Raw genomic sequence first — 72089 nt, forward strand, 5'->3', positions numbered from 1 at the left:
TGCGAAGCCACTGACAGGCATAAGACGTCCAACGTACTTGATTATGATTCTTCAATTATACGCCAAATGCGACTAATCAAAGAGCGCCGGGGCAAATTTGTAATGCACCTTGACAAGCACATCGAGTGCTCTCGAAATCCACCATGTCCGAACAGCCGTATACGTACTGGTCGCGGCAACAAAAACTTGAGCAAAACACAAAACATCTGAGAAATTGGCCTCCACAATTAAGCAGCGGTGGGAGGCAAAAAAGAAAATAAAGTGTGTGGGGGAGGGGGGGGGGGGGGGGTGCAGTTCCAAAGATTTCAATTTTGGACTTCCCCATTCTGTTAAACAACTTATTTTGGCAAACAGTAAAATACATAACCCCGAGCTCTCCGTTCTGATTCATAAACGCACAGGCTGCAGTCTCAATTATACGCACACGGTGGAAGAAATTAGTTTCTCACGTTCGAAATCGAAGACCAGGTAAGATAGCACGGCAATGACGTCGGAGCATATACTAACACCAATATAACTAAAGTTGCCGCCAACTCAGCGGCCCAACTTTAATGTACGACCATAAACTTCAGGCGGATTTTTTCCGATTAGACAAGCGCTTTGAGGCGGATTTCAGCACCATTAGACAAGTACTCCATAAGCAAAGTAAGCTTCTAAGTTCTACGCGCCTAACTGCTACAAATCGCATTAAACTACACACGATTATCGAGAACTCTTCCTCTAGCAGCGACCCCCCCCCCCCCCCCCCCCCCTGACCTGATTTAGTCAATAAATTTGTCTCCTCCTCCTCCTCTCGAGACCTCTGTTAATCATTCACGTTCAAATGAATCAAGGTCACTATAAGTTGACAAATAATCGCAATGATATGTTCATTGTACCACTACATCAAAATAATTACCTTCAACAAGACCGTACAATCAACAATCATTAATGAAATGACGCACTCCAGGTAGCCCAGACAGCATGGAAATGAATAGCAACATAAATTTGCAGGAATGTTAGCTTGCTCTCGAGGTATTCGGTGTATATATCTGTAGCATTTTATTTTATTTTCTTTTTAGGAGCCTTTTGTACACTACATACAACCGCCAGTTTGCTCGCACGTACCACACCTCATTGCCTTCAGGGAACTCTGCAATGACTACACTGTCCGGGGTCAGAGCTGATATACACAGGTCGCTGTTATTGACCACTGACCAAAACGCAAGGAAACACGCATCAAGCGTCAAAACAGGCTACGCGAGCGCGAAAGTATAACGGAGACGGACAGACGAATGCAGACACCCACGTCTGGCAGAGCCTCATGCGGAGCAGCCACAAGCAGCAGGGCTGACCAGGAGAAGCATCACGTGATCCTGCCAGAGCTACCAGAGCGGCAGCGCAGAGCGGAGCGAGGCCAGGCCCTCAGCGATCCTCCGACAGGTCGCTGCAAGCGATATCCACGCTTGCACTGCGGAGGTTCGCTTACTCGACATCAAGAATACGCACAACGTACAACTGGCTCAAAAACAACAAGAACCGCGCGGTCATCCGTTCTCCGCTGGAAGTGCCGAAGACTCATGCACTGTTGGCAAAGGCCAACATGGCGCCTCAGGCCTTGTCTGGCCAGCTACAAAGTGACGCCGCCGCTCGCATTGACGCCGGAATCAGGTGAGCGGTGCTTTTTACTATTAACGCACGGTTCAGAACTCAAGTGGGCGCTACGTAGAGCGACCGTCAGTTCGCATTTACGTGTAGCTGTGGTACCCACCAGTGCCGTGTACCAGAGGACGTCTACGTCTGTGCTCGTCCGATCTTTGCGCTGGACGGGGAACCATGTTGGGAGGGCCGGCGAGGGATACCGACATACCATTCGGCCGCGGTCGAAGCACCGTGGCGTGTTGGTGCTTCGTGTATGCCCGTAGTCGAAGCATTGCACAATGTAGTCAGAAGCAAGGAGTTGAGCGGGGACACTTCGAAGCTGCAAATCCGCTTTGGTGCATCGGCGAAAAGAGCTTGATGCTGTAGCAGGCAACACTGAGCGCGGTACTTTGTTTTTCTTTGTTTTTTGTTTCATATTGTCGCTTGCGGCGATGGCGATCCGCCGGGGGTGGTCGGAAGCAGCTCTTAGCGTCGGTCAGCGCTAGTAGACAACGTTGATCTGTGGAAGCATGTTCGGTACACTTAAATAATGTGCTGTCAATGCGGCAGGCATTTGCAAGCGCGTGCTGGAGCACGTTCAGTGACTTTTCTGCATATGGTAACGCGGTACGAAGCGGCTTCAGCGAGTGCATGTTCTGTCCGCGTCCGGATGGTCCAAGCGCGGCTTGCGTCCATGACCACACCGCGGAGACCGGTGAACTGTACCGCTCCCGTGCAAAAAAGTACCGCACGGCCACTGCCCGCTGCACAGCGGTGCTCATGAAGCAGTAGGTTGATTCTCTGATAAGATAACTTTGCGCACCTTGTGACCTGATGTGGAATATTTCGAGCAGTGGACGCCTCCATGCGAAAAAATTAAATTGTGAACTACATGTTCTGATCTTTTTTTCTATTTTCAGCCCAGATTCAAGATTTACTGGATCATGGAGCTCATCTTGAGATAAGTTGTAAGTCTCAGCATTGGAAAAGGTTGACTTGTGCCTGACATGCATGGTGTCCTTACAGCGTTACAGAACTCATCTTGCTGGCTGTTCTATCGTGAAGTGCAAGCCTGGCTGTGCCGGCAGTAAAGTTGACTGCTTTGTCCTATGTTGCTGTGGTTGGAGACAGGACAGCAAGCGACATGAAGCCTGGATTCCTCACTATGCCTAGTTATAGGTGTGAAAGCTGCACATTTGTTGGCAAGAACAGAAAACACCTAGCGAACCATGTAGCCTTAAACCACAGCACCCGTGTGTATAGGTGCAGCCTTTGCGCATTTGTGACTCGCTACCAGGCAAACTTTTACCGGCACAGACGGAGTATCCACAAGCTTAATAGTGCCAATGTATGTGAAATGTGCGGCCAGTTGTGTGACAACCAAGATGAGCTTGTAGCGCATACCTCTAATGAACACCCACAGTTCTTGGATGTTCTTTTGAGAAAGCTGGAAGCCAAGAGAGTGCGCTATGCAAAGTATACTGCAAGAATGAACATGGAAGATGGAGACACTGCCCATGCAGCTGCAGAAAAAGTATTTGCAAAGACCATTGAACCAGAATTGGCCACTGGTGAAATTAGTGACCAGATTCATCTGGAAAATGGTGTTCCTGAAGCGCGGAATGAAGGTGCTGAACAGTCAAAGAAGAGGCCTCGTGAGAGCTCACCACCTGTATCCAACAAAAAAGGACGTACTGGACGGCGCACCTACACCTGTGCTGAATGTGACCTGGTAACCAAATGGCCTCGAGAATTTCTGAGCCATAGGCGAGATGTTCATGGGGATCGCATTAGCATTCATGAATGCCCTTTCTGTGAGTATGCTTCTAAACAGCCACAGAAACTACAGCGGCATTGCAATATTGTCCACAAGGAAGAGATGTATGGTGAAAAGCCGCGGCATTTGGTCAAAACAGCATCATCTGCAGCATCATCAGTCCCTTCTGGTGAAATCAGAGTGCACATTCAAGAGAAGGGGTTCAAGTGCAGTAGCTGTAACTTCCATGCCAAGAGCAAAGTTCATGTGGAAGAACATGAGAAGACTGTGCATCTGAAACGGCGGTTCTATCGTTGCCAGCAGTGTGGCTATGTATGCCATGAAAAAGGTCGTTACACTCGCCATATGCGTTTTCACAGCTTACCGAAAATCAAATGCCAGTTTTGCAATTTCCAGACGTGCTACAAATGGAACATGGATCGCCACCTCAAGTACCACACTTCAGATGGCGAGTTCCGTTGCAACAAGTGCGGTTTCATGACCATGTCTCGCAAGAGCCTCACTGCTCACTGCTTGCACCACCACAATGAGCTTTTGAAGGATGCTACCGATAGTGAAGGAGAAAACACCGAGCGTGAAAATGTGGACGATGATGAAGGCAGACTCATGATTGACGAAGATGTTCCTGAGGACTCTGCTGCACAACCACCGCTGAAAATGACTCTGAAGCGAACTGGAGAAATCGCTGTGGTAGAAAGCAGTGAAGGGGCAATGCGGAAATGTCAGTATTGTCCTCAGCAAGTCTTGTGGCCGTCAGAACTTAAACGACACGAGGCAACTCATTTTAAAATGAACAAGAAGCATGGGTGCCCACTTTGTCACATTCGTTTTGACCAACTTGATCACCTTGAGCAGCATGTAATGCTAGACCACCAAGAAGAGCCGAGTGAAAAGAGCAGTAGTGATACCACAGCTACTGGGACAACAAGTGCACCAATCATCATAGAGCTGGGCAAAACTGATGATTCAGCTTCCCGAGCCAATTATTCTGGCTCTACTCAAGCACTTGACATTTCTATCAAGAGCAAGCAGCCCATGCATGTTTGCCAACAGTGTGGCTATACCACACGATGGATTTCGGAACTGAGGAAGCACGAGTTAATCCATGGAAACTTGAAGCCCTTCAAGTGCACCTACTGTTCCTACACAAGTCGTTGGAAAGGTGACATGACACGCCATGTTTTCCGAATGCACAAGGAGAACACTGGCGCAGTTGACACAGGTCTCAGTGAGGATGCAGAAAATGCAAAGTCCAGCTATGTCCTTCGGTTCTTACTGTCGCAGCCTAAAAATGCTGATCATGATTATGAATCTAAGGCTGCAGAATCATCCCCAACCAAGGATGGTGGGGCATTGACTGGGAAGTTTCTTGGAAAGCCTTCTGAAAGTCAGTGTTCATACCAAGTTCCTGTAGGAGTGCCCAGGATTGTTCAGAAGTACAAGTGTCCACAGTGTTCATTTCTGACCCGTACAGCATCACGGTTTCATGTCCACATGATACAGCACCTAAACAAGCGACCGTTCATGTGCTCAATTTGTAGCTACCGCTCGAATTGGCAGTGGGATGTTAACAAGCACATCAAAAGCAAGTCTGGCAATGATCCAAAACACAAGAAAGCTGAGCTGATAGTCATGGATGAAACTGGCTTCAAGAATTACGCAAAGTACAAGATTCATCTGGTGGATGTAGAGGAATCCTCAAAAGGTGACAAAGTTCTTCAGCCTATGCAGCCTTCCAAGCTGAGTCAAGAAGAGGAAGTGCAACTGATTCGTCCTGATGAGACTGAGAACATAGTGGTGACACCTGATATACTGTATGGAGACCAAGATTACCAGGATGACTTGGGAGCCCCTGTACCCGAAACAAGTGCTAGCCAGCAAGTTCTATATTGTGGCCACTGCAGTTTCAATCATACTGAGCGCAAAGCAGTTCTTTCACATTTGGGCTCGCATGCATCAGTGAAACCTTATCGTTGCCGTCTTTGCAACTTTGTTTCAAAGTGGTACCATATTGTCCTGATGCATGTACGACATCGACATAACACAGGCCCAAAACACATAGAAAGCAATGTATCTTTTGTAGAGCAGGGCAACACATTTCGCTTGAGAGAAGAAGAGGAACCTGCTTTACCTCCTGCACCACAGAATGCAGAGCCAAAGATTTTCAAGTGCAACACGTGTCCATACCGATGCTCAAAGGTGTGCCACATGGAGTTTCACATGAAGCAGCATGTGCCTAAAGAAGGGGCCATTTACAAGTGCAAGTATTGCCCTTACTATGCCAATGTCAAGAAGACTTTGTCCCGTCACATGAAACTGCACAAAGAAGAGCAACAAGCAGCCCTTCCTTGTGTGAAGACAGACATGAAGAAACATGCTTGTGAACATTGTCCATACACCTCCGACAATAAGACGCAGTACCTGTACCACAAGCAGTTCCACCGGCCCAACAAGAATGCTCCTCATAAATGTACCCACTGCAATTATTGGTCTACCCACAGCCACCTGATGGCGCAGCACCAAAAGATACACCGATCTGCAGATGGGAGGCTGCTAGACGGAGGAATGCTATGCGGTGGTGGAATCCAGACGACGACAACTCTGGTCAACGGCACTGCCCACCGCATGTTCAAGTGTCGATTCTGTCCCCTGACCAACAAGCGCAGGGCTAACGTAAAGATTCATGAGCGCATGCACACTGCATCCAGGGGTGCCAAATTCCAGTGTGTTCTTTGCAGCTACCGATGCAACAACACCGGAGTTCTTGCTAGCCACATGAAGCTTCACAAAGCTGATAATCCATCACTGGATTTGCATCGTATGAAGACCTTTTGTGAAAATCTTAATGCACTGCCTCCCAGGCCAGCAGTTGCCAAAAAAAGTGTTCCCGAGTCAGCAGCTGCAGCTGCACAAAGGTCTGAGATCTCGGCATTAAAGGACAAGCTAAAGTCACCTTCACGCAAGAAGATATTCAGCTACTTTTGTGACAAATGCCCAGCTATGTTCAAGAGTCACACTGACTTGGACACGCACAGGACGTACCATAATTCTGCTCACCTCTATCCATGTCACCTGTGTGACTACAGAGCCAGACACAAGCCTCATCTGCACAAGCACCTTCTTGTCCATACACCAGAGTATGCTGAACGGCAGAATGGCTTTACGCTAGCCGAGATTCGCAGCCAAGATCGCAGCCAGCAGCCAGAGGCTGCCACCCCTCCTGCAGCTCCAGCTGCTGCTGATCAGATGCTGCTTCTGGAAAAAGCCGAGACGCGTGCCTTTGTAGATGCTGGCTCTCAGAGCATGGGAGTCCAGTTGCACCGCTGCACTCGCTGCCCTGCAGCTTTCCAGAAGGCAACAACACTGGATTATCACATAAGTCTGCATGGTAGCACGGGCGTCTATGCCTGCCACTTCTGCAACTACGCGGCCAACAGTGCAGCCAATGTGAGCGCGCACACACACCTTCACTACCGAGGTGCACTGAAGCAGAAACAACCTCCCAAGATGTTTCGCTGTGACAAATGCCCTGCATCTTTTTCAAAGTACAATCGCTTTGAGAGCCACCTTACCCTCCATGGACGCAATGAACGATTTCGTTGTTCACACTGTGACTACTCTGTCAAGTTTGCAGCAAATCTTGTTAAGCACCGTAAGCTCCATGAAGTTCTTGTGCCCGAGTCTAAGCAGCCGAAAGCAGAGCCTCCTGCATCATCACTCACGGTTACTAGCACTCCCCAGCAACCTGAAAATGGCACTGAGCCAAGTACTGCTGTGCCTTTTTCAGACAGTGGACCGACGACTGCCACACCAGCTGTTGCTGAAGAAAAGCGTGTATATATCTGCAGCAAATGCCCATACGCATTCCATCGACGCGAGACTGTTGTGAACCATCTTCAGCGCCACAGTACTTCAGAAGGGCTGTGCTGTACTTTTTGCGACTACAGATCAGTACACATGTCAACTTTGCGAGACCATACAAGGTGTCATTTTCAGCCAATGCGTCACTACAAGCCACAGGCATATATGAAATGCGATTCGTTGGAGATTTGGAGTACTGCCAGTGACGGCACCAGGACACTGGTGTTTCGAGATGATGGAGACGAAAAGTATTTCCCAAAACTTGATGACTGTGATGATGCTGGTGAGGATGATGCATTATCGAGCCCCGCTTCCACTCCTGCCTCTTCTGGATCATCAACTTCAGCATCAACGGCGTCCAGCTCTCCTCAGCTACACTTGGACAGTAAAGATCTTGAGCCTGCACTATTGAAGCCTGTAAAGCGCGACACAGATGATGTGGTTTTAGCAAGCAAGGAAACACTTGAGGAATTAGTAAGCAATGTTGTTGTGCTCAACGATGAAAAGGAAGAAATGCCTCCTGGTTGCAAGACGCAGGTGGTCAATATTGTAGTTTTGGATGGAGCCAAGCAATTGAGTGAGGTCGGAGGGGAAGTTGCACAAACAGAACCGAAGTCTGAAAGTGAAACTGACTTTAAGGAAAATGGAGAGAGTGCACAGGACTTGTTCAACCGTATTTGCCATCCTGATGCCATGGAATATGAAGATTTGGAAGACGAAAAAGAGGTGTATTGTGAAACACTCAGTGAAGATCCTGATGTTGCTGATGAGGTTGAATGTGAAACTGTGGAGGAGGATTCTATGGAGTCCGAAGCACTTGTAGCAGGCACTGACCCCTTGTTGAAAGCTCCTAATAAGGGCACTGAATTTTTAGATATCACCGAAACAGCTGATTGTGAAGTGTCTGCAGAGTGCAAGGACATGTTTCTGCACAGTGTGGAGTGTGAAAGTGAGCATATTCCCGACGTTGTCATTGATAAAAGCCTGACGGAAGTAATGGAAACGCACATAGCTTCTGAAAGTGATATTTCTTCTGAGGTAAAGACATTTGAAGAAAGCAAGCCTGCATGCGCAAGGACAGATTCAGAGGATTGTCCTTTGGTAACAACTCCCAATAACAGCTCATGTATTGGTCAAAAAGAAGCAGTCGTGTCAAATTTGGCCAATAATTTTGAGCTCAAGGATAGTGATGTTGAGGTTTCAGGGTACAATTTAGAGCCCGACACATGTAACAGACGCGAAACACAGAATGCAAGTGACAATTTCATTGAACCTAGCACTCTGCAAAGCAGCTCTGGTTGCAATTACGTGCCAGTAAGCGAAGGTGTTATCAGCATAACTGTTTGTAAAAGCAGTGAAGATTCTTCCACAGCTGAAAATGATTGCACTGAGGATGGAGGAGGTACTCAAGTACTGCATAATATGTCATCAAGCCTGGGTATTGGTGCAGATTGTGAAAGAGAAGCAGAAGCAATTGAAGTGGACAAGGCCAGCAAGTGCAGACCAGATCATGACTCTATACCTTGCATTGTGCCAGATGATGTAGTGGAGATTGAAATTGGTTCATCACTGCCCACCTATAAAGTGGACCCTGTTGGTGACACTGTACTTGTACCACAGGAAGTATTTGAAATGCAGTCCCCTACAGGGCTCCAGCGGAGCATACTGGTCCCAGAGCTAGACTAAGGATGAAGAATTATGCATTGATGGCGGAGGCAGTGCATGATGTGTCAGCAAGGGTGCTTCTACATCTGATTTCACAGGCATGCCTGTTGAGGGTGTATATGTAGCCATGAAAGGAGAATTGTGAATATCTAAGGAATTTCTGTTAGTGTGCTAACTACCCTTTGTGTATTGTGGAGATTTATGTATGCTTTGTTACTAACTGTGTCTTTATTATTGGTAGGATTTGTTTTTTTAGCACATGAATATAGTGTGAATGTTTTTTGTGACGTTTTATTGTGGTGCAAACTCTTTGCTGCCTCTTATGCATGAGCACATTAAGTCCGTGTTCAGGAGCATTGTTTGGACATTTTATAGTTATGTTTAGCGGGATCGCATTATGTCGCACAATGTCAATTTGTGACAGTTATATATAGCATATATAGCATTATTTTTGCTTTTTTTTTTAATATGTGAAGAGTGTCTCTTTTGACACATTGAAGAAATGAAGAAAAGAACCTTTTACTGCAGTCTTATTTTAGACTTCTTCTCTGGCTGTACTCTTTATTATATTTATATTTCATTATTTTGCTTTATACACCTATTTTAGTGTTCATTCTTTATACATTTACAACTTTGTTTGTAGCTATTCAATGTGCCACATCTGTTTTAAGCAGATAAAGTCTCTTATTTACTCCAGTTCACTGTTATATTCAAAGTTGAATTGTATAGTCACATCTGTCAAATTTTGAATTGTACAGTAACCACTTCTTGATGCCTGTTAAAAATTTACTTCTGTATTGCTGGTTTGTTCATACTTAAATTGCACATAGTTTCAAGGTCTACTCTGTGTTCTAAATCATTTTGTGTTGAAAAGCTCACCCATGAAGGAAGCAAGCTCAGCCCTGCCAGACTAGTGGGCTGGTGTTGCACTCTGCTTGGTGGGAAAGAACAGAAGGTGCAAAGAGTTGTGCTCATTAAGGTAGCAGTGTTGACACAACTGGCTTGCTCCTCCAATGGCTAGGCTTGCCAACAACAGTGGCCTCCTATTTCTTGCGACATTAAACAATTTTGTACCAATATCAAATGTGTGACTGTCGAGAGCAGACCTCAATATGCAATTTGTGCAACAAGTTTGGGAGCGAACAAACTAGTGATATGGAGAACAGGATTTACAATAGGTGGCAAGATGATTTATCATGTAATACCAATTATCTTATTGTTTGTATATTCAGAGTGCTTCTTCACAGCGTTGTTTCATGCTTATTCATAAATGTGCCGTGTATGTAGAAGCTGAACTTGTTTTCCTATCCAAAACGAGACTTCTTAAAAAGCACAGTGCTGGACCATGGCTCAGCCATAACAAAATTGTCAACAGTGTAAGTGGAGACAGACCTTCAGCCTCTTGAGCTTGCAAGTTTTTTTTCTAGTCAAGTTCATATCTGGCATGTAGCAAGAACAGTGACATGAAACTTGTGGTTGTGGGTTAATGTGTGCACAGTGTTTATGTACCGAAAACATCCCATCTTCTGCCTTCATTCCCTTTTATTTATCGTGGCTATTTTGCCAGACCTGACTGTAATAGCTTCCTGTCTTTGTGTTGGTATCATAGGTTTACTGTCGTGCATGCACTGTGTATAGTTCTGCAGGCCTTGTGTAACAAGAGTGTACATGGGTATATGTGTGAAACAGAATTTCTCGTGGAAAACACATTTGTTTTTGTCAAAAGTTTTACCTCACTTGATTTTTGCTTGCATCTAATATGCGAAAAATGTAAGGAGCCGCATAATTGCTTATGTCACAAGCTCAGGTTGACAAAAATGTTTGTGCTGCAGAGCTTTGATTTGGTGGCAGAAGGGATCTTGCCACTTTCAAGGGCTCAATGTTTAATGGAAGCTGGTTAAACCAAATCTTCTGTGAGACCAAAAACCTTGTAGACAAGAATGTCATGATTGTGTGTTTAACAATTGATAATAAAGGCATCATTTCTTTTTATGCCACTTTGTGCAGAGTTCTGTACCTTGGTACATCGGCAGCTTGTAGAGAGCACATATTGCTGCCATGTCCTTGTGTGCTTGTTCAGAGTATTGCGCTACTGCCAACTCTGCTGCTGTTACTGCTTATTATTATAAATGGTTCGGTTTGGTTTAAGGTGCTTAATGTCCCATAGTGACTGGCTATGAGGGACGCCATAGTGGAGGGCTCTGGACATCAACCACCAAGGATTTCTTTCACAAGCGCCGAAATCTTGCAGTTCACGGGCACCTTGTGTTTTGCCCCATTTGAAATGTGGCTGCTATGGTCAGGATCGAACCCTAGTCTCCTGCTCGGAAGTTTTGGTACGATAACTACTGAGCCATTGTAGCAGGACTGCAGAAAACGGAAATGTAAGCAGTGCTGCATGCTTCCTTAGTAACATCCACATTTAGCTGTGGAAGGCACCGTGCAGTCTTTTTCACCATCAAAGTAACTGTTTCCATATTTCTTTGGCCTGACCGAAGTCATGCAATTGCAACAGTGTGCATTTACGTGCGAGAACAGATGCTGCAGCAATTTTCATGACTTGAATCTGGCAAGGAAGCCGAACTTCCTCGCGGCCGAAATATGCAGCAAGGATGGAACGGTATGTTCTGCATGAGTGAACAGTTTTGAATGCAGCTGTTAGCTATATGATGTGCAACTAGGCTAAGGAAATCCACCTTTATTTGTAGTTTAACCACCGGGGAAGCAATAAGCCATCAAGTGCGAGCTATGTATGTTGAGGTGCTGACTCTGCAAATGTAGCATGCAGCAAAAGTTCATGTTTGTGTATCTGTGCATGCCACCATTACTGGTGCTCTCAAGCAGGAGGCTGTTATTTCATCCGATTCAGAACAGGCATGACTTGGAAATGCAGGGTGTGTTATGCTTACTCAAATCTGCGTGTAATATTAAAAGTGTATAAACAATGCAGAAGCGATAAACTGCAAGAATAGGGAGAGTCACTACTGGGCTTACCTTGCTACCATTTCAGTACTTGCATAAAATCTATTGTCTCACAAATTTTGATGAGTATTTTGTTAAGTGTGTTTTAGGGTGTGCATTATTTCTGCTTAACTCGTTACTCTGGTTTTTTTTGCAGTTGTATACATTGAGAACTCGCAGATTTTTATTTACATGTGCTGCACCCAGTCTTGTGCATACTACAGAAAATAAGTAACCAATTACAATTACGCTGTTTCAAAAGCAGTCAGTTACAGCCCCAGAAAAGTCATAATTACAGGACAGTAATTGATTACCATTGCATCACTTTTCTTAAAACTTTATTGCCATGATGTGAACTCACTCAAACTGCAATTAATAGCGCGGTTTACTTGAATATTTTTTACATACAGTTAATTTTGAACAGGAGTTGATTTTCAAGGTTGTCATCACTGATTTTGTAAAATTTCCCCATGAAGACATCAACCACTGCACTGAACACTCTATATGTAAGCACTAGGGTGGTGCTATACCGTATGAACACCTTGTGCACCCACTCACAGTTACACAATGCTTCAATGCCAGTGTTTATGTCCTCTTATGGTCTGCCGTGGTGGCTCAGTGGTTAGAGTGCTCAACTGCTGAACTCAGTGAAGTGGGATCGAATCGAATCTCTGCTGTGGCGGCCGCTTTCCGATCGAGGCAGACAGCAAGGTGTCCGTGAACTGTGCAATATTATGTGTACAATAAAGAATTTAAGGTGGTCGAAATTTCTGGAACCCTCCACTGCAACATCTCTCATAGTTTGAGTTGCTTCGGGACATTCAACTTTGCAAACTACACCTAACATCCTCTGTTGAAGGGCCCCTGAAATGCTACCTGGCGTAAAATTCTAATGTAAGCAATTCATAGAGGTGGTTTTCGCGAGTATTAGAGTCAGATTTGAAATATTTACTTGGAGCCAATAATTTACAAATAACTTATCAAGTGGTCCTGGTGACGCTCGCAGCTGATTTGGGCGACACATCACCATGTGTGAACCTCCCTACTGATGTCAGAGGCACGCCCACTCATTGAGTGCTCCCAAGTTAGGCGAGTGAGACGGGGCATGGTCGGGTGCCGTCACGACTTTTCTTACTTTTTTTCTTGCGCGCTGGCATGTGTTGAGTTGAGGGCAAGAAGAGGAGTATCATTTCTAATCGTCGATATGTTCGGTGCTGACGAAGCTAGCTTAAAAATTTTTGCGTTGTAGAGAGGATTGATGGGATACCTAGTGCTCGTGCACATTTTATAATTATAATAAATAGCTTTTCATGGGCCCTTTAAGCACCGCTCTTCACTGCGAAAAGGCACTGTATGGTAAGGTAATTAAAAAGCTGAAGAAACTATGTCGGTGTTTTTTTTTTATAATATTAAGGGCAGCTTCTCGTGTGGAAACATATCAAGGTCATTTCAATTCTGCAGCCAAGAGCTGGTGGAGCTCCCAACATTGTCCTTCACTACACACCCATTTGGCCTTAAATTGAGGAATTGCAATTGGTGCCAGCAGAAGCTGCACCAAAAATAAAGGCAGCGGAGAGCGCAACTTGCCAGGCAGCCCTGTGCACCATTGTCAATTGATTACAAAATTATGCGTCTCTCATTGCCCGGAGTTGCATTGGGACGTTAAACCCCATAAACCAACCCAAACAATTACAAAATTACTCAAAAAGTAATTAATTACAATATGTGCAACTCTGGCTCTGCTTAGCACAGGCTTGTTTCATGTGATTAGCATGCTTCATCCAAAAAAAAGGGTGCTTTTTTCTACGCCAACTAGTGAATACAATGCATACTCAAACCTGTACCACTATTTTCTTGCAGACGAACCTTGCCACTAGGACTGATCTCAATTCTCTTAATTTTATACCTTACGGAAAAAGTAATTTCATAAATCCATATTTAAATATGACCGCTCCCAACGATTTTTGCTTTCTTTATAAGAAATTTTATATGTGCCAGTAAATTTTCGTCAACAACAAGCATTAGCTTTGCCTCCGCCGGAGTGATGCAGTGGTTACGGCGCTCGACTACTGTTCCCAAGGGCGCGGGATCGAATCCCGGCCTCGGCGGCCGCTTTTCGGTGGAGGCAAAAAGCAAAGCGCCGATGTGCTGTGCGTTGTCAGTGCACGTTAAAGAACCCCAGGTGGTTTAAATTTCCGGAATTCTCCACTACGACATCTCTCATAGCCCGAGTCGCTTTGGGATGTTAAACCCCACAAACCAAACCAACCAAGCATTAGCTTTGAGGTGAGGTTATACTGTTTATGTAGAAAAAAATGTTGGTTTTGAATCAAAGTGATTAATGGCACCCTAACAAGGTGCTTTTGGATATCGAGGCAAAATGCTAGACAGCTAAAATTAGCACCATAATTCTTTTGTCCTACCGAATCTGTGCACTGGTAGTTTAGCATTACCTCGCACCGTCTTCTTTAAACTTGGTCTTGCTATATCTGTATCATTGGTATATTGTAAGGTTTTAGTAATGGTGCTTCCACCAATCGGATGACTCAAGGTCGGGGAGACGGCAACACTCTCGATAACGATGCAAACTTGGAATACGGACCCTGTGCTCCTCAGTGGTTAGCATGATATCAATGTGACCAGATGTGCTTGAAGTGGAGCACTGTTTAAAAGAAGCCTAATAACTGACATGGCTGCAGCGAAAAGATAAGCCAAATGAATGCGGACGGTTTTGCCAATTTGGTGGAGAGTTTTGACTCGAGCTCCTTGCTTTCCATTGAAACCAATTGGATGAACTTGAATAGGGGTATGTGAACAGTACTTTTCCCAAATCAGATATGAACAGTGTACTTCCGCTACCAAGTCCAATATGAATAATCTAGCAGCTGTACCGAGTCAAGTAAAAACCAAATATTTGTGGTAATGTTTGCTACTTTTGCAAGTAATTGTGCAGAACTAGCAATAGCATGTAACACTGAAGCACCAATGGCAGTGCTGTGGTGTGAACTTGTGGAGTTAAGGCCATAGCTTCTAAAACACCCAACACTAATCTGCTTTAGTGGCTGCAACACAAATTCAATATGTTAATGAACATTGGGTTATATGCATAGAAAAAATACCTTTTCTTGTTGATGACGATAGGGAGTAAACTAGAGCTACACCTTAGGACATGAGATGGGCAGCAGCACGTTGTAACCATGGCCTCCAAGATCGGGCATCAAGGCAAAGTTGCTAAACGTGCTTAAGCTTTAGTGCCATATAAATGTGCGATCATTAGGAAAGCGGCCACGCGAATACTGATCTCTACAAGATGGTATGCAGCCACCAGGTATATGGCAGTGGTATGGGAAATGGTCAAAGTAAAATACTATGGTGGCCCTTATTTTAACTTCCTGCCAATTATTAAATGTTCATAACAGACCCAATTCGATTCAAATAATTTCTGAAACACACTATTTGATTCATTAAAATAATTGTACATATTATGCTGGCCAAAATATTTTTAAAAGATTTAGAGATAAAAATTCATCTAACATTGGCTAGGGCAGCGTAAAACAGACGTGCCTTGTCATTCAAGCTTACATGAATCCTGCCATTGCTCAAGCCTAACAACAGTCTTGATCAGTTGAGAACTGGTTGAGAGTGGCAGCTGTATCGAAATAACTGGTTGCAGTTTTGGTAGCATGCTTCTCAGCATATGTGCACTCTGGAGTCTGCATTATTTTGGCACAGTGGAGGGTGCATGTGACATGGTGGTTAAACTGAAGGGCGAACCCCAGAGTCATTTAGAGATCCGCTTCTCTGATTGCATTATTGAATGTCAAAAGCTTCCTCAATAATGAGAATGTGCATCTACTGCATGAACTAAACAGCAAAAACTGGAAAGACATAACCTTGTACCAAGGATAGTTGCAGCTACTGGATTGCAACTTCTAGGTAAAATAGACATATGAACATCCTGAGAAATATCATAGATGAGTGAAGGATTTTGCTAGAGCAGAAAAATAAATTTTTAGGTGCGATCAATTGAACCGATGCGGTAGAAAGGCAAAAGCATATGCACCTTTCTGACTCTGTTTATGAGCAATGAGGAGCACATTGCAGACAATTACAACTTTCACTTCCCACTGTTGCTGCCCACAACATCCTATACACATAGTGCCATCTGCAGGCTAGTTTTGCTTTAAAACTAGGGGCAAAGCTGTCACAGTGCAGGGGATTTCCCTGTCCACTGTGACTAGTGGCTAGAGGCTTCAGGCACAGACTTTGCCTTTATGGCTACTTTTGCATTAGAAGAAAGCCCAAATCCGCTTACAGTAAATGAAAATGGCCACCCTGCCAGCCCCCCTTCAAAGTTGTGCAACAGTCCTGCAACCTGTCAAGTGGTCCGTTTTTGCACGCTTCTTTTTGATAGCTACAGAATGCTCTGGAGGCCCACTGTTGCATTGTTCAACTGTCCTGGAACATGTGATGATAGTTAACATGTGCAATATGTGTATTGGATATGATTATGAATATTTTGATCAAAAATTACCATTCTGTGCTATGCAGAGATTGTACAAACTGTTTCATAATAATTATAATTCATCATGAGGAAACATAAGTGCAGTAAATGGTCCACTCGTGGTGGCGACCCAAGTTGCACTCTAAGAAAGAGAAAGAGCCACTGTAGCGGAAGGCACTAGATAAATTCATACCCCAGGTTTTTAATGCAGGCTGATATCAAGACTAAAATTGCTTAGGAGGTTGAACATGCACATCATCTCTATCGAAACACTGCCGCCACAGCCTGAAATTATTCTATTTGTACTCTACTGGTAAAAACCCGTTTAAAATTAGGTGGTGTGGGCTGGGAATTATAACTTCTTTTTTTATTTTCTGGTTATTTCAAGCTGTTAACAAACTTGTATTTTAAAAACTACGAGAGATACATTTGTGTGGTCTGCGCATTGGATATTACAGTGAGGCAGAGATTATGAACATGACATCAACTTTTTGGTTTTAAAAAGCAACATGATATTGAGAAAGTGAAGGCCGTCAAAAGAAAAGGTGAGTCTCATTTTAAAATTTTCATCCATCATGTGGTTCGAATCATCGAACATACACATTTTACACCTTGTTGAGTTGGCCTTCTGACCGTTGCACATTCATAAAATAACATCTATTCCATCCTTTGTAGATCAAGTACATCGCCAGTTGAGTGTTTAATATAGAAGAATTTAGCAATGTTTTGGTGACATTACTATATGCATAATGACGTCATTATATAATCATGCAACATGGGAAAGCCAACTCAGTGAGCTTTGAAATATACATGTTTGGCATTCAATATTTCGAGCCACACTGCTGATTAAGAAAATTTAAAAATGAGCATCAACATTAAAAATGAGGCTCATTTTTGATGTTGATGCCTTTCAGATTGGCAATACAATATTGCCCCTTAAAATCATAAATAAAAGAACCAAAATTAATGGGCTAACAATCAAGCTCTATCAGGTAGACAATGTCTATTCTTGAAATAATGTTGTCGCTGTAAAGCCCAGTGCACAGACCACAAAGTAACTACAAGAGGCATGTATACAAGTTTGTAAAAAGATTTTAAAAAATCATCTGGTATTGCCCACTCTGGCTTACAACAATCTAGTGACCAGGCACACGAGTGGCAGCTCCACACACCAACATGCATAACTGCAACTGTTAACAGGATTAGACATTTTGTGATACGTAATAGCTAATTCCGAAAAATGATCAGCTGCCGCTTTAATGCAAAAAAGCAGGTTAGGCCAAACAACATGTAGCAAACACTATTATGCACACTACTGCAATGAATGCATTCCTAGCATGTATGCTATGTATTCCTAGGTGTACAGGTAAGCATATCTACTGCAATTTTTTAGACAGCAACTTATTGATATATTGGACTACTTTGTAATCCATTTCAAGTTTGATACATATATCCGAGCTCGACTGTGCTATATGTTTACCCAAAACCAAAAATTATGTTCGAAGTTTTCCAGCGAAAAGCCGCACATTTTATCTGTAAGAAATGTAGGTGCACAGACTTGCCAATGTAGATGCTCTCAGAGATCAGTCTTCATAGACTAAGCAGTCGTGTGATGCTTCACTGTTTGAAATTCCTGCGTTTCATCCTATATAACAAGCTTAAATTACGACACCTACATTTTCTTTAACGCTTCCAGAAAATGATACCCACTGGTGTTACTCCTTGCCATACTGGCCTTGCTTTGGTGACCAAGTTTAGGCTGTAATTCAGTGCAGTTTTGGAGATAAGCTCTCAATCCTGGCCCCCTTGAAACCTAATAAAGACTCCATCTGCTATGCTACCATTTGCAACTGCTCGAAATGGTGCACAATTGGCAGGGATGAAAAAGAAATAGGTTCGGAGTCTTCGGTGCTTTATGTACTCCAACAATTTAATACAGCAATTTATATTCAATTCAAATATTCCCAGGGCAGTATACGCATGATGTCGGCAGGATTTTGTGATTTTTGTCTTAGTGGAGTAAGGGAAGGGCGCACTCTTTTTTTTTGCCATTGGGATCGAAATAAACATTCCAGGAAGTTTCCTGTCATAGATGTCAATGAGAAAATACAGAACCACGAGTGGAGGAAGCGGCTTCGGAGGAAGAAAAGGGGGGGGGGGGGGGGGGCACGTGTTTTTTTGCACACCCCTGCTGAGTGATGTGATGCACATGAGCGGTTCATACTCTGCGTTCCTTTATTTAGATGGCACCACTAGGTTCACATTTCTTATTGCACATAATTTCACTTTCCGAGAAATTGTTGGCAATTCTGATGGCAGAAATGAGTGTTGCTGTATTTCAATTGGCTCTAAAAGTCTCTCATATATATTATTTTTGCAACTCTGCAGCAATAGCAACCACTGATAAAGAGCCTTTCACCTTCGTGAAAAGTGCACTGCGTTTAATGGTTTCAGGACGCTATATTAAATCTCTATTTGAGGATAAATTACTTGTGGCACACTAAAATAATTTCTCTTATTTCTGCTATCACTCTAATGGTACACTAAATCTCTGTTATGAACATACGTCCAATTTTTTTTACATTTTTGTACATTCATGTGGATGCCCGTATGAAACCAACTCTAAAAATTCCCAAAAAGGATTCACAGTATTACAAAATGAATGGATAAATAAATGAATTAATGAATAAATAAATAATATGAGCAGGTGTCCACAAATGCTGGCTATGATCTTTTGTATCTTAGAAAACAAAGCACCTCATGTCCAGCAGGAAGAAGCGTTTATATAAATAAAACATTTCAAAATAGCAAAGAACTGGCAGACATTTACAAAAATTTAAAACTAATTTAGAACCTGAAAGTCAAGGGTCCAAAATGCTTATCACCAATCTTCGTGGCGTGACATGGTCTATAGGGTCACGAAGAGTCGGACACGACTGAACGGAACGGAACGGAATCTTCGTGGCACAATTAACAGCATTCCATACATGATATTCTCAGTAGAAAAAGGCTGCTACCATGAAAGAAGTGGATGAATTTTTATATTGTAGTGAATTTTGAAAATTGTTTTACAGGTTAACGTGAATTACTTCTACAAATCAAGAGGAAAAAGGATATCGCAACACTGGCAATAACAGCCGACTACAGCTTTATTTCATTTTTTTACAGAAAGGCATTACAGTAAACGCTGTACTTCGTGCATAGCTTCCCATTCATCATCATCATCATCAGCCTGACTATACCCACTGCAGGGTGAACGCCTCTCCCATATTCCTCCAATTAACCCGATCCTGTGCTAGCTGCATCTACTTGACCCCTCCGACCTTCTTAACCTCATCCGCCCACATAACTTTCTGTTGACCCCTGCTACGCTTTCCTTCCCTTGGAATCCAGTTTGTTACCCTAAGCGACCATCGGTTATCCTGTCTTCGCACTACATGTTCTGCCCATGCCCATTTCTTCTCCTCCATTTTCACTAAATTTTCAGTGGCTTGAGTTACTTCTCTGACCCACTCTGCACGTTTCCTATATCTTAATGTTACCCCTACCATTTTTCGCTAAGCTTTCTAATGGTCAAGGAGAAACCTGTGTAACAGACACCGACACACATAACAGTGTTACGATTCCTCTCTCCAGTGTGCCACAACACTAGCTTTTCTCATAAATACTTCTCCTTCCCTAATCTATCAAGGACAAATTTATTCCTCTCTTATGCATGCTGTGGGCAAGATGGTTGCACAAAAATAATAAGGTCTCCCAAGATTCGTATAAAAAATTGCGCTTCAAAATTTCAGGAAATTGGGAAGAAGTTAATGACAATGTAGATGGCATCAAGTTTCTGGCAGCCTTTAAGTACAGTTGTGAATAGAAAAAGAGGTGCTACCAATTGTCTGGCTAAGAACAGTTAGTTCCAATGAGGTTTGCAACAAAAAGAAGGCAATTCTAAAGTGCTTATTCTAAACCTATTCAAAGGCTGCCTTGCAATGGGCAGAAGTGCTGCTGTGTAGGGATTATAAGAATGAGAAGTTTACTAACACAGCCCATCTGTACTTCTGTAAGCCACTTCTATGGTCCTACCATTTTGACAAAGGTGGAGTTACATAAGTGACAGTACTGGAATATTCACAGAAAATAGAGCAAGGACAGTATAAACTAGTTTGTATAGTTCATGGCTTTTCCTGTTGGCAGGTGACATCCATCAGTAGTTGTTATTGGAGACAAGCTGCCTTTTATCCTAGGCACTTTGGCATTGGTAATCCTATCAACAGACTTCTTTGTGCGCACTTTAAGTACAGAGATAATATTTTTATACCTTATTTGATGTCATAATATTGTTTGTGTAAGCACTGATGTTTACTTTACCCATCAATGCCAGAATTTAGGTAGCTGCTTACATCATTACTTTTCTATTGCAATCTTTCTTCGCCAGTCTATATCCAGTGGGTAATTTACATTCTTGCATGCACTGTGCTGCTCTTGATTTGGAATACAGTTAAATCTAGTTACAAGGGACACTTTAAGACACTCGGTTATAAGAAACATTTGAAAATGGTTTGGTTGGTTTTCCTATGTCTGCCATGTTAGCAACATTGCATACAAGAGACACTCGGTTACTAAGCACAACTTTTTCAGATCCTTGGAGTAAATTCTTCACTATTTAGAAGAGACACAACCCAGGTGTGCTCATGCAATGCAGCTGAAGCGTACCAACTCGTACATGATGCACTTCAGATTCCCTCAGCTAAATTCTGTTCCATATAAGTATCCTTTTTGTTGTATATGTCAGGAACCGAGGAGTGCTTCCCCTTGATTGGAAAGTCAAAACGACCTCGCTGTTTCAGCCACTAGAATCGCATTACTGTCACCTAAGGAGCAAATCAAAATACATGAATGACATCCAGCATTTTTAACTAGTCGCTGTTAAAATTTAATTACAAGATGAAAGCTCACAATCCCGATGTCTTTCTCTTTGTGAACGATGCTTCTTGCAGTACCGAAATTCTCATGCTCAAAGCCACCAGTTATTTTTCACTCCAAACCCTACCTTCAACCAACAGACAAAGGTATTAATGCACTCTGTCAAGTTGCTGTACAAAACAAGGTTGGTAGATCGCCTGTTGCTCGACAGGAAGCAAGACTGTACAATAGTAAATGATGCGAAGTTCGCTGTTCAGGCGATTTCAGGTGTCTAGAATGGCCTGAGAAATGAAGAAATGAGAACCGTTTCAGACAAGCAGGCTTTAAATGTGGTGACATGATGTAAGAGGGCCCATATATGGATACTGTGGAAAGCTTCCTTGAAGATGAAGCTTGGGCGAGCATCCAAGAGACTGCTGAGGTACCAGAATCTTTTGAGGAATTCGTATCTGCAGATGTGGATCTTGTGTGCTCCCGAAGAGCTTACAGACTGTGCAATTCTCGCGCAAGTAAATGGCACATGTTCCACAGAGGATGACTATGAGGACATTTCGGAGGAAAAGTATCAGCATCTGAGTGACGAGCATGTAAGAGTGCTTCGAAGGTATTAGAGCAACAGGAAGGCTTGCAAAGTGCTTTACCTCCAGAATTTGGGAAGGAATACACTCTGCAGTCACAAAAATACATACTAGTATGAATAACTTCTTTAAGCTTTCCTGAACAATTTCCTGTTAATGTGCGTGAATGCATTTATATGCCGAGGTGCAGTAAACTGATCAACACAGTGCTTTTAGAATTTTTGGTTACAAGAAACCTTGCTTACAAGAGATCTTTTTCGGGTCCCTTGAGTGTCTCTTGTAACGAGGTTTTACTTATGGAATCCTGCCACTGCTATCGTATTACCATGCATGCCCTTTTTAGTCAGGTTCCTATATGCATGAAACAATGTGCACCATCCTTGTTTGCCGCCATATTGTTGACGAGCACGTGAAGAAAAAACAAAACAAGCACACAACTGAATAAATATGTACATAAATTTAAAAACTGTGGTGTATACGCCCAGAAACATATTGGGCCTGTTTGAAATGCTGATCTATTAACACCAGTTTAATCATAAAATGTGCAGAAAAATGTTTATAAGCCTTACGTTTTTTTCTTTGTTTCCCACACTGCATAGCCTTCATTGCTATGTGGTGTAATCACCGCAATCACTGTAATCACTGCAATGACTCGGTGGTTACGACATTTGGCTGCTGAATCCAAAGACACAGGTTCAATCCTGGGTGCAGCGGTTGCTTTTTGACAGCGGTGGAAAGCAAGGCACCTGTGTACTGCATGTTAAAATTCTGAAGCGCTCCACTCCGGCATTCCTTGTAGCCTGAGTCGATTTAAGATTCTCAATCATATAAATCAAACCAAACCAGCTTTGTCTGGGTTATGGCTGGTTTATGTGGCTTAGCATCCCAAAGAAACTCGGGCTATGAGGGACGTTGCAGTGGAGGGCCCTAGACAATTTCGACCATGTGATGATTTGCAGCGAGAGCTACATTGGCCACAGTCTCGCTTTGTCATGCCTGTCCGGGCCTGCCCGAAGAGCGAAGAAAAAAAAAAGGAAGAAATAGTAGTAGTCGTGGGAGGCATTAGCTGGCAGCTGAAATGGTCGAGCACTAACTGGACATAGGGCTTCCAGGCATTACGTTTGGCAGGAGCTGCCAACTCGAGCCTCTCCTTTCATATGGGAGGGTGATATCAGAATCAGCCTGCCAAGACGCTCGCATTCATGTTCTCTCTAGGCCAGGCAGGCACATTCATACAGCTTGGTTAAAGCGGGGCTTTAAATGTTGGCTGGTAGCTTACGCTATTGAGTCATCGCGAAGGTGGGAGTGAAAAGAGAGAAAGAGGTGCCGTAGTGGAGGGCTTCGGACCACCGCGCAAGAGATGCTTTTGCCTCATCGCACTTCAGTGGTCAAAAGTGCCCCCTATGGCATAAATAAAGCTGAAACCATAGAGTAAACTACTATGAGCAAAAGCCACATTTTTACTTTCAAGCCGAACTTATGTTTAGCCATGCAGATAGCTCTCGCGTAACTCCAGGTTTAACCACAAGCTAAACCAAAGCTAATTTTTTTTTAATGTGCAATGACATCGCACAGAGCATGAGTGTCTTGCATTTTGCATCCATAAAAATGTGGCCTTTGCAGATGGAATCAATTCCAGGTTGCCCAGCTCAACACTTGAGCTGGGCCGCCATGGCAGGATCGGTGGAAAGAAACGGTTCCCCGCCGAGTTGAGCTTTTCTTTCGTAGCAATTCAGTGTATCTCCCATACTGCCCCAAGATAAATCAGGCTGAGCAGTTTTGGATTCTTAGTGCAGGAATGCATTTATATACATCCACATTTACACTTTCCTGAGTCAACATATTATTGTTCATCCGTATATGTGTGAGACCGAGCTCACCCTAACAGGAATAAAGAGCATTCATGTCTCCATAAGTGTATGTGGCATCTATAGAACATACTGCATATATGCAAGAATGTGTGAGAGGATACAGTATCCATGCTTTATTTAGGGGAGATTGAAAGCAGATGTAAAAGAGGAAGAAATAATAAAATTAAATGCAGATGAAGGCCTTGATAGAATGCATTGGCTTCTATGAGAGCTCCCATAGGAAAAAAGCAGAGAAAAGTTTAGTTTTAACGCACAGTGCTTAACGTTCTAAAGCAACGCAGGCTATGAGGACGCAAAAGCAGAGAAAAGGCATAGTAATCAGTCATGTCAGCAGTTTTTCTGAGCACACTGGAAGGCAAAGAAGATAAGCATATATTTTTCAAGTGGGCTTGTAAGAAGACAGAGAAGAAGAAATAACAGACTGAGGAGGAGGAGGAGATTGCTTTGACAGGGGCTTCCTTAGGAGCTCTCATGAGCAGAATGCCGCACTTTGCTGGAGGTGAAATGCAACACATCTGTGCAATGTCGCCACACGTTACAGAACTTCAGGCAGCCGAAATTATTCAAGATCCCCCCACAATGGTGCCACTTCCTCTCCTCCTCCTTTCACTCCCTCCTTCATCGTTTCCCTCATGGCATGGCTAAGGATGCCCATTGAGAAGTGAAACAATTACTTAATCTTTCCTCTCCTCAAAACCCATTTTCTTCATAAAGACTGCAAAATTGTCAACGCATCCATTTTCTCAACACCATTAAATGCATTCCTCAATGAAGGAGCTTATTATGGTACTTTCAGAGATATGACTACTAGTTTCAATGCCCTTAGTGAGAGGCCTGTTCGAGGTGTCCCAGAGTACAATCACATCCAAAAATAGGTCTTTATTTTGTATATTAGCATGTGAACATATAAAATTCAATTGAATAAAATTCACTGTTCTGCTAACCTTAACAGGTAATCAAAATGAGCATTTCATGAAGAATATGTACTATATGTGCTACGCCTAGTTATTTATGTGCAGATTCTTTACATAATACATCACAAATAACACTGTAGAGGAATTCAATAGCTTTTACCTCAGGTAAAGCAGAACTTTTCAACATTTGGATTCATTTCTCAAGTAAACCACCAAGACTTTTGAAAACATGGTTAGAAATTCCTGGCTGCAGTTCTACAGCACTTGCCTTTGTTCGGCTAGTTAAAGCGCACTGACACAGTTCATTTCGGCTGCTGCCGGGAGAAGTGCCAAAGTGGTCTGGCTTCTGCTTGTCATCGGATACAGTCAGTCTGTTATCCCTTGCGACCGTTACTGGCTATTGAGAACTTTGGAGTGCTAAACTTAAAAGGTTCATGCAGCTCGACACAGTCAAATGAGGTCGTTACAAATAATAAGTGATATTTTAGCAACGAAAGGTAGCAAACAAAATACGAGACTGCAGCTGCACACAAATGCTCCCTTGGTCTACCAACATGGCAGGCTCAATCCAAAACAAGAGTAATGCGTTTGATGTGGAAACAATTTTTTATTTGAAAATTTAAAAAATTTGCTGGCGAATTGTGTGCCTCGCTATTCCTGACATAAAACAGAAACAGCTCTCCCGAACAGCATGACAATGTTGGCTACATACCAAAATTGTGAGCATCTAGTATATAAGCATGAAAGCCTGTATTGTCTTATTTTGGCCAACTGTACACGTAGCACACCAGTAGATACATTTAAATTAAAAACAACTGTACAGCATCTGAAAATCATGAATTAAATAGCATTGGCAATTTTTACTGAGAAAAAAAAAAGAATAATGATCTGCCCAACTGTCCTAATTTTCAATGTCAGTATTCCAATACAGGCTCTGGAACAGTGTTCTTAAATTAGTAGCATGTATGGCAGTTGATACATGCAGCAGTCTGTTGCCAGTTGGTATGTACGCACCTGAAAGTATGAGAGAGGTTTAGTCAAATCACCCAAAGGTCAATAACATAAATATCAGCCTTCACCTAACCTGGCCACTGCAGCCACAAATCCAATCCGAGACCAAGATGTTGACACACAGTGTTGTAACAAGTGTAAAAACACGAAAAGCGAGAGACAACTTGATTTTAAGGCACAATGCACATTTTGAGAAACACTACTCACAGATCATATACGCAACTCCAGTTTAACCTTTGCTTCCTTTCACTCAAGCCAAAAAAAAAAATTTGAAATCATGATGGTTCCTCATGACATAATGAATCTTTTTGGGCACAGATGTTTTTCCCACCTGCCAGAGCTTCGTCCGACATAAAAAATGAACTCCAACTTTTAAGATGAAAGCCTTTAATGGCTCATACTCGTGGCCCTGGAAGTGTTACACTTCTTTGAGAGATCCCGTGGGATACCGTGAGATTGTGACGTCATTGGCCAATCTATCATGAGGAAGATAGTTAAAAATAAATAAATAAACCCTGCCTTCACCGGGAATCGAACCTCCATCCCTTGGATCACTAGCAGAGCACTTCAACCAAGTGTGCCATGCACAGGATCGTGAAATGCGCATCATAATTTTCCTTGTCTACCGTGAGAATGATAGCAGCGGGATTCCGCAAGCCTTTCCTTTCCTGTAAACCAATTATAGAACGCCGGTGAACTTTGACGCGGTCAACGAAATGCTGGTTGTGTTCGACAAGGGGCGTGCGATGAACCGTGTGCACCAGCAACGCTCAGGCTTTCGCATTTTTGCAGTGTAGATTCCACAGTGCTCTTGGATTTTTTTCATGAGATTATGCACATCACTGCTAGTTGCACACATTAGATTGTTTATGTTAACATGATTTCTATTAAAGCTTGGTGTATATTATACGCCATCTTAATACTTCGTAAAAAACCAACTTTGTCTACAGTGAATCTGCAGTCCAATTCAGAAAAAGGATATTTCCAAGGAATAATGCCATTGAGCCTTTACAATTTGCACTGAACTCGCAAGGCATTCATTTCACCAAAAAGAAGTGTCATAAGCAACAGCTGTGCTATGAAAGCAGGAGCAGTACTATTTCCTTTTATACAAACATGTACAACTGGCCCAAAAAGAGCCTAGATAGGAGTTCTGTCATACAAATAAGGGTTCGATTTCGGGCTTTGTGTTTTCATTTTTTGAGAGCTCAGTGAACTTTTCTGTTGTCTACTTCAAGAACTAATTTTCATTTCTTTTTCCCGGCGAATATTTTTACCTGGGAAAAAGCCCCCGTGATGGCTCTGATAAGGTGATGACAGCCTATGAGCAGAAGACGATAATTTATCAGACAAACCTTCACAACGTAATGGGGCATCTCAGTCTGCACCTGGAATTTATTTCAAGTAACAGAGCAATGCCTCAAAATGCACACATGCATACTTAATTCAATGACCAGAGGTCAATTTACAGGGACAGCATAATCAGATGCCCTCCCAACTGGCAAGAAACTATATATATATAAAAGAACTGGCACAAAACCATTTTTTTTTTTAATGAAAAAAGATAAAGTTCCTAGACTTTGGAGTTCTTTAATGTATAACTGTAGCATTACAGTGGAATCTTGTTGATATGATTCTCACGAGCGCTGAAAATTAAAACGTATTATCCGAAAATTGCATCATCCAAAGCAGGCCCCAAAAGGTCATGAATGAAACATACTTGGCACAGAACTTCCTTTAACTACTGCGCTTTGAATAATCTGTCAGTTTGCTCTGGACTTTTTTTTCTCAATGTCCAGAAGCAAGCTTTTTTGAGTCTTAGTTTCAACCTTAAGAGAACTTGCGGTTGAGCTAGTTGGTTATAGTGCATTCTTAAATATTTAAAGGTGCAAAAACACCGGCTGAATAGAGAGAAGACGAAGAGCTTCATTTCATCGTCTTCCCTGTGTTCATTCTGTGTTTTTGCACCTTTAAATACTTAAAAACGCAGTTTCGTAACGTTTCAGAGCCACTAAGAGCGTCTAAAACTTGGCGCTCTGCCAACTTCACTGAGAGCATCACCCCTGCAGAATGCAAAATCTAGTCAAAAGATAAACACCGGTGATACTATCAGCTGGCATGCTGCCAAGGGCTGTGCTGTGCAGACCTCAACAATGATGGCATGAAATTGAGAAATGTGCTGTGAAAAGCTATAAATGTTATAAAAAATAAAAAATAAGAGTAAATTTTCAAATGATTATTAGTATCATGCCAATGATGCTTCTGTTATAGATCACATGGAAGACTGTCTTGCTTATTTCAACGCAATGATGCCTGTTCCCTCTGGAATATGTTCAAAATTTTGTGCCACTGCTGCATAAACAAATTCGTACCTAGTAAGTAAAATAATGTTCACAAGCATACACCACAGACGACATACAATGAATGCAAGGTCAAAAGGTTAAAGAGAACGCATGCTGAATATAATAATATAAGAAATACAGAATATTCTCAAAAAGAAGCTGTATGCAGCAGAAGATTATTATTATAATACTTTGCTGCTTAACTTTATCAAAAGGGACCCTGGCAAACTCCGGAAGCACATGAAAGGAAAGAGAAACTGGTGTCGCAAATAATCACTGATGGCATGCTGATAAATAATGCAGGGGTGGGATGGCCAAAACAGGTTTCGAAGCAGCTCTTGGAGCAGGAAAATATGAGCTTGGGAGCAGCTATGGAGCAGAGATGTAATAATTTTGTAGAAGGAATATCAGCATTTTGGAGCAACTTGAGAGCATGCGGTCAAGTCTAAGAATTGTAGAGGCCTTTACTACCTTCTTCGCAATGCAATGCAACAGAAGGGGTACTTAATTACAAATGGTGCTGTTGTGTTTTCTGGATATTCCACTGCATGAACAGTGGACAGCACGTGACCAGTGCACAATTTCAGTGTACTGGAAGAAGTATAGACCCACATAGATACAAGCGAGGAGAACATGCACAGATGTTAGAACGCGTGACGCCATTCCTAAATAAAAATAAAAAACCAGCGATGCGCAAAGCATCGTTTGAAACAGCACGACTGACTGAAGCTGCTGATTGCAGCTTCAGTCAGTCGAAACTATGCCACTGAGCTGTACTTCAGATGTGGGGGCCTATGTAGTGCCCCTCGCGCCGCGCTCTTATCGCAAACTGCGGCACACCGCTGGACAAAGAAGAAGAGGTTGGCACTAGGCGCCTCAGCGTGAGCAGTGCAATAGAAAAAAAAAAACAGTTCGAACCCGAACGCTGTTGGAGCTGGTTATTCCTGGCCTTAGTTCTGACATATTTGGTGACTTGGCACAAATCACGCAACTCCGCCCACCTACATGATTCCGCTGCTTCTTCCGCCATTCCTACAGCTGGCGACCTGCCCCAGGACGCTCGGTATAATGGCGCTTCGTTGGCCGCATTTCAACCAGTCAATCTGCCACCATTTTGGCCCAACAGCCCTCGTGCCTGGCTACACCAGGTTGAGGTGCATTTCCACTTGCGGCATATTATCAGCCAGGTGACCAAGTTCCTCCATCTCGTGTCCTCCGTACCTCCTGAAGTCGCCAAGGAATTAGCGGACGTTATCGCCTCGCCGGACGCGGCCCAACCTTTTGACACGCTGAAAGCGGCTCTCGTTGACCGCAAATCAGCGTCCGAGCGTAGCTGACTCCAGCAGCTTCTCACTGCTACAGAACTCGGTGATAGCCATCCTTTGCAGCTCCTTTGTCGCATGCGACAGCTGCTTTTGGAGACTCCCCCTCAGGGCCGGAGAGTTTACTGCGTGAGTTGTTTCTCCAGCGGCTTCCCCCAGAACATGGTCTTTGTCCTCGTGGCTGCGGGTGAAGTCACTCTGGACAAGCTCGCCGAACTCACGGACTGTGTTGCGGAGTACTCAAGGCACACCAGCGTCAGCGTTGTGACCGCTCCGCCTTCCACTACTACCTCTTGTGAGCATAAAAGAGCGACTGAATGGTTTAGCCAGGCGGCTTGATGACCTCGTGCCCCTGCCACCATCTCTGCCGAGGTTCCAGTCCCGCTGCCCCTCCCAGGCACCGTCGCCCTCGTCGGAACTCAAACCGTCCGAAGCGTGGCAAGACTCCTCTTCCTCCTCGGCTGTGTGCTGGTACTAGCGTATTTTCGGCAGCTCTGCCCGCAAGTGCACCCACCTGTGCTCCTGGTCGGGAAATGCTGTGACCGGCCAGTGACGGCAGCAAGTGGCACTGGTGGACGGACATGCCGCCTATTTTATGTTTCGGACAAAATCATTGGTACTCGCTTCCTCACTTACACGGAAGCACAGGTCAGTGTAATACAAGCAGCTTGGGCAGATCGCTGTCACAACGAACTGACCTCCTCGCTCCAAGCAATAAACAACTCCCCAATCCGCACATATGGCCAACGGTCTCTAACAAATAACCTCGGATTGTGACGGACGTTCCGCTGAATTTTCATCATTGCCGATGTCTCGCAAGCTGTTCTAAGTGCCGATTTCCTCAGTTTCTTCAAACTCACTGTTGATATGCAGGCCCATCACCTCATCGATCTCAGCATGAAACTCTCCATCAATGGCAAACTCTCCACCTTTTCGGCGACAAGTCTTGGAACTCACATCCCTGCTTCGCCGTACAAAAAAAATCTTTGCAGATTTTCCCAACATCACGAAGCCGCACACCAGAGAGTCACCGGTGAAGCACTCTATCACCCACCACATCGTGACCTCTGGACCACCTGTGTTTGCTCGCCCTCGCCGCCTGTCTGGAGAACACCTTGCTGTCGCTTGCCATGAGTTTCAACACATCCTTGAACTCGGCATTGTGTGCAGAGTTCAAGGATGTGCTCAAGGATGAGTTCAAGGAGCAACTGGACATCGCCACTCCATATGATGCCAAAGAAAGATCCGTTTGACTGGAGGCCATGTGGAGATTACTGTGCCCTCAATGCTCACACTTTACCATACCCTTTACCATACCGCTATCTACTTCCTCACATATAGGACTTCTTATCAAATTTGGGTGGTTGCACGATTTTCTCTAAGATTGACTTAGTGAAGGCTTACCATCAAATTCCGGTGAAGCCCGCTGATATTCTGAAGATGGCCATTACTACACCATTTGGCTGCTTTGAGTATGTGAGGATGCCTTTTGGCTTGCGCAACTCTGCACAGACTTTTCAGCTAACTATAAATGAGGTTACTCAAGAGCTCGACTTCGTTTTCGCTTACATTGATGATATCCTCGTTGCAAACTTCTCCGAGGATGAGCATGCAGCTCACCTGCGCGCCCTTTTCCAACGCCTTAATGAATACAGCCTCGCTATTAATCTGGACAAGTGCCTTTTCAGCATCGCTACAATTGAGTTTCTAGGCCATCTTGTCACTCCACAAGGTATCCGGCCTCTCGATAGCAAAGTGAAGGACGTTCAAGATTTTCCACACCCTACATCACTTAAGAAGCTCAAAAAATTCTTGGGCCTTCTGAACTTTCACCGCTGCTTTCTCCCCAAGTGTGCCAATTTCCTCAAGCCTCTAACCGACCTTTTGGCTACCAAAAAAGATTCAGCTGCGCCACTTGAGTGGACTGACGACACTGCAGCTGCATTCGCTACTGTGAAGAAGGCGCTCGCAGATGCCACTTTGCTAATACAGCCCGTTCCTGATGCTCCCCTGCGTCTTGACACTGATACATTTAGCATTGCAGTCGGCACAGTACTTGAGCAGCACATCTCTAGCTGGCAGCCTCTCGGTTTTTTTTTCTCACAAAAGCTAAAGCCACCAGAGGCTAAATACAGCACCTTCGGTCGAGAACTGCTTGCAGTGTACCTCACCATCAAGCCTTTCCGCCACTTCCTGGAGGGTCGGGACTTTCACGTTGTCACAGACCATAAGCCCTTGACGTTTTCCTTCCAACGGAATCACAGCACCTACACTGAATCCAAGATCTGCCAACTGTCCTTTATCTCAGATTTTACAGTGGATCTCCATCACGTTCATGGACCAGAAAACGCTGCTGCTGATGCACTTTCCCGTGCCGGTACCATGACGTCCGACTCATCAGTGGGCATGGAGGAGTTAACAGCCGCACAGTGCAATGACCCACAGCTGCATTGCCTTTGTTCCTCGTCCACGTCCCTGTCCTTCGCAGAATGTCTGCTGCCGTTTTCCTCCACGTTGATTACGTGTGAGACATCCACTGGTGTTTCGCGCCCCTACATTTATTTGGCTTTCCGTCGTGCCATATTTGACAAATTGCACCAAATGAGCCACCCTGCTATTTATGCCACACAGAAGCTAGTTACATCGTGCTTCCTTTGGCTGAGCATGAACGCCGATGTCCGTTGCTGGGCACGAACCTGCCTTCAATGTCAGCGCATGAAAGTTACATACCGTCACGCCTGCCTCCCCTTTTCGGTCTCTCGATGCGAAGTTCTCCCACATCCACATAGACATTGCTGGACCTCTTCAGTCATCATGTGGGGCCTCGTACCTGCTCACATGTGTGAATCGTTTCACCCACTGGCCCGAGGTTATATCCATTTCTGACACTACGGCAGAGACAGCTGCTGCGGCCTTCATGGCCGGCTGGGTGTCTCGTTTCGGCTGCCCGTCTGTCGTCACCACAGACCGCGGCCGGCAGTTTCAGTCGGCCCTGTTTGCTGCCTTTGCCAACATCCTGGGCGTTTACCACATTAATACGAGTGCCTACCATCCTTCGACAAATGGCATGGTCATACCTCGATGCAACTCCCCTGCAAGCAGTCCAAATGAACCTCTATGAGCTCGCCTATAAGTGGAACAACAAACGTCCGACGCCTGAGTTACATGGGGCTGGACCACATTCCTAGTCCAAAATAATGAGGGTCGAATTGATGAACTAACAAGAGTTTATAAATCTTGTGTGATGCAGTCGCAGTGAAGCAGCCACAGGGGTGCATACGAGTATGAGCTTTATCCATTCCGCAATGTCCCCAGATGTGTTCCACAGATGCCGCATCTCTCGTGGTACAGAGATAAAAAATGATTGCGGCACTGGTACCTGTTTGCCTTATTCCCCATTCATCGCCACTCGTTGATTATGGCCCGACATTATGACGTACCGTGCTGCACCACTTCTTATCAGCTGGTGCCATCACGCAAGCTCTTGATGCTGCCAAAGCATCATTCTCTTGCCTAACTAGCATTACTGCACATGCCAATTCCATGAAAGGTGAGCCAATTAAATGTTGTGACAGCTGTGAATTGCTGCAGCCAGTAAATGCCATTTGAAATCTGCGATGGCTGGCCATGAGTTCAGACATACAAGAAGCCCCATAAATTTTAACTATTCACATTGATCGAATGTATACAATAAGTGGGATGCGAATGAAATAGAAATCACTGCCGCAAAAGATTTGGAATGTTTGAACACCCTGAAAATTTCAACAAACAATTGTTCCACGTTTGCCTGTCCTTTCTGGCACAAGCTGGCACAATTTCGGTTAATTTATTGCTTTTGGCACAGCACAGCCGAGGAAACCGTATTTGTATTAAAATGGTGCAATTGGCACAGCTGTCCCACCTATGCTAATGAGAAACATAGCATAACACTTTAATGAATACTTTCAAAATTTATTTTCAGTGTCAAATGTTTGCATTACTAGGTTTCCAGAGAAGTGGGTATTTGATGGTGGCTTTATTTTTCATAGTGGCATTGTGAACATGCTCGTAAATCAGTGAAAACCAAAACTTCTTATTAGCCCTGACGAAATCCCATAACAATCCTACCGACTCTTTGAGCACATTGTGGCAACCTGCATCAAAGAATCCTTGGCAGAAAACAATGTGCTCACAGGGTTTCAGCATGACTTCAAGAAGGGTTATTCAACATAACATAGCTGATATCAGTGATTCATGCTTTATCATTATTCCTTAATCATTTTGGCCAAATGGATGCAATATTTTTAAATTTCATTAAAGCATCTGACAAGGCTCCACATGAAAATTTAATACTCAACAAACTGACTGGCGTGCCTGACATTTTTGCAAACTGGGCCATTGCTTGCCTGCATATGTAGTATGAGATCCCCACAATAAGACAAATATCAAGTGCCTTAAAAAAGCACTACAAAGAAAAGCAGTTAGGTTTACATTTATTAACTTCTCAAGGCTGGATTCCTATGCTAGAAAATTCCATGCCTACTCTTAAATCACACTGGAAACAGCAGAGGCTTGAATTCCTTTCTCCTCTGTTTAACAAGCTCACAATAAACCAGTCACCTTATAGTACAATGCCTGCAATAGCACGACACACAAAACTTCATCACCTCAACTCATTGTTGCCGCTATACTCAAACTGACATGTTTAAATGTTTCTTTTTTCCACGGTCAAAATAATACTAGAACGATGGTTTGCAGACAGCTACACAGTGTGACTAAGAATTCTATAGCTATGTATTGCTTGTCCCTGATTTGTTGGTCACTGTTTCTATGCATTCTATTATTCCACTGCTTGGACTCGCGTGCCTGCAAAGTGTAATGAATAAATAAAAATTACGAGGGACACTTAAGCTCTCCCGTTATGAGTACTAACATAATACTGTTAATGGCTACCATCTGCAGCTCCACTTGCAGTTCCTCGTTAATGTACATGTAGTTTCCGCTGGCTTAATTACCAATCCCTTAACTTGTGCCTCTAATATCTCACACATCCTTATTAGCATACAGTCCTAAACTACCACATTATCCAGCTAGCTGTCGTAAGCAACCACCCAACACAGATACAAAGCTCCACTTTAACCAAGCCATATAAACGTGCCTGCATGGCCTAGGAATGGTGTGTTTGACTCAGATCCCAAGAGCACTGGAAGGTGTATCCCTTACCAACCCTCCCATCCTAAATGAACAACCAAAACTGGTAGCTCCTCGCAGCTTTGTGAGAGTATGCCTTGCTGGCTGCCAACTATCACCTGCCAGAACCATGCCTCTGATTTTTAGCTTACAACGCTGATGCTGGATTTTATGCAGAACAGGGCCCTTAATGCTGTCATATTAAAATATATTACTGCTTACAAAACTTTGGTTATTTATTATCTTTTAAAAGAGATATAAACTTGCAAGCATTTCTTCGGGGGTCCTTGTTTAGATGACGAGACATAATATGTTTGGCAGCATTCAGCCTTTTTTCAATACTTAAAGAAGAGAGGTGGTCATTAAATAAAAGATTACAAAGATTTATGCCAGTTCTGGCAGCTAGTGGCAAGTATTGGACATTAGCATTCAACTTGTGGAGCAAGAATTCTCCCCTGCCCTCAATACATCGACACAAGACACAAAGAGAATTAACTTACCAATGGTGCAATATGAAAAATGCAGTGTGATCTATTTATAAGAGGGTAGTTGGATGCCTGTGCCAAGATGCAGCGCAGCCTCCTTCCAAAGCTGAGCCAGAATTTCTGCATTAATAAGATATGAACATATGCATAAACAAATTAGTAAATATGAATAACTAGCATGCACCCTTCAGAAGGCAGCAATTCTAATTGGATTAGGCTTGTTGAGCGTCAAATGAGTAAAAAAAAAAAAGTATGGGAGGAAGTATCTGGTAGTGGTTTGCAAGGCTTAATGACCTGAAGCCGATACATAGGTAAGGGTGTGCGAATATTTGAAATTTCAATATGAATTGAATATGTTTGTTATTCGATACATATTCGAAACAACTAATGTACGGTAATTTCCAAATATTAAAAAATTACTGAATACATTCATAAATTTAGAATTCATGGCAGTTTCACCCTACTGCGTACTTCCCCAGAATGCTTGACCGTGTGGATTGTGCAGTGAAGCATCCTCAAAACGCTTCGGAGCCGTTTTGTGATGTGGGACCACTGCTACTGCATCGCACTACGGAATGAGTAGTATAGGCTTTCGACCGTGGACGCAAAGCGAAAACCTCGATGAAACCAGAAAAAGTATTGTTCTTGCTTGAATATCATTTCAAATGCAGACAACCATTATGCAGGTTTTAATTACATCAAATTACTTTGATGCAAACGGTTATCGGCAAGTTTTTTTCAGGGCCATTTGACAATTTGAGTCTTAGGTTAATTCGAACATTTTTTCTGATCCCTCGAAGGCCTAATTAACTAGAGTTTAATGTATACAGCAGTGATATGGCAGCTTCACTCGGTTTAATATGCAGATCCATCCTTGTACAATAAACTGGTATACGGTATCCTATTTAGGATTTCAGTTGGGTAAACACTTTTGTGCAATTAATTTGTTTTGTTTGCGAATACCATAAGCATTATAAAGTAAACAAGACTAACAATGTTTGCTACTTTTTTAATTTTCTATTTTTTTTTTTTTCACTGAACAGATATTTGAAAGAATTTTTTCCCTCACATTCAAGTCCGAAAACTTTAATATTTGCACAGCCAAAGGTAGATGCCATAATGAATTAATTCCGACTAACTGAGGCTCTTTATTTAGAGTGCACTTTTTACAATTCAATCGTCTCCATCTAAATGTAGCTGCCATGACTAAAATCTTGCAGCCTTAGGATCCTCAGACAAAAACAAAGCCACTGAGCCATTGTAGTGGGTCAGATGGAGAATATACCTTGTTTACATTTGTAAAACTGTGGATTTCATGCAACTTTTGAGCACATCCACACAGTAGGCACATGCTTACATGCATGCAAAAAGTTGGCAGCGACTTAGCTCGGTTATGCCAGGATATACGTAGTGTTAGCTAAGGTTCAGCTCGTCATTGTTAGCTTTCCCAGCACATTTAGCCTTCTTATGTTCATTCTTTGTATGCTCAACCACAAATTGCTAGGCAACTGCTTCAGGATCCTATGAGTTAAGTTTCTCCACTCTTCTGCGCCGCTGAGCAGCAATTTCGCTCTCCTTCTCCATGGCTATACCACACTGGCAAACGCCCCGCTATATATATGCCCCCACTGATACCTCTGCGCATGCGGAGCGCTCTCAAGTGGCTCCAGCGCAGCATCAGATTTGGCTACTACGGAACGGAGGCGCACAGCTGGGCACGCGCCGGTGCCAATGTGTCTGCCGTGGCTAAGACGTCACTCCTCTGAAATGCGCAGACCGGCGAGGTGCGCGTGCGGCGGCTGCGTGCCGTGTGACGTCACTACTACTCGCGCGAGTGCAGTACAGCTCTCCAGGAGCCACGCAAAACTGCTCAACCTCAGGCAGTGCAGCTAACGCTACAAAAAGTTAGTATGGAGTTGTATGATGCATAAGCAACTATGGCTACCATGTGCCAAACACAAGGTTAAATGGTATGTTATGTTAAATGCCTAGATGTTATGACAATTATATTTCACTGAAAACATTGACTTTCTTCAGAAACGTAAAGACACGAGAAAAATCGACGCTTGTTCACCTAAAAGCAATGCTGGATGAAATGGGATGGGTTCATTGTAAAGTTTAGCAAAATATTTTTTCCTAATTCTTCGAGCTGTGAGCAAGAGACCAAAATGTGATTAACTGTGAGTTCATCACCACATATTTCACACACAGGTTTGTCTTTTTTTGTTACCAAGAAACTGAGCGATGTCTGTGTGTGTGTGTGTCTTTATAAACAAGAGACTTAAAATACTTCGCTAAAACGTTCCTGATCATAGCACAATTTCCATTCTTTTAAAATGGGCTTTACAGAATGCAGCTTGCTGTATGCCTCAATTTCCCAAGCAGCCTGCCACCTAGCTCTTAGTTTGCTGCGTACCACCTTTATGCAATTCCTGTGTGGTATGTTCACATTTTATTTCAGTGGATCTGACTGGTGCAGTGCATGTGTCTGCTCTTTCGTTATTCCCAATCGTAACTTGATTAGGGAATTTCATATGCAGAATGTTTTCATGTCGTGACCGTTACTATGCTGTGTATTATGTTCTCTATCAGAGGTTCAACAGCATTTCAACAGTTTAATGCAGTGAGGATGCAGAATCTGTGTAGATGATGCTATTTTTGATTCCTTAATTTTTTCGCAGCTGCAGCACAGACAGCATAATACAACTCAATAAATACAGACAGCAATAAAAGCTAAGGAACACTGAGGCAGTTGTACTGCTTCCTCTGTTTCGAATTGTACCATTGCACTGTCAACATCGTCGTTACTTTTTGAACCACCTGTATAAAATGCATTGTAATTCTCACATTTTTCTTTCAGTGCCAGGTATTCTTGTAGTATAATATGTGCTCACGTGGCTTGTGCATTTTTTGAAATTGTGTTAGTGTGAGGTCGAAAACTGAGGGAAGAGAGTACTAGGGAAGAAGTAATTCATGCCTCGTGGCAATACTAGGCATTTCACTTATTATATACAGGTCCTGGCATTGTTCTTTGAAATGCAAGATCAGTGGCTTATCGCCCGGAGATTGAAGATTGTTCTGGATGTGCATTTTGTGACTATAGAATAACAGAGATGCTTTGGCTATGAATGGATCTTAAAAATGTATGCATATATTTGTGCGGTTCTACAATCTTCTAACGGTGGCTCATTTGTTTCCACAAAAAACTTTTCTATTGGGGATGTCGTGTAGGCACTGGATGACAACCGCAGACCAAGATTATGGAATGAATCTAATCGTTTCAAGTAGGATGGTTTTGCTGAGCCGTATACAGTCAAACCCGGATATATCGAATTTTGGTTATATTGAACTCACGGAATATCCCCTTGAAAATCCCATGTAAAAGTATAGGAAAGCCGCGTCACATATCGAACTCAATTTCACCGGTCGTTCAATATATTGAACTCTGCAACACGCACTGGAAAGTGTGCCTTCCCAAAAGACGATCACCTTTGGCTGTTTGCCGCGTAACGTTTTCAAGCCACGCGCGAAAGGAATGAGAGGGGACAGTAGCCACGAGCGGAAGGAATGAGAGGGCACAGTTCGGCGACGGCTGGTCTGGGCAGCACCGCGCCCATTCCCCACAGGCGTGTGCATCTGCAGTTATCGTTTCCCGCGCGCCAGCAAGACGTTTGCAAGCCATGTGCGTGGGTGTGCCCATTCTTTTGCTGAGCTATCTCTCTCAGCACGCGCTACGCATGCACCAAGCCAGCTCAGCCCGTTTTCAGACAGAGGTCGGACGCTTTCTCCAGGATGTGTTGCGAACCCTCTGCGCGCGGCGGCTGACGTGGCTATGGCGCCTGCGGACGTTGAGAAGCAGCAGATCTCTCTCTCTCTCTCTCCGTTTTTTTTTTTTTTTTGCGAGTCATCCATTTTTATTGTTGTGCTGTATGCGCAGCGTAGCGTAAGATAGGGCGGCTGCGGACGTTAAGAAGTGGCAGGTTGTTGTTTTCTTTTTTTTTTGGCGGGAGTCGTTTATCCATGCATGTATGAATCAATGAAAGCATGCAGTCAGCTGCTGCGATCATGACGCCCGCCCCAAGCGTGGCATGATAAATCGAACCAGGCTTGTGCAATCAAGCCATCACGGACACTCTGCCAAGTTCGCTCCCTGCCACCGCAGGAGCTATCAAAAGATAAACGCGCCCTGACATTAACACTGCGCAGCATCTTGGCACGCTGCCAAGAGATTAGCTGTGGATGAGACGACCAAACGGAGTGATGCGCGCCATCAACATGCAAGCGAAAACGCTCGCAATTTCTGCTGCCGCGACACAGAAACCTTGTTTTGAGCTGCCGCGGCGGCTCGAGCAGGGAGAGGGACGCAGTTTCAACAAGTTTGAAATTTTTCATTCTGTCGCTGCCGCTTGTCGCTAAAAGGCTGAATCGCATGCACGCGAAAACTCACGCGAACGCGAACGCGACGGCGGCACGCGTCGCGCGAAGCCTTCGCGCGAACAGAAATGCATGTGTCGCTTGGCTCGTCGCTCGGATCTGCCAAAATAGAAAATTTCGCTCGTTCGCCCGGAAGTAACCGTACGTCACTGCCGCTCATTTCGCATGCTTTCTTTGTTTTGTCGTGTTGCATTGTGATTGTGCATTACCGCGTAAACATTTCGCTTTGTACGAACAATGGTGGATAGCCAAGGATTCAAAGAACGTCTAATCGCAACCGAAACAGTAGAAACAAGGGGTCACGTGACTATTCGTGCCGATTACAGTGCAAGTTCACACACATTCGATACGGTTTGCTGTAAATACATTTTACTTTGCCATGTTGTCGCAAAATAACGTCAATTCTTGCAATCGTTATGACTCTTGTTAGATTTGGCAATAGTTTTGCGGTGTACTAAGCCACTAAGCCAGCCAAATGCCAGCGTTGTCGTCGTTTCGCTCGGTTCGCGCTGTCGCGTGCATGCGTCTTCCCCAGTAGGCGACGAAGCGAACCATGATCGCTTACGCCGCGCCGCCTTGTCGCTTCGCTCACTTTTTCGCTCACATGCGTTTCCCGCTAAAATCGCTCAATCGCTTGCACGTGAGCAAGCTGGCCTTAATGCTTTTTTTTTTTTTTTCCAAATTCTGGGGTGCAAAAATGGAGGGTGCGTTCATTATGAGAATGGGTTGATTACGCGAAAAATACGGTATCGTTTTTTCGCATCTTAAGTTCCGTCACAAGCCGATTTCTGTATATCGAATTTTCGATATATTGAACTATTTCGCGATCCCCTTCGAGTTCGATATATCCAGGTTCGACTGTACTATGCACCCATAGTCTAGCCTAAACCTAGACAGCGAATAACAGATATGTAGCAGGCATGCCCTATTAGACCCCCGGCATTTTGTGAGTTTCAGTACACTGAGGGCGTGGGAAGCATTTTTCTTTACATTGTTTATACGTGGCAACAAGTGAGTTTTTTAAATCAAAAGTGACGCCTAAAATTTGTGTTCTTGATTAACTGGCAGTGAGATTTGGTTAAGATATAGTGTGGGATCGACCTGTAAGCCTTGTCTCAAAGAGAACATAACCACAACTATTTCCTGAGGAGAAAACCTAAATCCATTTTTATATGCCCAAGTAGCCAGTTTTGTTATTATCATTTGTATCCGTCGTTCACAAGTAGACCCTGGAAGAAGTGCGTGCCATTGCAGGTCATCTACATAAACTGAGTACATAATAGATTTTGGGGTGACTTTTGCTATAGAATTCATTTGCACTGAGAAGAGAGTCGTGCTGAGGATGCATGTATTGATGAATGTTGTGCCCAGGCGAACTCTGATTGTGCAGTTATCCAGAAAGTCACTCAAACAGCTCAGCATCCTGCCACAGATACCTAGTTCTGCTAGGTCATGGAGGGTACTGAACCTCCATTTGGTATCGTAAGCCCTCTCCAAGTCGAAAAAGACTCCGATACAGCGTTGGTTGTGGATGAACGCTTTCCACACAGTATTCTCCCAAGGTGGACAAGGTGATTGATAGTTGAACAAGCTTTTTTATATCCGCAGTGTATATTTAAAAGTTGCCGGGATTAAAGTATGATTTTTCATGGTTATAACACTTTCAAATGATCTTGCTATACAACTATCAGTAAGTGTTGCTGCTATAACTAATGGGACTAGTTGATGGTTTGCCAGGTTTACGCTTTTCTGCCCGGGCCTATTCCCTTTGATAGCCCATTTTCAATGGTTTCAAGATCCCAATTTTCCGGCTTTCGAAGCGCTCCTCGACAAGTGACGAGTGGGAAATAGAGGAGCCCTTCTTTCAGTTTTATTTTTTCCGCCGTGCTGCGCCCGTCCGGATGGTCTCCGGAGTCGGGTGATGAGTGCTCCTTGTTTATATCATAGCGTCGATGTCGTCCACTGCTGCTGATGCTGCTGTGCGGAAATGGCTTGTTTCTACGGCAGTTGACACATCTGAGAGCTCATTTTCGGATGCGAACAGCAGCAGTGATAAGACGAATTCAGCTCTTCAGACTTAAGCACCGACAGTGAAACTGTGTCAAATCAACCCGGAATGTCAACAGCCATGCCCCGGAGTTTCACTTTGGCTCCCGAAAAGTTCCGCCTTTGCTGCGGCGCACTGATCGGAAGAGATCACTGTTCTGAAGGTCACAACTATTATTTGCAGGGTGTCAATGTCTTTCGGGCGGGATTACTTGCCACTTACAGTGCAGAGGGTCGCGTTTTCCACTAGAAGACAGCCAGGGGTCGACCTCGACGTAGTCGACCACAACTACTGATTTCTTTCCTAGCTCAGCAAATACTGCACACAGAAAGCTACAATTTGCTGCATTGTTGCATTGATCCCTGTTATAAAAAAACATATATTTCGAAAAAAATTTTGTTGTATTTGTGCCAAGAAACTTCGATGCTTTTGTGCGTTTTTTTTTCAACTACAATTTTTTTCTGGTAGTTTATTTTTCATCATTTGCTCAATAAATATGTTGATGTTGATTGTCACTAATACCATTGTGAAGCAGAATTCTTCCTCCACAATTTGATACTAAACACTCCGGTAGCAATTAAGTTTTGTTAAAGAAAAAAAAAAAAAAAACATTAATGACACTACCCAAAAACCACCACTTTTTTTACGGGCAGGAAAGTGTTAAGGAAGGGTACTACAACTGCTTTTTTTCCATGCCTCAGGTATCTTTCCGCTTATCCATATTTTACTTAAAAACTTCTACACTGCTTCAACAGCAGCTTCAGAAAGGTGGGCAAGCATAGCGTACCGTACATTGTCTGTGTCTGTTGCTGCCTTTTTACAAGAAGATAACACTCCATTTAGTTCCTGTAACATAATAAGCTGATTGCAATCTTCATGCACGCCTGTTCTGAAAGGAAGTTTGTTTTTCTGCTGTAGCTTTGTACTCTATGAATGCATACTTGACAATTTGTAAAAATGCTCTCCCAAAATATTGGCCTGCTCTTCTAATGCAGTTTGTGGACCAGATGTTGTCAGCATTGGAAATGTGAATGGAGAATGGTTGCCAGTGAATTTAAGAACTTGTTTCCACAATTTGATGTTACTAAACTGTTTATAGAGGATAAATATTTCTGTCAGGCAGTTTTCTCTACATGTCGCCCAACGTACCAAGCTCTGGCTCTAGCCATATTAAAGATAAGTAGGTTCTCAGCAATGAGGTACCTGCGGAAGCTTTGTTTTGCTGTTTTTTGGCTAATTCACATTCTTTTGTCGACCATATACTATGTTTTTTGCACGAGTGTTCTGATGTTTGCGGGATGGCTGTTACTGATGCTGATATTATACTTGTTGTGAACTTTTCATTTAATTCTTCTATGGTGAGGTCTCCTTTAAAGTGGAATTCGCACTAAAATCTGCCCAATCTGTGAGGCAGGCTTTTCAGCATTGTGGCCTCATACGGATGATGGGTGCAGAGGATGACGTTAAAACTGCAGGTCAGTGATTACTCCACTTTGGGTCATCTAAAATATCCTAATTAAAATCATGAAAAGGAGATGGTGATGTAAAAGATAAGTCAATGCAACTCAATTTTCCTGCCCCGCCAGGGTGGCACAATGGTTACGGCGCTTGACTACTGTTCCTGAAAACGCAGGATCGAATCCTGGCCTCAGCAGCCACTTTTTGATGGAGGCGAAAAGCGAGGCATCTGTGTGCTGTGCGATGTCAGTGAATGTTAAAGAGCCCCAGGTGGTCGACATTCCCGGAGCCCTCCACTACGGCGTTTTTCACAGCCTGAGTCGCTTTGAAACGTTAAACCCCACAAACCAAACCAAAACCAACTAAATTTTCCCGAGCTAGGACAGCAGTATGTAGCCGTTCTCATGTTCATTATTCATATGTCAGTTGAGAGCATAGTCTTCTATAATCTGACCTCTTGAGTCTGTACGTTCACTTCTCCAAAAACAAGAGTGAGCATTAAGATACCCAAATATCACATAAGGCTAGGAGTGTTGGGAGGCTGGTCGGCTGCCGGCGACATGGAAGGCCGCAAACCTTGTATTCCTCCCGAAGCCGGGGAAGCGGCCGGGTTTCGAACACTTGCGTCCGATCTCGCTCACGTCATGCGTGGGGAAACTAATGGAGCATGTTGTTCAGGCCCGGCTGAACCGGTTTTTGGAGGACAACGATATCTATCCGAACACCATGATAGGATTTAGACCGCATTTGGCCGCATGCGATGTCATGCTGCAGCTAAAAGAACAGATCATACACAATTCAACAGTAGACACCAGGGTGATCGTTGGTCTAGACGTGTCAAAAGCTTTTGACAACGTGAAGCACTCGGCTATTCTGCAGAATCTCAGTGCATTAGATGTTGGAGTTCGCACGTACAACTGCATACGCGACTTCCTCAGCGATAGAACGGCAACTATCAGTATGGGGGGACATACAGTAGAAGGTATTCGACTGGGAAACAAAGCCACACCACAGGGATCGGTGTTGTCCCCGACGCTGTTTAATATCGCCATGATTGGTCTCCCCCCAAAACTAGACGAAATCCAAGGGCTACACCATACATTATATGCAGATGACCTGACTCTGTGGATGTGCAGGGGCAGTGACGGTGAAATTGAACAGACACTCCAGCGGGCAATCGAAGTTATAGAAAGATACTTAGAACCGATCGGGCTCAGATGTTCGGCTGAGAAATCGGAAGCGCTCGTTCTCACGTCACGCTCGTTCTCACGTCGGCTTATAAAGCAGGATAACCCGAAAATAACACTCAGGGTCAACGGTAACGTTATACCAACGGTGGCAACCATTAAAGTTCTGGGATTACAAATTCAGGCCAACGGCAGGAACTCGGAAACGATACAGAGGCTAGACGCTAGCACCAGTCAAACCTGTAGACTCCTGAAGTGGATCGCAAACAAACATGCGGGAATGAAAGAAGCTAACCTCCAGGCTAGTCCAGTCTTTTATAATCAGTAGGATAGTCTACGTGGCGCCGTATTTACGGCTTCACAAGGCAGAAAAGGAGAAACGATGTTCTCATTCGTAAAGGGATAAAAACGGCACTAGGTTTACCACCCAATACATCGACAAACAAGATTATGAGACTAGGGGTCTCCAATACCCTCGAAGAGCTCATTGAAGCTGCAAGGACTTCACAATACCAGAGACTGCTGCGCAGTCGTACTGGTCGGAGCATCTTGGAAAAACTGGGGTATGAGCCGCAAGCATGCTCCAGACGTACAGAAAAAGTACCTAGACAGGTTAGAGACAAATTAAAAATACCTCCGCTCCCTAAAAATATGCACCCCGTTTACCATGAGAGCCAGAGGAGTGATAGAGCAACAGCGCTGCAAGCCCGTTTTGAGGGAAGACAGGACGTCTTATATACAGATGCCGCACAATGCGCGAACGGTAGGGGACGTGTTTCAGTAGCAACTAGAGAAGACGGGGGCTCGGTAGTATGCTGCAGCACCAGAAATTCGACCACAACGGAGGCGGAAGAGGTGGCCATCGCGCTAGCTCTAACGCAACAACAGGTCAAAATTATAGTTACAGACTCGAAATCAGTGATTAGAAACTTTGACGCGGGCCGCATTTCGGCCATGGCAGCAAGAGTGTTGGCCAGTGGTTCACCACCGGCAGAGCAGGTCGCGCTCATTTGGACACTGGCGCACCAGGGGTTGAGGGGGAACGAGAAAGCGCACGTACTGGCCCGAGGATTAGCTACATTCCGGGATCCCAGTGACGACTTATGCGCAACCCCGTACCCCTTGTGCGATGAGGAGCCCCTGCAGTTCGACGATGACCTTAACACCTACCAAGATATCCTAAATCATTACAAATTAGGCAGATCAGTACTACCAAAAGCGTGTAAGCAACTCACCAAAAGCGAGGAGGTTATGTGGCGTAAGCTACAGACTGGAGTATTCCCGAACCCCCACCTGACCGAACAGATGAGTCCTGGGAGGCACTACTTCTCAAGCAGGACGAAAAAGGGCAACGAGAAGTCATCCGTCTTGCCCTGGCCGCTGCTAAGATCCAAGGGATCCAGGTCCACGGCTGAGGGGGAGGACATGGTTGGGACAGAGCTTCGCCTCGGATCCTCACCAACCTTTTGACGGGTGCAATAAATGTTATTTCTCTCTCTCTGGCAATTGTTCAATAAGGTCTTCTAAATCATGGATGGTAAATGTGAGGTGTGGTGGCATGTACACAGAGCATAGTGTTATTGTTTGATGGCTAATGATGTTTACAGCTACTGTCATTATTGCGATGCCTCCTGACAGTCTGCTAGCCTGCACTCTATCTTTTTGGAAAGTGTTATACTTTTCAAGATATTTGTACGTTGTGGCTCTAGGATCGTTTCTTGTAGGCACAGAGCTGTGGGTGCCACTGTTTTGAATTTATATGTAATGTCTGTGCAATTTCTTAGTAATCCTATACAATTCCGCTACATTAAACAAGCTACTGTGATAACCTGGCATTCAGGATAAGTTATTTATTCTCAGAAGGGAGTTATTCCTGACTTCCGTCTTCTTTCTAGTGAATTCTGCTGCCACTGCAGTGGCAGAGAGCTGAGAGCTGAATCCATCGCCACTCTAATGGCGCTGAACGTCTGTGGAGATGCTGCAGGTGTGTAGGCTTTGGATGCCAGCAGGCTTTCGCTGACATCGATGTCCTCCACGGTGGACGAGGATTATTCTCGGTCACGATGGGCCATTGCCTTCACATGCACTTTTGTCGGTAGTACTACTGTACCAGGCTCTGCTTCAGCAACAGAGTCTGTTGGAACAGTAGTTGCCTTTCTAGTGGGGTGGGGGGTCAGGCCCAGTTCAGCAGCACTGTCCTGAGTGCCTGTTGCCGAGAAGGCCGGTACCGAAGGAGGCGACCGAGAGCCTCCGATGCTGACTGCGTGATCCAAAATTATCAAACCTGTAGGCTGTGCCACAAGCTTTTGCCAACAGGATGGGGACAAGGATGTTGATACCAGGTCCAGCATCTCGACCTATGTGCCGACTGAAATTGAACGCAGTTGCTTTACCCACGTTTCTTCAGAATATGTGCCCTTATGTAGGAAGGTGAGTTGTTTTCTTGCCTCAAGGTATGTTAGGCTTTCTGCTGTATTCAAAACGATAATTTCTCTGTATTCCAGATTGAGCATGACCTGAAGTACACGCCATGTGCCGCTGCAGCTGACACAATTCGGTGTGCTCTCACATCTCTCTTCACCATCCATGATTTAGAAGGCCTTATTGAACAATTGCTAGAGCCTTGTGTGACATTGGGGATCTTGATGCTCCCTCTTCTTTTTGGAGAAGTGAACCTACAGACTCAAGAGGTCAAATTATAGAAGACTTTGTGCTTTCAACTGACGTATGATTAATGAACATGAGAAAGGCTATGTATTGCTGTCCTAAATCAGAAAAATTGAGTTGCACCGACTTACTTTTACGTCACCATTTCTTTTTCGTGATTTTAATTGGAATGTTTTAGATGACACCGCTTTGGATTTGATACAGGGGTGGACTTTGCATGTAGGTATGTTGCTTGGATGGAATCCCATAGAGTTGTGCTGTTGAAAGTTAGGACAATGTGTTTGGCTTGATCTCTGTACTGTTTGTTTAATGGTGATTCGGCAGGCTACAAATGCTGCTTGCTCAGCAAGTTTTTCGATTTCTCCATGAGTACGTTGTAGTAGCTCTTGCTTAGAAATGACAGCCTATGTGTAGTTGAGAGCACGGTGAGGAGTCACATGTAAACTCAACTTGCTAAGATTTTGCAGACAGCTGTTTGTTACTTTGATCTTTGGTGTTTATTTTGACAAGAAGGTCTTTGGTTCTCGGTTTTTAGTTTTGTAGTTCTTGACAATGAAGTTCTTTATTGTTTTTGCGAAGACAAAAGCAGACAGGTTGGCTACTGGTTCATCAGTCATGGAGTGGGCAATAACAATAAAGAATGTAATAAATGCTTCTGTTTTATGTGGAATCAGTTTTTTTATATTGGTGCGACCCCTTTTCAAGGTCTGATCATGTTTATTTGCAGACATTTCCATACAGCACATATAAAATAAGTGCGCCTAAAATTTTGTAGTGTCTGATTCACTCTCATATAGAGAAGGTACTGGAGCCCCTCACCTGATAGACAAAGCGCCCATCGGCTGAGGCTTGACCACGGCCTCGACCACCACCGTTCATGGTTTCTACCATTCACCTCACAGCCTTTCGCTGTGGTATGGATGACAGTTTCAGTATGGGGGCTAAGGGTCCGTGGTAGCTCCAAGCACCAACACCTCATCACACAAGGTGCCCCTGCGGAGATGTGCATGCAAAACTGTTACAACTGGTCTATCTTACAACTCATAATGTTCACCACTGCATTCATCACGTCTTTCTAAAAGTTGCGTAGATACATTTAACTTGCTAATCCACTGAATTAGCATTGTTTTGCATGCATAAGTGTGTACCAATCTCCAATGACTTTAAAACTTTCCACGCTTATATACACACCCATGTTTCATGCGATCTCATAAAATTTACACAAAGGAAGCTAGTGCCCAATGGGGGGTGAGTGAGAGGGTGTGCGTCTACATTTCAATGCAGCGTTGGGCAACTAAGCCTAACCAAGTTTAGTTAATAGTAATTGTTTGCTTCTTGAACTCTACTGCAATGTCTTTGTGCTGTACCTGCTGTGAAGCTCTAATATGGCGAGATAATTTCTTGGGTCAATGCCTGTCCATTACCTAAACCAGCAGCCATGCATCCCTGGATGGAATGCTGTTCATGTGCATGAAGCGTGTTGCCCTTAAATTGCCCCATCAGTGTAGCAACTACACTTTTGGATACGCCTGGCCCTCAAAAGTGCTAGGAGAACAGCTATTTCCTAGAATGATATTCTGTGGGAGCACCTTTCCTTGATGATGACTGGCAAATAAGTAATGAAACCATGGTGGCCAAGTCCAAGTGGCTGGCCTGTCACGATTTCATTTAAGACAAAAGCTTTCCTCAAGGTAAATGTTGATAAAGAAATCAGTTTAGCTCACACTGTCGTTTAGAATAGATTCTTGTCACTTCAGCAAAGGTTAACTGGGAAAATGCATGATCAACACTAATGAAACAGTGTACGTGATCTTGCAGCTGTTAAACTTGAGTGGGGTGCAGATGGCAGAAATAAAATGCCACTGAGTGGCAACTATGGCACTTTGCAACTATGGAGATGCTCTTTAGAGCACTGAGTTAATATTTGCACTATCTGCAGACCTGACCTGCATACGGCGCCAAAAGTGGCACTCGTTTACCAGTGAAGTATGCACACTGAGGCAACCTACAATCAAGGCACATGTGGCGCCACCACGCCAGCCTACCCTTTTTACTGCATCCGCAGTGTCAAGCCAGCAGCGTCAGTAAGCAATACTACCCTGTATTTCTAGTTCTTGTTAGCTGCGCACAGCAATCTGTCCTTCTGTCATATGACCATCTTTGCAAAAGTCCGATATCAATGGCCCTTAATTTGCTCAAGATTGTAGCTTGACCATCTAGTAAGCTTGCAAACAATTCTAGCTCCCTGGTATCGAGTAAACTGGCGCTTAACTCAACAACAGTGCAAGGTATGACACTCAGTGCATGAAAAATTTAAAACATTTCCTACGAAGCCTCATCGATATTCATTTTCAGCAAACAGGCACAGCACTTCTGAAATGTGGAGCTAGCATGGCACACATGAATCTTCAAACCAAAATTGGATAATTACGGTTGAACCCGGATATATCGAACTTGAAGTCCCGGGATCGCGAAATAGTTCAATATATCGTTAATTTGATATACAGAAATCAGCTTGCGATCGTGATAAATGATATCGTATTTGTCGCAGATGAACCCACCCTCTGTATTTGCAGCCGAGAATTTGAAAAAAATAAAATAAAACGTTAGTCGGTGGCATGTCCCTCCATTTTGGCCGTCGCATCCGCAGCTCATTTATTGGCAGCGCGCCAAAATGTTGCGCAGCGATAACGTCACGACATGTTTATCTTTTGACTACACTTTTGATGTTAGCTCCTGCGGTGGTGGGGAGCGAACTTGGCAGGGTGCCCGTAATATCTTGATTGCACAAGCTTCGTTCGATTCATCACGCTGTGTTTGAGGAGGGTGGAGTCCACTGTCACAAAATCATTGGAAAGCGCATTAACTGCAAATGCTGTTTGAAGCGAGCAATGCTAAAAGCCGGTGTCATGATAGCAGCTGACCGCATGTTTTCGTTGATTCATAGATGCAAGAATAGACGACTCACAAAAAAAGAAAAAAATCTGCCGCTTCTTAACGTTTGCAGCCGCCATAGCTTACGCTACGCCACACGTTCAGTACAATGACAAAGATGGACAACTCTCGCAAAAAAAAAAAAAAAAAAAAAAAAAGCAATTTGCAGCTTAAGTCCGCAGCCGTCATAGCTTACGCTGCGCCGCATGTTAAGTACAACGACAAACATGGACAACTCTCGCAAAAAAAGAAAAAAAAAAAGAAAAATCTGCCGCTTTTTAACGTCTGTAGCTGCCACGCTACTTCGCATGTTCAGTACAACGGCGTAAGATGCGCATCGCCTATCACCTGCCGCGCACAGAGGGTTCACAACACACACTGGAGAAAGCGTCCGACGTTCTGTCTGCCACAGGCCGAGCTGGCTTGTCAGTACATGCGCAGTGCGTGCTGCTACGAATGAAAACCGGGAAAGAGAGAGAGGAGAGAGAGAGAAAGAATGGGCACACGCTTGTGTTTCGCTCTATTGTGTTGTTCCCCTCTCTCGAACACCACAGCTACATTGGCTGCGTCAGCTACGTAGCGGCCATTGCCACACTGGTTCCCTCTTGTTCCTTCACGCATATGGCTTGCAAATGTCACGTGCTGGCCCGCGGCAAACGATAACTGCAGATGCGCACGCCTTTGGGGAAAAGATGCAGCGCCGAACTGTTATCTCATTCCTTCCGCGCGTGGCTTAAAAAGGTCACGCGGCAAATAGCGAGCGTGATGTGATCATCTTTGGGGAAGGCTCAAACGATCGATGAAATTGGAGTTCGACATACGACACAGCCTTCCTACACTTTTACATGGCATTTTCAAGGGGATTTCTGTGAGTTCAATATCACCAAAATTCGAATTATCCGGGTCTGACTGTAATTGTACCTGCAGTAACAGAAGAGGCACAAGCTGCACGGTGGCAAGGCTGTTGGCTCCGAATCCCATGCAGTCAATGTCTAGCTCAAATCAAATAAGGTTGATCAGTGTCACGTGGTTTTCATTGGCAGATGCTGATTTGATGATAGACCTCGAAGACAATCTCGCTCCGTAATGTCATGATGCTGACAGTGGCCGAAGGCACCGACATTTTTCAGGCTGATGGCGCCATCCACAACTGTGTTGTCAATGAAGGCAGATCGGAAGCCCCATGAGACTGCTTGTCTTCCTTGGTCGACATCACTGCAAGGGTGCCAGCAACCTGCAGCAACAGAAGAGGCACAAGATGCATGTCGGAAAGTGTGATGGCTCTAATTCCATGCCAGTATTAGGATAAGAGTATCACAGGAGCCAACTTTGTGCACGGGAAATTCCACATGGTTGTGATTTAGTATAAACTCAAGGACATTAAAAGGAGTGCCACAACCAGAAGGAAGCGGGCCCTGTTCCCCTCTCAGGCTGCATAAGTGCATAAGTTTGTCACAAAGGTGCTTAGCATTTATTAACGCGAGAGCCCTACTTAACTTATGAGTGGCATGAGCAAGGAGCGCGCACCAAAAATATAACAATTTCATATCAAAAGTGCAAGGCACCTATTCTTAGTGTAATATTCAGGGTGACGTCACACCTTTTCACTTCCCATTAGCAGCCATGTGCTAATGAAATGGGAGACCAATTTGCAATAAGGATTTGAATAGACGACATATGTACCTCTGATCATATGCGGTTAATTGTAAAGGTAGTAGGTATCAACAGAGAAGTGAGACAGAGAATGTGGCTTTCCTTACTCCACAAACCAAACCAATTGAAGATACTTTGCCAATCTCTGTGCCAGTTTCTCAATAATAAACTGCCACGCAAAGCCATGCCAAATTAAGCTGAGTTAAACCCAGACTGATTTTTCTGTTCTTGAGAGCATGATAGAAGCTGCGCAGCAGTTCAGCATGCACAATTTTTCTTACAACATTTGTGAAGTCACAAAGGAAGGCTTATAGATTCATATGCTACTTTATTTATGTGAAACATAGATGGTAAAATCATTACTTAAAAGTAATTCAATTACATTGCTAATTATGCCCCTAAAAACTGCATGCATCTAATTAATTTACACTGCCAATTACTCTTCACAAAAAGTAAATATGACTTCCAGAAAGTAACCCAATTGCTCTCACGTTACTTTTTTTAGCTTTCATGCACACATAAAACCCCGAATAGAGTAAAAGAAACATGACCATGTCCATAGACATCACGTATGCATTCTTTAGTGTTCGCACTAAATTCCGTTCTGGCACTCTATTCCTCCCTTATCCCTTTCTTTCATAGCACATGGGTCCTTGTTTTTTTTTGCCTCTTCACGTTAGTGCTGCTGTTGTTTCCTTGGGTACAACAAGCTTCAATTTTGATACTTAGCTCTTGAAGAACTGATAAAATGCTCTCGGTAAGGCCCGCTCCAGTGGCCTCATTGACAGGTTTGAACCTGTTGGCATTCTTGGATATGGATCTTGCCATCCAAGAAGCAAACTGTAAAGCTGTAAAGAAGTTAACTCCATGTGGCTGATACCAGTCATGCGGTCAAATACAACAGAACAATAATTTGCAGCTTTCAGCCTTCCTGTGATATGCTTACCTATATCCTGCGCCATCATGTCATTTCATTCTGATTGGTTTTCCCACAACATCGATCTGCCCCATCTCGGCACAGCCCACACCTCAAGTGTTCTTTCATGACCTCACTATATACATCAAGAAGATTGACTAATCTCATAACGTTTACATGAAAATATAGTGTGAAGAGCCATGAACTGCTATGCAGTGCTTCGAGAGAAAAGTGCTACCCTAATCAGGTGCTCTACGTAGCTCTTCCAGCATACCTATCCTTGCTTCATGATGAGTTGCAAGTGCAGTCACCATAATTTTAAGATATGCCTCTGCCCAAATTTGGTGGAACCTAATATGATTTGTCAACGTTTCAAAGCCTGTAGCCCCCAGATTTAGTGGATGTCAATAACTTGGAATCTCCATCACGAAGCTTGGAATAGAAACAGAATACTCTGTCTGCAGATGTAGACTATTATCTAGCTCATGCAGCCCATGTTTTAGTTTTCTGTATAAGGCAGCACGTTTCCTAAAATGCTGATGTAAGGGTGAAGTTGAAGTGTTCAATTAGGTGCCAGCAGAGTTTACTTCCAGCCAGTAGTGCAAGAACTGTAGCAAGCACTATATTCACCATTAAAAATTCCTTCAGTGCCGGCTAATACTGCAATGTCTGTGAACTGGTGTGAAAAACGTTTGGTGTGCTATTTTTTTTTTTTTTTCATACATATGGGCAAAGGTATATGAGCTGAACCTGTTCAAGTTAAGCTGTGGGTCATGTAATGTTATCCGGGCTAAATCAGGGCCTGTATTCCAAGTTTGAGTTGTTTTCATAGTTTTTTTGCCCTCACCTGAAAACACCAAAACCAGAAGTGGCACTGTGCATTCACTTTCTGTCATCGCTCGCAGTGGCAAATGAACTGACATCGATCCAGTTCCAGTTTTTCCACCAACCAGGTGACTTGTGTAGAGGACGAAAACAACACTTCTGGAAACAATGCAAACTTCGAATATGGACCCAGGTTTGTTTAGCCTTACCACAAAAAGTAGGTATTTTCTAGTTCTCTAAAAAAGGCTTTTCTTGTATTTTGTTTTTTCTCTTTGAAAATTGTGACCATACGCCTGTAATGTTGGGATTTCTGCCATCTATTTCTTTCCCAACTTGCTTAGAGTGTGTCTAAGACAAGACAGGAATTGTTGGGAGAGTTGGTTTGCAAACTTGATGTCTACAATGCAACAACACAGGACACGAGTCAGTACTGTGCCTTGTCAGCATTTTGTTGTTGTGTGTTGTGTTTTATGGCGCATAAGCTGTGTCTGGTCTGTAGCACTCTAGCCACGGGTGTTAAGAAGTGCTAGTTTTTTTTCGGTCTGTTTAGTACTAAGGAAAGGGTGTGGAATCTCAATATAAAAACAAACCATGCTTTCAAGTAAAGTCCAACCTTTCTTTTCAAAGTAGTCAGACCATTGCCTAAACCTTGTCTATATCCATGCATACAGTAACAATAAAAAAAAAAACTTCTGTACACAAAAATAAAATCAATCCAATTTTGTGTGCCAATTTTTTCCCCCCTATCATTTCTTCTAATTACACAATTTCAGCACATGCATTCATGAAAACAGAAAATGGCATATCTGTGCCAAAGTCTAAATGTGATGCTCATATCTGCTTGAGCGTTAGTGCCCGTCGCTCTAGGACAGTACTGTGTTGTCCCCACAATAGAGCATATAATTCTCTGTGCTGTCCATTGCATCTAAAGTGCTGCATTTGTCAAAAATTCTCTGACTCATGAGAGATGGGATAATGCCCCACCCCCCAACTGACCATGCTGTCACTCCATCCTTCAAACCATACTTGGTGTTGTTCCTTAGCATAAATGTGCATGAGCCAAGAACTTGTCACTCACTTTACAGTTGCTGAATGCCATTTTTCACAGGCTTATTTAGGCCAGTGGTTGCAGTATAGATGTCTTGAGACGGGATAACATAACCAGTTAATACTTTGTACACTAAGCTCATCTTAGATGCGCTGATCAAAATGACACTTGAGTGCACAGGGCCTGTTGTTAGCACAACTTTTTTTTGTAATGCAAGGCTCAATTTTCATTAATGAAGATAGGTGTTTTAATCAGGTAAGTACAGTGTGTTTTGCATTACTGTTTACCCCCGGTATATATAGCAATTAATTTCTATGTGTAAGAGGTTCATGAACAACACCGCAGATATAAGGGTGATAATGAATCCTGAAACTTGAACAATGTGAAAATCTGTGGTTCTGAATGGCAAGTTGCATACAGCATTACTCGACTTAATGTTCTCTTTATGCGATGCCAGTGAGTCGCTGTTTTAATGGAAGGTTACGAGGGCACCAGAACGTCTAACACATCACTGCCTCACGAACACTAACAGCCCACTGCAAGAAAGGCAACTGGACACTGCTGCGTGAGAAGACAATAGCCCTTTCTTGTGGAGAAAAAAGAAGATGAGAAATATGGCAGAAATATATTACTGCTAACAACCAAGAATGATGAATTCGCATCTAACCACTTGATCTATCCCAGAGATGACTAGATCCATAAAATACTCAATGTAGGTATGCCGACTAGCAAAAGCATGGCACTCCTCCAATTTTCTACCTAACTGCTGATGTTTGGAAATAAATTTACTATTCACAAGTATGCTAAGTGTCTTTCTTTCTTTGCCTCCTGCATTTATCCTTGCTTATTGTTCCCCCTAAATAGCTTCAAGTTACCAAGAATTAACGGTACCAAGAAGCAGCATGTGTAGCCCACATTAGCTAGTATTTACCAAAACATCAACAACATCGCACCACAGAACAAACGCCTGTTTCTGAAAATACCCCAAGGAAGTACACACCTAATGTGAATGGCCCCACCGAGGTGGCAAAGTGGTTAGGGCGTTCGACTACTGTGCCGCTTTTCGGTGGAGGCAAAAAGCCAGGCACCCGTGTGCTGTGCAATATTAGTGCATGTGATGGATGGATAAAACTTTATTTAAGCAAAGGAGTTTGGGACTCGCAGATCCCTGGGCCCCCGCACGGCCCCACTGCACTCAAGCGTTCATGCCCCGAAGGTCCATTATGCTGGTAGCCTGGCTTGTGACAGTTTCCTGGTCAGCCAGGTCCGTAGAGCGCAGCAGGGCCTCCCAGTCCTCCCAGGTGATAAGGTGCTCCAGGCCCCGCGGGGGAGGGTCCGCCGGGCAGAGTGTTAAGATGTGAAGGGCGTTAGCGTGTGATTCGGGACAGAGGGTGCATGCGGGTGTAGGATAGAGGGGATGATAGTAAGAAAGAGATTGAGGGGATGGGAAGGTGTGCGTTTGGAGACGTCTCCAAAGAGTGGCACGTCTATTGTCTAGGGATGAGTGAGGCGAAGAGTATAGCTGCCGAGTAGCTCTGTAGGCCTCGGTCAGCTCGCTGAAAGTGTGCATGCGCTCCCTCGTGAATCCCAGGTCGGAGGCTTCCTGTGCCCGGTGTATGGTACCTCGAGCTAAAAAGTTGGCAGCCTCGTTGCCGGGGTTCCTGAAGTGCGCCGGCACCCAAATCAGCTCCACTTGGCGTGACGGGTTTTGCGCAGCAGACATGCTTAGAATGTCAAAGGCTGGACTATGGACTCTGCCTTGCGCAAAATTTTGAATGGCAGTTTTGGAGTCGCTGAGAATGTAATTTGCTTTCGTATACGTTATGGCGGCAGCTATTGCAGCTTCCTCGGCTTCTTCGGAGGTGATGTTTGGTAGGGCAGCTCAAAAAGTGAGGAGAAAGAGGAGTTTACTGCGGCAGCAGCGGCGCTTACGCCTGTGCATGCTGCATCCACCCATGCGGCTTCAGAGTCGAAGACATACTGTCGGTGGAGTGCCTTAGCATGGGCTATACGGCGCTGTTCGTGGAGATGGGGATGCATATTTCGAGGAAGGGGCTTAATAATAAGCTCCTTGCGGATATGCTTGGGGATAGGGAAGAGGTCTGGGTCGTTGGCGGGTATTCTGACTCCGAGATGAGAGAGTATGTGGCACACCCGTTGATGTGCGTGTGAGTCGTATGTATTGGGCATGTTTGTGGGCACGTGAAAGAACCCCAGGTGGTCGAAATTTCCAGAGTCCTCCATTGTGACATCTTTCATAGCCTGAATCCCTTTGGGACGTTAAATTTACCCCATAAATCAAACAACTTAACGAATATGCTGTCAGAAATTTGAACATCAGGAAGGATATATAAACTGCTGTTAACCAACCATTAACGAGAAGAAAACTGAAAAAAGTGGAGGCAGTATCCATGGTTTACTGGGGATGATGCAGTGGGCTCTGGAATCTGGCTTCTTTAAAGTCCATTGACATCACACAGCACACGAGTATCTTTTAATTTTGCTTCTAATAAAATGTAGCCACCACACTGCGTCCTTGGGCTCAGCAGTCAAAAAGCCCAGCCACCAGGCATCGTGGCAGGTGAAAACTAAAATCTAAGGCAATGACTACAATTGAATAGTACAGAAAGTGCTACTAATATAAAAATAAAAATTGAAAGGTAAGCAATCAAGTAAAAACTAGCAAATCTGAATGATAACATATTACCTTGAGCTAAGAAATGTTGCCAGGAACATTGGTAGCACACGACTACAAAAGAAAGCAAAAGCTACTTAACTGGCATAAGAGAGGTCAAGTCCAGTCACATTCAAATAGCACAAAAAGAAAATACAACTTTGAGGCCTCTTCCAACAGTATAGATGGACAGCAAGCACACTAGGTATATAGCATCACCTTCATGAGGATTATTACAAATACAAGCTGCCAAAGACATGGCTCTTGTATCATGAAGGAATATCATGACTTGTACATGAAGAAATACAGTTAAATTGTGGTAACTGTTGGTGAGAGTTGGTTTCAATTAGAAACAAGGAAGAAGCAACCATGTTGCACGTTCCACATGCCTCATGCAACCTCAAGTCAGCTGTTGTATCACAACTTATTGTATGGCTGTTGAAACTGAAACCCAGACAAAATGAGAAAAAGAAAAATTCAATTATTAAATATTTACCATTGATTGCCACAATCCATGCAACTCTCCATGTTTTTTAACGCATTGCACATCATTCCCAGAAATCACTTTTTTCACTGGCAGCAGCAACGCTTCTAGAACACTTTCATACCTACGAGACATAACGAAGTCCCTGGTGCTTCTTGTAAGTGGTCTCCTAAAACGGGTGAGCACAATTAAAAAAATTATTACAAGACTTGCTTTTTCATACTCATTTTCGCTCTTAGTACTGAATAACTAAGCCAGGCAAAAAAATAAGATGCCTTCTGACCCATCATTAACGGGAAGCTGAAGAAGCTTCTTTGATATTTGGACGAAATTCAAAAATGAAAATGCAGGAGGCTTGTAGGGAAAGCATGCAAAGTAGTACTAGCATTTAAAATGGTGACATAATCACAGATTAATATCTTAGGCTTCTCCTTGAAGTGTCAGAGGAGTGCAGAGAAACTCATGATGATGCCATGTTGCCAAATTCCTATATTTCCGCTGGCTTCGCCCACATGCCAGGGCTAAGAAAACAGAAAAAACACCGAAGAGTATTCTTGTGTTATGCTGTCGCAAATTTTCACCCATCCATTCAGTCTTCCATACTACCTATTTGACCAAACTCATCCACCCTAAAAACAAACTGTAAGAGGATACTACAGGCTCAGTGAATTGCTAGTGGTCTTATGAACCTAATGGAGAGCACTGTGTACTGCACCAGTAAACTCTGGTTACGAAAACACCTCGGCACTATTGTCAGTCTGATGAAAAAAACTGCAAGTGAGATTTCTGGACTACTCAGTTTGCAGTTCAAACATCAGCTGGTTTGAACCTGGCCCTCTTTCAATTATGGGTAGCTCTGACGTGTGCCACATATCCTTATGCCATTAGACCTTAGTGAAAGTTTCCTTTTGGTAGGCATTGGTCCTAATATTTATTTGATGCCTAGGTGTTCCTTCTAATGGGCATAAGAAATGTTCTAGGCATAGGGCTAAAAGTTCTCTCCATGCCCTAGCCACATGTTTCTAAGTATTCAGAAACCTACATCGCTAAGGGCACATACTTAGTTAAATACATACTTGTCGATACATTCAAATCACAATGACAAGTCTCATTACGAAGCATGAGAACCTTAAAAGATTCATGGGGCTTAGAGCAAGAAGCCAACTCTGAACAAAGCAGCCTACTTGGAAGGCTGCTCAGAGCAGCCCTACTAACACTGCAGATTCCTGTAAAGGCAAACGTGTGCGAAAACTGCAAGCACACTCCAATTCCATTTACACTTCAGCCATAGAATTGATGTAGCTGTTAAAATAAAAGTGCTATAAAAGACATCTTCATTATGTGTATGCTGGGTCTGAGGAGGATATGTTGAAACTATGGGGTGTACAGTGCCCTGCAGTGCAGGAGATAAGGCATGATGTACTGCAATTCCTTGAATTCATTTCAACAGATGGAAGTTTCTGCACTTAGTCTGTGAAAAATTTATTTCTTCAGACCATCACTTCAAGATGATCTAACTGCATTCAGGAATGATGCAACAATTAACCTTCGTGGAAGTTAACCTTCATAAATGTAAAGAATTGCCTTTCCACTGCTGCCATAACCAGTTTAATCTCTCCTAGAGATTAGGTAATGCCCCTGTGCAGTTTGTGCTATCATATGAATGCTTAGGTAAATGTCGTAGCGATTTGAACTAGGCTCCTTACATTAGTAATGTTTCTTCTGCTGATAAAACTCATCGTCCATTTAAAGTTGCCTGACCAAAAGTCTGCACCGTCCCTTTAGACACTTTTTTTTCCTGTGCTGCAGCTACAGACTGGAAAGATGATATTGCTGCTAACATATGCTCATATATTTTTGCTGAAAACGTAGCAGACCTTATCTTATGTTTGTACATCTTTGGTTGCCATAATGTGTGTTCTCACTCTTCATGTAACACCCCTCACTAGGTTTTTACCGTAATAAAGTGAAGTGGAACGAATCAAACCAGCAACTTGGTTTGTGCAGCATAATGGCTTTACCGCTGCGTCATCACAGAAACTTCCGGAAGGTTACCCTCGGTGACATCAATTAAGCATGCATGGCAAAGGAATATACTGCAGTGAAAACAAGCACAGAGGAGAAAAGGTAGTAAGGGAGCCACTGCACTTGATATTTCAAGGACTATGCGCACCACCGCAAGGCAATGTGTTACTTCTCACTAATGCTCGTCACAGTCTCGACACCTTTCCTTAGATAGATGGCTGTTGCATGTGCAAGAATGAAACAGAGCACAGACAATAGAAGTTCTCGCTGCAAAAAAATGTGGGGAGCAGCACTATCTTTTCCATGTCATCTGCAAGCATAATTTGTTAATCAGTCTTCAATTGAAAACAACCTGTTTCGCACATTAACTACAATAATTCAGTTTCAAAAGCAACAGCCAATGTAGCATATTAATAAAAGCAACAATTTATTGCAGCACATCAATAATGCATCAATTTATTGAGTCATCCAAAGTGCATCATTTTGACTAGGTGTACCTGGCGAACAGTACAAATGGTGTAATACAGATCAGTCGCAATAATAAAAATGCATAAATCATACCACCGACAGAGATTTTCATATTGACAAATGTTCAATAAAATTTTTCAACATGTAGTGAAAACTCCTATTGGGGTGCCACGTTCACATTTATGGCCGCAACTGTCATATTCTCGTATAATGAATCTGGACTTTGAAAAGTCGTCGGAATTTTTCTGGGCAGGTATGTATAATCAAGCAGATAATCACTTTTAAATTTGGCACCTGTCCTGGTATGGCTTCTGTAAGTGTGTCTTGGTTTGCTTATTTTACAACAATGAGCACTCTAAAGTGACTAAAATGTGTCAGTTTGGTTGTATAGAGACTATACATGAAAGGTAAAAAAAAAAAGTGCAACTGAGACCTTGAGAGCAGTGCTGACTTATGAGGATAAGACAGATTGCATAAATGATGCACTCTATCAGAGACGGAGAAGTTTTACTGGCGCGGCGTCCAGCAACACAGCGGCCCTGAGACATGGCGCTGCAATTTCGTTAGCCGGCGCAGAGCCGTCCCTTCAGTCTAGCCAATGTGCCGGTGCCTCGAAAAGTTCCACTAAAAAAACAAAAGTTCGGTGAAATGCTTACTTTGGGATCGGCGGTGAACAAGGTGTGCCAGCCGTACCAAGCCACTACGAAAAAAATGATACCGGCGCATTATGTAACTGCGCAGAAAATGCAGAACGCAGAAGCCTTATGAAGTTATTAGGGTCCCTACTAGGGTCCCTAGAAATATTGCTAGTCTCTCGTCCGCCGGCCGCGACGGAGGCGGCCGCTGAATGATCGCTGCGGTGGCGCTGCGGTGAAACGGAGTGCCACTGCCGACGGAGCAGACGACGCGTGCGCCCGTGCGCTTCGATATGCATGCGCTGCATGCTCATTGTCAGGTACCTTGTACATGCGATGCCGCTCTTAAGTCTTTGATTTCAGTTTAGTCGTAATATTGAATTCGCAGCCGAGTTGTTGGCATAACCACAGATACGATTTTTTTTTTTTTTTCGTGGGCGAAGTTTTGCGCGCATGCCCCTGAGCCGATGTAGAAACGAAGCTGCTTTTTATACCCCATTATCCTGCTGAAGCTACCGCCGTGCCGTATTGTAATGAAGACTTCTGAGGATTTTGTGCAAACAATTGCGCTTGCATGGAGGACTATACTAGACGCACATTCTAGGCTCCAAGGACCATGTGTGCGAACACGCTGTCGCCGGCGTTTTCATTCACGCTATAGTTTCATCTTAACTTCTTCGGACGTTCAGCTAAGTTATAACACTTATATAGAACTAGAAACTTTCGGATGCATGCACAATTAAAGCACGCAAGATGGGAACCCGAGCCCTTCAAATCGCACCGCGCTTCAGGCAAACTGCTGATAGGCATTCTTTGGTGCTTAGGAAGCCACTCATCAGAGTATGCCATCACTTTTGTTGAATTGCGTTTTGCAACCTCTAAAACATATTTTAACAGCCAGCTGTTGAGAGGAAGGGCACTAACACTTCTTTCAAACTCCGTCCTTGTTCATTTTTATTTCACCTAGAGCTTTTACCAGCTTTGCCACCTAATTGTCCTTCGTGTACGACAAACTGCTCGAGACTTAAAAGTCTGTTTCTTAATTTTTTCATCTTCTTGACAGGGTGTTCTGAGTTAATTTTCGCAAGTATTTGCAGGCTATATGCATGCTGCATCAGAAATAATGGTACAGTTCGTCGCAAATTAAGTAACGCCCATTGTAGGAGGGAAAGGTCTTGGTAATAGGCTTCAATCCGCTGCCAGGACACAAGCTGAGTTTTGCAATGTCCTGAAGAAGATTAATTACCTCTTCTGTCGACTTTACAGCTATCTCCTTGACTTTGTTTCCTCGAATGCACACAGCAGCATTCATGGCAGCTTCACCTGTATCACTGCGATGGAACAGAACTCGCCGATTTGCGTAGATTGCCTCCGGAGATTCGTCCTCGCTTGAGTGGCACTATGCGAATGTTAATTGTTCAACATCAGAAAGACCGACATTTGTTCACAGTGGCATGCAGCTTTCTGCATTCCTGGAGCAGGCTCGCGTCACACGGTCCACCACCGCTGTATTCTTCAACTGGCTCCACTGATGCTTCAGGATCAGTGCGATTTTTTTTTCTCTGCAGGTCTTCCTACTGACTGTTTTTGCTCGCACAAGTTGCGCTCCTTTCTCTTGAGAGGCAGGGGTTTCGACAAGTATTTTGGAGTGTCAGGAAACAGCGTTGAGATGGTATCCTTCGTGAGTTGCGTAACATCCCGGGGAATCTCAATTACCTTTACCTGTCTTAAAACAATAAAGCAGGGTTCGAAGTGTCGCTCACAAGCGTCGAATTGTTCGTGTTACAGTAATTTGAGGGCAACCCTGATCCGGATCCTCCGATATTTATATATACCGATATTTATATCAGCGTCCAGGATTTCCTGTCTGCAACTCACAAAATAATGAGGAAGATATTCGCCACTTGTGGGTTTGCCCGCCACTGAAGCCGACAATATCGGCACCTGACGGCAGTGGTCCTTTCGCCGAGCAACCCTTCTTCGTACATTGCTTGCACGCAAGGGCCTTATCACCGTTCTCTCTTGAACTTTATAAGAACACAGCCAACCTATTTTCTTTCATTTATTACGCCTTTTAATTTTCGTTTTACATATTCATTTATGCCCTAGCTGGGGCAATAAACAATTTGTTATTGCCTTTGCCGCAGCGCTTGATGTTGCGCTCCCACTCTTGCCTCTTCCTGCGTCTTTCGGTGTCCTGGAGAGAGAGCATTTCACCTTGCACGAGCGATCTCGCACCCGGGCAAGAAACACGTGCTATCACGCTTACCCCGTTTTCTGAACATGACGCGATCATATATCTATAAAAAAGGCACACTTGCACACATGCTAGCTAATATGCGCGCATTCCGACTCGCGAGCGAAAAGAAGTGCACGTGGTGCACGAGCCTTGCCACGGCACCAACGGATCAGCGCGGCGCAGACTCGCAGTACGGCACAACCGCCACAGCACCTCCATGGCGATCACGCTCCGATAGTGAACACAACACTACGGACGCTCCGAATGCGTGCAGCGCCCCCCTGCGCTTTCATCCGGGAAGCGGCCAATCGGTTCCGTAGGGAACCCCGCTCGGACGGCAGACTAGCAAATACTTCTAGGGACTCTAATAATACTTCTAGTATAGTGCCTAGAATATACATACAGAAGTATAGTGCCCAAATGGTGTAGTGGGCTCACTGACGCCGCCTATGTCAGCAGATTCTAGTTCTGCGCGCTTCCGCAGGGAGCCGCCACCGCCGCCTTCAATGTAACAGCCATGGTAGCAGCGCGCGGCACCGCGCGCCGTTTGCCTTTGCCTGCCTTCCCCTTCGCTGCTGTATTCTCGCCATTGCGGAGGTTTTGTTTTGCAGTGGGCAATGTTATTCTAGCCACTGTAGCAATGTGACCCAACGAATTGTGACTTCTGATACGAAGATGCCACCCTGATGACAAAACCATTGTGCTAGGCTACCGGACACGCTTACGGGAAAGGCGCCACGCACGAATCGAAAGATATGTGGCTCTTGAAAAATAATGGGAGCAAATATAAATCCTCCCTAATGGATATAAATACACGATGACCTGATCACATCAATTACACGTATACCAGCCTAGTTTTTCAGTTGTATTTTGTTCTATGGCCTTGTGTAAACAATAAGCCAGGGGAATTCGTGCAAGCATGGGCCAGATAGCCGGATATCGACATGCTGCATCAAGGAAGCACAGAGCCAAATACGAATGCGAACAAAAAAGAATACCAGAAATAACTTTATTCAACGCATTACTAAGCGTCAAGAATGCGCTGGTATATCTGTTGACCACAGCCAGCATATATTATAGCTGAAGTGATTACAGGCTAATATTTCACAGTACTATGTTGCTAAATAGAGTCTAATGAAATTGAATTGCGAAGCTTGTACAAGCCTGCTAACGCGGCGTCGCCGGGAGCAAACAGCTTACTCGGCACAAACTTCCGCGACAATGGGGACTCAGCTATTGTCAGTACTGCTTCTTGAGCAAGCTCGCGAAAATATGACGGCCTGTAGGGGCGATCATATCATGACTTGAAAACCACTGTACACGGCGCAAAGATGACAACACAAGAAAACAAAAAAAACGGACACGACACATGTTATGTCCTTTTCTTTTTTTGTGTGTGTTCGTAATGCAGTTCATGGCACGAAAGAAAAACACTCCGTGAACATATTTTCGAGAAACACTGTATACGGCGCAAAGAAGACAACACAAGAAATAAAAGAATACCATGTGAGCATATGCTGTCCTTCTCTTTTTTTTTTTTTTTGTGTCGTTTTAAATTTGCGCCGTATACAGTGGTTTGCATGTTCACTGAGGTTCTATTTTTTATTTTTTTTCGTGCCATGAACTGTATTCGGGCAGCAAATAATTAAACTGATGCACTCGGAGTAGTAAAAGACACATTCTCTCAGAGATTAACACGGGTGTACTTTTTGTCAAGGAAGCAGTGGATCCGCCGTTCATCAACCCGAAATGCTTACTAAATGCTTGTTTTCACACTCCTAGAGCTGTCTGGTCCTTCTCTATCGATCAGAACACTGCACTAATACAGCTAATTCGCAGTTCTGCAAAATTTTCAGATATTAAACTGCTGATAATGGACGGAGGATGCGCAGCTGCAAGCTTTTAAGATGTGTTTAATAATGACGTGGCAATTTTTATGCACCTTTCTTCCATAAACAGCGTCGACAGTAAATTCACGATCCAGAATTGGCAGGCACGACAAAAAGATGCTGACAGCTTGTGTAGTCAATAATTTCACAAAACAACTCATTGTTGATGGCTTTTGTCCCATGCACTCAAATAAAATAAATTAGCAGTGGAGAAGCCTTGTGAAGTACCTAAACAAAATTGCTCTGCCCTCCTCATGTATGTATTTTTGGCATATATGTTATGCATATGAGATGATGAAAGGATTTTAATTAGCACCTGGCTTACAGCGATGATTTATAACAGATATTGTTGCTGTGAACAGAGAATAATGGTGACGCCACAGAATATCGCTGGATGATTCGTTTCAAAGCGTAGGATTTCTTTTCTTTTTTTTTTTTCATGACCACTTTGTCAAAAAAAAAAAAAATGTAACAGCCTGAAGCTGCTCCTCACTTTACCATTTGGCACATTTCTTAACGCTAAGCAGATATCACGCTAAAATGAGCATTCCTGGTTACCAGTGGATACCGAATAGCGCAGTGTAATATAATCATTATTATTGGCGTGGTTGGAGAGATGCGAGAACCCGTACGTGCGCACGATGCCTGGCCACTCTGCTACCAGTCTGCTGCTGACAGTTGAGTTGACTCTGTAATAAAACGGGTTCTGCAGGGTTCAGAAAAATACCCGTCCCATACAAATAAATGTGCCGTAACGATTTACAGTGCGCGATAACTCGTCCCGCATGAGCTGTAGCAGACGCCAGCGAAATAAGAGTGCTTTCACCCTAGTGCAACGGCGAATACCCGAATAATGTCGAATGAAACGCCTTCTATCATGGGTGGAGGTCCACATACGTCGGCATAGGGAAAAATTCGCTACTTTTACTTAATAGGCGCACAAAAGCATCGGTGCTATGTCGCACTATTTCAAAAAAGCATTAAAAAGTCGACTAGAAGATGTTGCAGTGGCGCCATCTGGCGGCGTCAATAAAAATCGGCGTGCGCGAGCGTCACCGTTCGCGCCACTAGAAAGTATTCTAGTTCACTATTGGATTGGATTGGCTCCTGCTCATTTCAGATTTTTTTTTTTTTTTTATGGTAGTATGGTCAGAACACTATATGGTGGCTAACGGTAGGTTCTCGCTGGGGTGATGCTACATTCACGAATTCACATTCACAATCACACCAAATCAGTCTAGGGGCGGGGCCTCCGCTCTTCACGTGACCATTGACGTCATGGCGTCGGCAAAAAATGATATAATAAAAAAAGTGTGCTCCGCGGGGTTTTTTCGGCCGTCGATTCGCGCGCGCGCTTCTCGATCTTTATCCGTTCCACTGTTTCCTCGCGAACACGAATGACGCTCCTGAGCGTGCTCCTGAGCGTCAGGAGCTCATTTTGCGGCGCTACCTTAGCGACATACATGAGGAAGGAGGCTACCGACATTGATACATGAAATGCGAAGAAGATTTTAAAAAAAGTTGGAGAGATCTCTAGCGGCTGACAACGGACTTCACGAGAGTTTGACGCGTCACCCAAAGGTAAGTTCCTTTCACAGTGACGGCGCTTCTAGCCAGTAATATATGTATGTGTATACGCATGCAACACCATTTTTCTTGTGCCATTTAGCTGCAGCACGACAGCAGAACGCTAGAATTAAGGCGAGCTGTGTAATGCTGTAATGTGAACTTTATACAGTACATAAGAGCAACAATTTCGCTTTTCGTTTGTAGCAAGGATTGCGTAAAATTTATTTGCGTGCGCGCGCGCGAAAGAGAGAGAGAGAGTGTGTGCATGGGTGTGTATGTGTGTGTGTGTGTGTGTGTGTGTGCGTGTGTGTGTGTGTGTGTGTGTGTGTGTGTGTGTGTGTGTGTGTGTGTGTGTGTGTGTGTGTGTGTGTGTGTGTGTGTGTGTGTGTGTGTGTGTGTGTGTGCGTGCGTGCGTGCGTGCGTGCACGCGCGCGCGCGCGCGTCGAGTCATTTATACGAACCTGATGAATGCGTGCCTCTTAATTTTTCAGCACGATACATGTTCTCCACGATTCATCATATGACCGAAAAAGTCTTATGGACGTGCCTCTCCGGGTAGAGAAAGTAGTTCTAAAAGTCTGCATCCTCGCCGAAGAATAATTGAAGAGTGACAGCGCGGTATGTGCAAGATTTTGAAGTTGGTGATGGTTATATCTAGCTGATTTTCTTTTTTTTTTTTATTCAACTAGTATTAAGAATTTAGCCTTTCACCTGTTTGCCTGTAACTGCCTGTAAATATACAAATCTGCATGCACATGCATATAAATTCAAGGCTTATATCAGGTGCCCTATATATATATATATATATATATATATATATATATATATATATATATATATATATATATATATATATATATATATTCATCTTGATGGCCATGAAGTACTCGGTATTTCTTTGTTGAAGCGCGTGGGGAGAAAAGGTTAAAAATTGTTGACGGCAGCTTAATAATGTTAAGTGAATTTATTATTACAATATATAGGTAGTAAAGGCGGTATTATGTATATAATCATCGGCGGCAAAAATTTGCAGGAAACGAGAAAATAATATTTTCTGTAAAGTGCCGCATATGTGTCACAGCATATATGCGGGTCCAACTTTTATCTCTTTGATACCAGTTACATACATTGGTCTTCGATTCCATGACGCGTCCTGAAAAGTTTCGTCCCCGATAGTACAACGAACAGAGCTTGATGCGAGAGCATCGACCGCGTCAGCATTCCATGACCATAAACAGTTAAAAATTAGACTCAACAGAAACCTCTTGGGCTGTAGTGTCTGAGCCAGCAGTTCCTACAAGGTCTTCGGAAATGCATAGAAAAATTGTGAAAGTTTGGGAAAAGTGCCGTTCAATTCTCTATCATTGTCATGACGAGGAAGTTCTCTTTGAAATGAATGATTTTTTTTTTTTTTACTATGCTTTCAGAAGGCTATCAGTTCTGTGCCAGAGAGTTCTGGCTTGTATGTGTGAAGTTCATCAGTAAAGGGATGTTCATCTCTGAAGCCTCTCCCTAAACGAAGGCACTTGCACGACAAATGACACCATTACAATCATGGGCTTAGAAAGGCACAGTTGTGCCCTATCTCTCATTTCACCAAATAATTCAGCAGTTTTTTTTTACTGAAGGATATGGGACAGTGTCTCAGTAACCTGTGATTTATTGATAATGACGCCTTGCAAAGTAACTCAGAGGATGAATTTAGACATGCAAGGTATAACAATAGGACTAAAATTTTATATGAAGAAATGAAAGTAACACTTAACAGGCTAGGATAGCAAACAGGAGTTTATGATAGGTAGCAAGGATCTGGAAGTGGTTAAGAAATATGTCTTCTTAGTACAGGTATAGCAACCGCCTGTCTCTTCGATGGCAGTCAAATAACTAGAAAAATAAAATTGATGTATTAAATTCGGCAGGTACTAGCTCTCAGATAATGAATGGCAGCTGCCCATTAGTATCCCTCTAAAAGGAAATAGTATTTGTGATAGCTGTATCTTTTTGGTACTCGCCTATAGGGCTACAATAAAGAGGCTAATAAAAAGATTTCAACATAATGTTTAGACAATGCAGATAGCATTGCTATAGAAAACGATAGGTTTGACACTAAGCGACAGTAAGTGAGCAGAGAGAGTGGTCAGGAATAAATGTGAGTTATTAATATTCTAGTTTAAACCAAGAAGAAATGGACATGACAGGAAATGGTGGAAATGGTGTGCATTGAAAAGCGCTCATAATACCTACAAAAAGAAGAGTGTTTACCATGTTATGGCATTAATGCTATGCATACACCTGAGTCACATGCACTGTATGCCATGTGTGGATTATCCTTTCTTTAGGTTGGTCTTTACAGACAGTGCAAGCTATATATCTGGAAATTAGAGTATGTTTCTCATGTATTTTTTATTGCATGCATAGTTCATCTATGTTTGTTTTTTAATTTCTGCACATGCCTTCATTTTTTTCCTTTTTGTAATGAAATTGCATTCATTCAAATGTAACTAATGTAGATAATAAATAAACTTGAATTTTCAACGACTTTGAAGTCTTCTCTGCATATCATGCCTTCTTCGAGAAAATCAATGCATCGATTGCTTTTACTTGCATAGAAAAGTTGATGCATGGTGTGAAAGCTACAGGTACTGTATGTTCTGCTAAATTTATGAAGTGTATGAGGCTATGCTTTCAGTTCTGATTTTTTTTAACTATATCAGGCAGAAATCTTCACCATTTAGGGTATAGTTTATGGAAAAATTCTTAGTTGGTTCCAGCTAGAGCCAGTTATGTCCAGAATAGCCCCACGAGCTTAACTAGCTGGTCAAAATTTTTGTCCGGTTTAAAAAAAATTTCATTCTTTAAATTAGAACAGTATGGTCGAATGAGAGCAGGCATAATAAAAATGCAGCTTTGATGAATGGTAAACATTTCTGTTATAGTTAGCTTATCAGCTCGGCTTAATTTTCTTTATTTCTTTTTCTTAACGGTTTAATTAATATTGTTAATTAAGTGGACGCAAAACATTTTTCTCTGCCCAGGATATGGTATTGAAGACTGCATGAAACGCCTGAGCTGCAACTAGAAGAAAATATGATGGGCAGGATCGATGGGATCAACTAAGATCCGGAGAGTAAAATGGATATATATGTGCCAGCTGGTGAATTCAATGACGACCCCATCATGAAGGTTCTGTGCATGATCGAGGTAAGTGCCGACGAAACGCCACTTGGATTAAATGATAGCTAAAATGTACCATTTTATTAGCTGCATGGAATTAAGTTGCGCAATATATAGCTATAGACGATCGATAAGCCTATAATTTAGACGATCGAAGTAGCTCCGCAAATGCGCGGTTCGAATGATCACAATTAAAGGTATCGTTCAAAAACAATATTTAAAAGCTCACATCGAGTGCACATAGTAAGTTTGTATAATCATCACTCACATTTCTTTTGCCGCAGCTATATTATAGTGTGAAACAGAACGAGATTCGCGCGCTCTTTCGGCGAAGACTTGCAAAAAAAAAGGTAAATAAATAGCTGGAAAGACTGATTATGCTAGCATAATGAATTTTAAGTGCCCGCTGCTAGCAATTGCCACAACGTACGAGTGCTGGGTACACAAGTTGAAGCAGGCGACTTACCTCGGCCGGCGACGCTATCCACGCCGCCGCGCGCCGCAGCAAAGCTTTTTTTTTTTTAGAGCGCAGCTCTTCGGCGCTCGTTTCTGGGTTTCGCGTCAGCGTCGACCGCGTCGGCCTCGTAACCAGCTCCGCCCCCCCCCCCCTTCACCCCTCCCCCGCCCCCAGTTCGAGCCGGCGCTTCGGCAACCGGAGCCTCGCAGGAAGAGGGGAGGAGGGGTACACTCAGCGGCGAGCGATGGGGGCAGGAGCGCGCGCAGCAACCGGAGAACACGAGGAAAGGAAGGGGGGGGGGGGGGGGCTCGCCGGAGGCAGCGCTAGCAGCGACTGACTGATGCCGCTGCCGCCGCTAGCGAGTCAAGACAACGTGACTGCGTAGAATAATAATAATTGGTTCACAGGAAGGGAAAGGCGCAGTATCTGTCACACTTGTGTCTGTGGACACCTGAACTGTGCCGTAAGGGAAGGGAGGAAGGTGAGAGTTAAAGTTGAAAGAGAGAAAGAGGAGCCGTAGTGGAGAGCTACGGAGTAATTCGCATAGCACACGGACGCCTCTTCGTTTCGCCTCCATCGAAACGCAGCCGCCGAGGTCGGGTTCGAACCCGGGTATTCCGGCGTAGAACACCGTCGCCGCCATGCAGAAAGAGGAGGAGGGGTCCCCGTCTTCCTGCGTGGCAGCGAGGGTGCTCTCCGGTTGCCGAAACGTCGGCTCGCTATCAGCGGATCACGGTGCGTGCATCTTGTTTTCACTCGCTTTACGAGCTAGCGGCGTCAGCGGCATCAGTCAGTCGCTGCTATCTGTTCGTCGCGCAACGTTCCTATGGGCCCACGCGCTGCTTCCCGCAACCTTCCGATAACTCAATTGCTCTCTTCATTTCTCCGACCACAAAGCTTCTTTCATGACAGCCAAGAACTGTTAGTGGAGTGTTTCTTGATGGCATATGTTTGAAAAATTAAAAAAAGTTCTCTGTAATTATACATACGTGTCTTGCTCGAAATCTTTGCCTCAATCTATCGAAAAGGTGAAACAGCTGATAAGCTGCGCTCAAATTTCGCATTAGGAAGTAACGTAATCGTGGGCAATTTTTTCCTTGTATGCTTTTTGCCGACACGATGACATTTTTGGTCACGTGAAAAGTGGAGGCCCCGCCCCTAGACCGATTTGGTGTGAATGTAGCATCACCCGTTCTCGCTGCGCCGTCACCGCCGACGGAAACCGATCGGCGCGCCGCCGCCGCCGCCGTTTTCTTTCGCGTGGTTGGCGCCACCGAGTTATATATTAACTAACTGACAGCGGGCAGTTTAAACAGATATAGAGGATTTTTAAGGCGGAAACCATTCTATACTTCGTCTCACAATATATCTGCAGCACTGCGAAAGGCAGAGGAGCCCTTGCAATTGTGCTCCTAAGCGTCTCTCGCCCCTGCGCACTATAATAGAGAATTGTGCTCCTACTGTCACCCCCACCAATTTGGAGGGCGAGAGGCGCGTAGGAGCACAGTTGCCTATTGTAGTTCGCGTGATCCTGATTGGACCGGGGTGTCTCTGCCTTTCGCAGTGCTGCAAACATCTTGTGAGACAAAGTATAGGCTGGTGGAGCGAAAATCTGCGCGTGATCTGTGCGTTATTGATCTGTGCGCTAATGTGTCATTCGCAAATAGCGGACATGTGATGAGGGAGATTAAGAATGAAAACGATTGATGGTGATAGGTAATGAATAAAAGTTATAGACACCGATAGGGTTAATAACTAATGCTAATGACTAATCACGATGATTAATAATGACTAAAGATCAATTGTAATGACCAATATGTCAAACTACGGCTGGTAATGACCGCACCTGATTGAAAATGAATAAAAGCACTTAGCTATGAGCGGTAATGACTACAATGACTAGGCATGACTAATAATAATTACGAAACGACCAAGATGTCAAGACGACTTGAAATGACTGCCATTCATTGGGAATAAGTAAAATCACCAGGTAGAGACTCATCATGACTGCTAATGACTATGAAAAGACCAACATGTCCAACGAAGACTTGTAAGGACCGCAACTCATTGGAATGAGTAAATGTGTTGTTGTTGTGGCTGTAGGAAGAAGGAAAAGAAAATGCACGGGCCTGCTACTGGCTCTGTAGCTGAGCCACCTCCGCTGCCTTGTGCAGACAGAAGAGAAATAGAGAAGAAGGAAAAGGAAGAGGGAATGAAAGACGGGCGCCGCAACAGCCGTCGTCCACCACCAGCGGTGGCGGATGCAATGACGGCCTACAACAGATAAAAATTCGGTGCCAGGCTAGCCG

At 43.8% G+C, this 72089-nt stretch overlaps 2 protein-coding genes and 1 long non-coding RNA gene across 12 annotated transcripts; 2 read left to right on the plus strand and 1 right to left on the minus strand.

Annotated features, from left to right (window-relative positions):
- The first annotated feature begins 1099 nt into the window (after positions 1-1099).
- Positions 1100-10917, plus strand: LOC146205184 (uncharacterized). 2 transcript variants are annotated; one of them, XM_084589861.1, is made up of 3 exons: positions 1100-1650; positions 2541-2588; positions 2647-10917. In XM_084589861.1, exon 3 carries the CDS (start codon positions 2765-2767, stop codon positions 8942-8944), a length of 6180 nt encoding a protein of 2059 aa, XP_084445987.1. In that variant the 5' UTR covers positions 1100-1650; positions 2541-2588; positions 2647-2764; the 3' UTR covers positions 8945-10917. The 2 variants fall into 2 exon arrangements, with proteins under 2 accessions (XP_084445987.1, XP_084445988.1); XM_084589862.1 differs by lacking the exon at positions 1100-1650 and adding an exon at positions 2057-2408.
- A 13717-nt stretch (positions 10918-24634) lies between these two features.
- LOC146205185 (uncharacterized) lies at positions 24635-60609 on the minus strand. Of its 9 annotated transcripts, none has more exons than XR_014704146.1 (6): positions 60474-60609; positions 57453-57493; positions 50646-50958; positions 47610-47783; positions 35013-35117; positions 24635-25682 (listed from the first exon to the last, which is right to left on the minus strand). XR_014704146.1 is itself a non-coding variant. In XM_084589872.1 (6 exons), exons 4-6 carry the CDS (start codon positions 47679-47681, stop codon positions 25617-25619), a joined length of 243 nt encoding a protein of 80 aa, XP_084445998.1. In that variant the 5' UTR covers positions 47682-47783; positions 50646-50958; positions 57449-57493; positions 60474-60609; the 3' UTR covers positions 24635-25616. The 9 variants fall into 9 exon arrangements, 5 of the variants coding, with proteins under 5 accessions (XP_084445998.1, XP_084445996.1, XP_084446000.1 ...); XR_014704144.1 differs by having other exon boundaries at positions 57449-57493; positions 60474-60608; XM_084589872.1 differs by having other exon boundaries at positions 57449-57493.
- Positions 60610-65984: 5375 nt separating this feature from the next.
- Positions 65985-69344, plus strand: LOC146205186 (uncharacterized). Its single transcript, XR_014703153.1, has 3 exons — positions 65985-66161; positions 66641-66767; positions 69185-69344. It is a non-coding gene; the product is annotated as an uncharacterized LOC146205186 (long non-coding RNA).
- Positions 69345-72089: the final 2745 nt, after the last annotated feature.

This window comes from Amblyomma maculatum, chromosome 1, assembly GCF_055883805.1.
Source record: "Amblyomma maculatum isolate TAMU_Amacu chromosome 1, ASM5588380v1, whole genome shotgun sequence".
Taxonomy (NCBI): Eukaryota; Metazoa; Arthropoda; class Arachnida; order Ixodida; family Ixodidae; genus Amblyomma; species Amblyomma maculatum.

Bases quoted from the DNA above. Each gene is read 5' to 3' on its own strand.
- LOC146205185 (XM_084589870.1), bottom strand. From the start codon at position 60,543: ATGCGCCGGTATCATTTTTTTCGTAGTGGCTTGGTACGGCTGGCACAC. The intron at 57,494-60,473 runs GTAAGCATTTCA...CACCCGTTTTAG, and splicing joins TGTTCACCGCCGATCCCAAA to GAGACCACTTACAAGAAGCA. The intron at 50,959-57,448 runs GTATGAAAGTGT...CTGTTGCTGCAG, and splicing joins GACTTCGTTATGTCTCGTAG to GTTGCTGGCACCCTTGCAGT.
- LOC146205184 (XM_084589861.1), top strand. From the start codon at position 2,765: ATGAAGCCTGGATTCCTCACTATGCCTAGTTATAGGTGTGAAAGCTGC.